Below are 71,184 nucleotides of genomic sequence, written 5' to 3'. Positions count from 1 at the left end.
ACGATCTAGAGTCAATCCATCAATGATATTTATTGAGTGCTTACCGGGGGCAGAGCACTGTAATGAATGCTCGGGAAAGGACAACACAACAGAGTTGGAAGACACGCTTTCTGCCCACAACGAGCTTACGCGGCTGTATGTAGTGGAAAATAGGATGACTTGGAAGTTCTCTTTCCTGAGAAGTAAGGCTCTCATATCCTACCTTTCTGAACGCTCCTTATTTTAAAATGGTATCGGTTAAACCCTTTCTTCTGTGACAGGCACCGTTCTAACCGCCGGGGCACCTACAAGCTGATCAGGTTGGACAGAGTCCACGTCACACTCTTTAAAACTCGTTTAAAACTCATTGAGGGCAGGGTAGATGCATCTGGATTAACTCGTATCTACCACAGCATTTAGTTCTGTGGTCGTACCGGTATTTGTTAAGCACTTACTATGTGCCTGGCACTGGTCTAAGGGCCAAGGTAGATACAAACTAATCAAGTTGTACACAGTCCATGGGGCTCACAGTCTTTATGCCCATTTTACAGATGAGTTACTTAAGTACCGAGAAGTCAAGTGGCTGCCCAAGGTCACAGAGCACACAAATAGCATAGACAGAACTAGAAACCAAGTCCTTCTGATTCCCAGGCCCCGGCTCTATCCACTGGGCCACACCGCTTAATGCGTAACATAGACCATAATAATAATGAGGATACGGCTGCGGCTATCACATCAATATAAACGCCTCCCAAAATCATCTCTCCAACAATCTGCCATGTGATAGAGGGAAAAGATTTTTCTTTCAGGATTCAGGCGTGATGCGGAACGTATACATTTTATTCCATACAGATGCATTTGCGCTTAAAGAGCCGAGGTCGCCAAGGGGACCGAGAGGGGGCAAAGAGAGGAAGGGACCAGAGCATGCCATTTCTGTTGATAGGATGGGGGGAAGCCACTTTTCATCTTCCCTCCCTAGGATTTGCTGCTAGTCCTCTGCTCCCTTCATTCTGCTCTTCCAGGAGGGATGGAGGACATAGGGTAGTCACACACGCATACACATAGATACACACGCCCTTGACTCTTCCTGCCCCCAAATCCCACTCTCCCAGGGGTACCCCTCTCGGGCGGGAAAGAGAGTCTGTACTCTTGAAGCCAGAGCTGGACAGATAACTCCCAACGGCCCAGGGCGGGAGATGAGTAGACCTGGGGCAAGCCACTAAACTGGACCTCAGTTCCCTCATCTGGAAAATTGGGGATTAAAACCGTGAGCCCCACACAGCACAGGGACTGGGTTCAACCCAATGAGCTTGTATCTAGCCCAGTACTTAGAACTGTGCCTGAGACACAGGTAAGTGCTTTACAAATACCGTTAAAATTTGTACAGGTAAAATTTCTTTCCCAGGACACTAGCTGCTCATAGTAACGGGAACAGGAAACAGAAGGTCCTCTCCGGGGCTTTACCCTCACTGTAGACGGCACCGCCCTCTTTCCCGTCGCCCAGGCCCGTAACCTTGGTGTTATCCTTGACTTCACTCTCTCATTCAACCCACGCAGTTGATGCATCACCAAATCCCGTCGGTCCCACCTTCCCAACGTCACTAAAATCTGCTCTCTCCCCTCCAAACTACCACGTTAATCCAATCGCTCATCCTATCCCTCCTAGATTACTGCATCCGTCTCCTTGCTGACCTCCCAACCTCCTGCCTCTCCCGACTCCAGTCCACACTTTACTCTGCTGCCTGGACCATCTTTCTACAGAAACCATCGGGACATGTCAACCCCCTCCTCCAAAATCTCTAATGATTGCCTATCCATCGCCATATCAAACAAAAACTCCTCACCATGGGTGTGAAGGGACTCCATCACCTGGCCCCCTCCTACCTCACCTAGCTTCTCTCCTGCAATTCAGCCCACGCACTTCACTTCTCGGGTGCTCACCTTCTCACTGTGCCTCCATCTCGCCTGTCTCGCCAGTGACCCCTGGCTCATGTCCTATCTCTGGCCTGGAATGCCCTCTCTCCTGAAATCCACCAGACAATGACCCTCCCCGCCTTCAAAGGCTTACTGAAGGTACATCTCCTCCTAAAGACCTTCACCGACTAGGCCTCACGCTTCCTCATCTCCCACCCCCTTCTGTGTCTTTGCTCTTGCTCCTTCTCCAAGCCCCATGTCTAGCTCTGTAATCTTATTTATGTGTATTGATGTCTCTTCATTTGTATGGATGGCTGTCTCCCTGCTCCCTCCTCCCCCAGTACAGTGAGCTCCTTACGAGCAGCGACTGACACTCCTCATTGTTGTACTGCAGTTTCCCACGAGCTTCGTACAGAGCACACAGTGCTTCATAAATACGGCTGAATGAACGAATGAATCAAAGTCAAGGCCCTGAGCCACTAACGAGAGTCCGGGTAGGTTTTGAGCACCCTTCTGGGTCGGCCCGTGTCCGGCTCGACTGCTGAGACGGAGGTCCCCGGGCCAGCAGGATGGGGGCCGGATTCCCCTCTCCCTGGGGGGGGACGGACACCCCAGTATCTGAAGCTCACCAACCCCCCACTCCCCCCGAGGCCTAGGATTACCCTGGCACTTTCTTGATGGTGTGGGACACGCATATCAGGATGGGGAGGAAATGATGGTCTCTCTTCTTGTCTCCATGTCGGTCCAAAGTTATTAAAGTTCTTGTCTAGAAAGATAAAAACATACGAAAAAGGGTTCAGTTGAAGGCTGGAAACTAGAAGACAGAACCGACCCGACACCGAGGAAACGACGTCTTCCTTTCCCTCCTCGTACTTTCCCCCTCCAACCTGACCCTCCTGGATGATTTCGATCAAATCGATCCCTGCCTAGATTAACACAGGTCCAGCGAATGTCCTGAAACACGCAACCATGCAGCACATAAAAACACAGATCGTTCACCCCCAGATCAGTGCTGGATCCCAGGAATAAATAGCCCTTTGGAGTCTAGAAGGATCGTTCCTTGTCATCACTGCTTCATGGCCTTTCTTCCCAAGACCCGGTTGGTGATTTTCTGTGGAAAGAAAGAAGAGAGATGAATCCTGCTTTGCTGAGACTAAGCCCATGGAGCCATGCCAACTGTTCTCTCTCATCCTCCTGTCTCTCCCCGCTTCAGTCTATATTTCACTCTGCTGCCCCTGATTATAATAATAATGTTGATATTTGTTAAGCGCTTACTATGGGCCGAGCACCGTTCTAACCGCTGGGGTAAATACAGGGTAATCAGGTTGTCCTACGTGAGGCTCAGTCTTCATCCCCATTTTACAGATGAGGTAACCGAGGCACAGAGAAGTGAAGTGACTTGCCCACAGTCACACAGCTGACGTTATCTTTTTACAGAAACACTCTGGACATGTCACGCCCCCACCCCTCTTCAAAAATCCCCAGCAGTTGTCTATCAACCTTAGCATCAAGCAAAAACTCCTCACTCTTGGCTTCAAAGCACTCCATCCCCTCACCCCCTCCTACCTCACCTCCCTTCTCTCCTTCTATACCCATGCCCACACACTCCGCTCCTCTGCCGCTAACCTCCTCAGTGGGCCTCGTTCTCACCTGTCCTGCGCTTGACCCCTGGCCCACCTCCTACCTCTGGCCTGCAATGCATGCCCTCCCTCCTCACATCTGCCAAACTCTCTTCCCCTCTTCAAAGCCCTACTGAGAGCTCACCTCCTCCAGGAGGCCTTCCCAGACTGACCCCCTCTCTTTTTCCTCTGCTCCTCCTCCTCTCCCCATGGCTCCTACTCCCTCCCTCGGCTCTACCCCCTTCCCTGCCCCACAGCACTTGTGTATATTTGTACGTATTTATGATTCTATAAATTTTATTAATGATGCGTCTAGATCTATAATTCTTTTGATCTATTTTGATGCTACAGATGCCTGTCTACTTGTTTTGTTTTGTTGTCCGTCTCCCCCTTCTAGACTGTGAGCCCGTTGCTGGGTAAGGATTGTCACTATCTGTTGCCGAATTCTACTTTCCAAGTGCTTAGTACAGTACTGTGCACACAGTAAGCGCTCAATAAATACAATGGAATGAAAGACTGAACGAATAAAAGTAGGAGAGAGAACAGGAGAGAGTTATTTGATCCCCTTTTTACAGTAGAGGAAACTGAAGCCCAGAGAAGTGAAGTGTCTTGGTCGAGGTGCACAGGCAAGCAACTCGTCGAAATGGGATTAGAAGCCAGATCCTCCAGCTCCCAAGCCCGCGCTCTTTCCACTAGGGCACGATGCTTGACGTTGGTAGCGGGGAAGCACAAGGGTTAACTGGTCCTGCAGTTGTCCCCCTGTCTTTGTCTCTGACCTCCCTCTCTGAGCTGTTCCCACCCTAGACCTGCTAGACCAGTCTCCTCTTCATTTTCACTTGATTTACTCAGGACGATTCTGGCAATGACTCAAATCACTTAAGGACTGGGCTGACTCAAGACAACTTAGTTAGTTACAAAGAGGAAATGACTCTCTCGTGCTAATCGAGACACCCTGGCCCTGCTTATCAGTATTATCAGATCACCTAGAACAAAGCAGATCCGGGGTTGGATGGAAAACGCTTGTGGGGCTGACTGCTTTCTATTCGAAAAGATTTCACTTCTATTGTATTCTTCTGATACTCGATGAATGTTGTTCCAAGGGTATGTAGAGAAACTCTGTATTGCTTGGAGTTGAGCTAGCCTTGACGGACAGAGACAATTTTGCCACTTAACCAGTTCTGCCTGCTAGCACTCAGGGGAAATAAACTTGTCTCTGACATAGCCTCTAAACACAATGCACGGTTCGTGAAGTTTTTGGATCCCTGCTCTCACGGTAACTTAAAATCGACTAGAAGTGACGGGCCTCAGTTTTCCTCTCCTAATAACAACGACGACGACCACGGTAATAACGGTGGTATCTGGTGAGCATTCACAGTGTGCCGAGCACTATACTAGGCACTGGGACAACCACAAGATAACCAGATCAGACCCTGACTGCCCAAGAAGGAGGTCCCGGTCCGAGGAAGAAGAAGGAGAATTGGTACTGAACCCCTGCTTTCAGAAGGGGCAAGAGAAACTGAGGGAAGTGAAATCACTTGCCCAAGGTCTCCTAGCAGGCACTTCAGTGCTTACTGCATGCAGAGCAGTGTACTAAGCAGGTCAAAGAGTACAGTACAAGAGTTGGTAGGCACCCTCCCTGCCTCAGATGAGCTTACGGTCCAGAGGTGGGAGATGGACATTAATAAAAATCATTGCGGGGCATTCATTCATTCATTCACTCAATTAATTCAGTCGCACTTACTGAGCTATTACTTTATGCACAGCACTGTACTAAGCACTGGGGAGAGGACAATATAACAATTCTCTGGACCGTAAGGTCACTGTGAGCAGGGAATGTCACTATTTATGGTTGAACTGCATTTCCCCAGTTGCTTAGTACAGTACTCTTCACTACAGTCCACACATTAAGTGTTCAATAAATACAACTGATTGAATCAATAATAAACGGCCACATTCCCTGCCCACGAGGAGCTGGAGTGGTCTAGAGTGGGGGAGGCAGACGGCAATACAAATAAATGAAATATTTGGACATGAGTGGTGTGGTGCTGGGAGGGAAGGACTGTGGGGGTTGGGGGGACTGAGGGAGAAGGTCAGATACCCCACCGTGATGACTTGGTACTCATCTGAGTCCCACCATTTGTCTGCCGTGTGACCTAGGGCAAGTCGCTTCACTTCTCGGCACCTCGGTTCCCTCATCTGCAAAATGGGAGAACTGAGGCAAAGAGAAATCAAGTGACTTGCCCAAGTCCACGCAGCAGAAAAGTGGCAGAGCTGGGATTAGCACCCATGACCATCTGACTCCCGGGCCCGGGCTCTATCCCCTACACCCAGGCAAACTCCTATCCTGTCAGGATAGGAGAAGTGCTTGGATCTGTGGGATAGCAGTTTGCATGGAGAGGACAATGTAGATTTTAGAAACGTGAAGAGAAAACCTCCAAGATTTCGTGATGGGTTGAATATGCAGGTCGAATGCCGGGTGAGCAGAGGATAACGCCCAGGTGACCGAATGAGGGATGAGCTGAGCATAATGCCAAGGTTACAAGCTTGAGGGGCGGGGAGGATGGTGGCGTGGGTCTACAATGACGGGAAAGAATTTGGAAGAGGAGTGTTTGGGTGAAGATAAGGAGCATGTGGGTGGGAATACGAGGAGTTCTATTTCAGACCTGTTAAATTTGAGGTGTCGGTGGGCCATCCGAGTAGAGATGTCATACATTCGATGGTATTTATTGAGCCCTTACTGTGTGCCAAGCACTGCACCAAGCGCTTGGGAGGCTACAATACAAGAACAAACGGACACATTCCCTGTTCACAGGCTAGAGGATGAGCTCGCGGGAAGGCAGGAGGAAATGCGAGGCAACTTGGCCTACTAGATAGAGCACGGGCCCGAGAGTCAGCAAGACATCAGTTGTAATCCCAACACTGCCACTCGTCTGCTGTGTGACCTTGGGCTTTACTTCGCTTTACTTCTCTGGGACTCAGTAACCTCAACTGTAAAATACGGATTAAGACTAGGAGCCCCAGTGGGACAGGGAATGTGCCCAACCTGACTATCCTTTCCAGAGGGTTCCTTCTCTGGAGACTGAGGACGTGCAGGGTGACCCTGTAGACAGGACTGTAGGCACAGAGGCTTGACCCATCAATAGAATTAAGGGCCCCGGGTCTGCTCGGTCCCACAGTTAAACAGAACCAGTGCCCTGCTCAGACCCTCAGCTTCCAGAACCAACTTCTGTGCTGAGAGTGGTGGTCCTCTCACTAACCTTCCCACCCCCAACACACTACATATACACCATGACCATCTTGACAAGCAGGGCATTTCTGGGAATTGGCTTGTGTCCACCTAAGAGAGATGGTCCACGAAGCAAGGTTAATGCACTAAGGTGTCAGGGCACAAAGAGCAACAGATGGGTCAGACTTGCCCCGTGACCATACCGCCCTGAGGTGTGCGCTGCCAGTACTGAGCCCACACGCCACCGGGGGATTTTGGACTCACCACCGAGGCCTTCTCGGGGGATAGCGCAGAAGACCCCCTACCCGATCGAGTGGGGTGTCACAATGGAGCACTTGAAATGAGGTCTGTGTCTGGAGCTGTGAATCCTGGTCTTGAAAGCCACACTTAGATTAGTAACTAATGTTGAGGGGTGTGGATGTCCCACCCTGCCCTCTATCAACAGCCTGTGGTCTCAGCTGGAGAAGGCGTGGTGGCGGGGGGGGGGAGGATTTGCTGGCAGCCTAGTTCTCTTGCAAGCACTTGGCCCTCCACCTCCCACCCCCAAGATACTGGCCCAAACTGAGACAGGTGTAGATATAGGCCACCTTTAAACCAGATGCTTACTCTACCCTAAACCAATATCAACTTGCACCTCAGATCCAACTGTGAAACTCCAGAAATGGCTTGTCCTCAAGGGACTGGAGGGCCAGCAGCTATGCATGGCATCATTCACTTTCTACTATAATGCCTACTCCGTCCTCTCCACCCACACCCCTGATGACTCACAAGCCCACTCAACTCTTCTAAGAGAGAAATGGGGTGGACCTCATTATGGGTACTATCCTCCACTTAGCACTCCATTGCCAGTAGCCAGCAACCCTCACAGAAGGGTTCCTTCCCTGGGAGAAGAGGACACAGAGTGATCTTGACAGACATAGACGTGCACACACACACACACACACGTGCATACTCTCCGCCCCAGCCACACCGCCCCAGTCCCCCAGACCCCAAACTCACACTTTACCGCACTTTACTTCTGTGTGGTGAGAAGCTTCTGGGAGGAGAAGTGAGCTAGTTCCTCTCTTCCCCTCACGAGGACCCCCTTGAACATCCACCTCCCAATCTGGAGGTTCTGAGTTGGATTTAAGAAGTCCCTGAAAGCTCCAGCCTGCTCACTCTGTCTCACTGGGTCCAACTCCACCCTCAACCCATCCCAACACATCCTCCCATCCCTCACCCACGTCCTGCACAAGCCAGCAGTTTTCCAAAACTTGGAAAAGCTCACTGAAATTCTTTCTTCTCCAACAAGTTTACCCTGACTAAAAGCTCTCATCCTCACCAGCCACTCCCAACCCCACCACAAACCTTATTTTCCCTTCCAGCTCACCCATGCAATCAGGCTCACCCATCAAGCACTGAAGTAATAATAATGTTGGTATTTATTAAGCGCTTACTATGTGCAGAGCACTGTTCTAAGCTCTGGGGTAGACACAGGGGAATCAGGTTGTCCCACATGGGGCTCACAGTCTTAATCCCCATTTTACAGATGAGGTAACAGGCACAGAGAACTGAAGTAACTTGCCCACAGTCACACAGCTGACAAGTGGCAGATCTGGGATTCGAACTCATGACCTCTGATTCCAAAGCCCGTGCTCTTTCATTCACCACAGATCCTTATACTCAGATCCTTCCCTTACCAATGTTTTATCACCTGTGTCCTCCCCATTCATCTGATGCTGGACCTATAAGATGCAAAAGGAACGACGTTACAATGTGGAAGACAAGCACAACTGAAGGTATAAGGGAAGGAAACACCATAATGAGAGCAGAGAAGTGGAGGACAGGTGGGCTGAGGTGATGCTTCAGGGCTGCAGGTAACATGTCCACTCATTCTGCTATATTGCACCCTCCTAAGCATGGAGTACAGTGCTCTACACAAAGTAAGCACTCAAATACCATTGTTTGCAGGAGGGAACTTACACAGCCTGAGAGAAATGCTGGAGAACCAACAGGCAGTTTGAGTGGCCAGGAAGCCTTCTGAAATGGAGTTTGACACTTCACCCCTCTATTCAACCCTCACCCCCAATGGGGGGCATTAATGAAGTCAGAATAGGTGAGGGATGATACCCCTAACAGAACAGTCCTGCCTGGAAGTCTTTCAAAATATTACCCGTCCCAGAAGAGCTCCCAGTTCACAAGCCAGTGCTAACAGTGCTTGGCACAGACTAAGCGCTTAACAAGTACCCTTATTATTATTAAGCCAGAAAACAGATTCAAGGTGACCCAAAACTCAACACCTCCTCCTCCTTTTTGGCCTAAACTCACTAAACACTTAGAGTGACACAAACACACACGACTCTGAGTAGAGTGAGTGAGGCCCTGGAGGCTTTTATAGGGCCAGGATGGTACCAATTCCCCTGAATGGAAGCAGCTGGGATAGAGATCAGGTATCCCGGAAAGAAGCCCAAGCCGCTTAACTGGAGGAGGGGATGGCTGTGGGAAAGTGGGGGGGGGGAGGGGTGGGGGGGAAAGGGGAGCAGGGGGAGAGGATCTATAACATGAAAGTCATGAGTTCTAATCCCAGCTCTGCAATTTGTCTGCTATGTAACCCTGGGCCTAGTCACTTCACTTCTCTGAGCCTCAGTTACATCATCTCTAAAATAGGGATCGAGCCTGTAAAACCCATGTGGGACAGGGATTGTGCCCAACCCAAATGGCTTCAATCCACCAGGGCTTCGTACAGTCCCCGACACACAGTAAGTGCTTAACAAATACTATCATCATTATTGCTTAAGGGTTTGTCCAGAGAAACACAAGGGTGTCTCATCTCTTGACCCCCACCCCACCTTCCTGTCCGGACTCAGTTCCCTCCTCACAGCCCCCACATACGGGCAGCTGACACTGGACCCCAGGAACAGTCAGGGCAGCCTGGCCCTTCAAAGCAGACGGACCGTCACTCTCCTCACCTTCACAGCCTTCCTAAAATCACAACTCCTCCAAGAGGTCTTCCCCATCTAAGCCTTCATTTCCTCTACTGAATATTAATGGTCTTTATCAAGCCCTTACTATGGGCCAGACAACGTACTAAGCACGGGAGGCAGTGGACTAAGTGCAGAAGAGAGTGAGAGAAGAGGAAGAGAGCTGATTTTGTTTTTATTTTGTGCGTGGTGTTGTATTTTACTGTTTCATCATTCCTGATGTGGCCATCTCCAGTCTCTCAGAGCAGGAGAAGGAAGCCTAGACGATTGCAGACAACCTAGTTTTTGGGGGGTGGCTGGTGGGGCAAACACTGTTTCTGTGTCTGAGACCACAGGGTAGACTCACTCTCCCCTTCTCCCTCACATCCACCCCCTGCCTCCTCCAAGCCACAGGGCTCACTGCAGAGCCCTCCTCTGGGTAAGAGGCAGTAGAATTTGGGTCTAATGGAAGCTAGGTGTCACGAGAGCTTCCCCACCAGCCCTGATGGAAACCCATCTGGAGTTGTGGAACTTGGTCTTAGAAGACGCATGTGGACTAGTGAGTCTGAGGGGCCGGGTTCCCCCATTCTGCCCTCTGTGGCCCAACCCTTCAGTCTCCAGCAGACTCAGTTGGTTCATAGTTGGAGAGGCAGGGGCAGAGATTGCAGATAATCTAGGGGTTTCTTGCAGGCTCCATTTCCCTCTCCCCTGTGAAACACTGAACCTATCATCAGGAGAACTGTGCTGTATAGACAGATGACCCCAGCTATGCTGACTGCAACGATCTGCCCTATTGATACTCAGAACCCCAGCTCTGTTACTCCAGGAGGGCCTCATTCTCCAGAGACTGGAGGGCCAGCACAACTGCACAAGTCAATCTCTGCTAGCAAGGCTGGCTATTCCGCTCCTCCCAAACCACACCCCTGTTGATGGTCTCGGACGGGAGCCCGCAAGGCTCTGTTTCTCAGAGTTGAATGGAGCCGACACGCTGATGCCACCCTTTCCTACTCCGAATATTAGAATCCCAGAAGCCACCAAAGACACAGAAGGGTTTCTTCCCCAGGGATTGAGTATGTGTAGGGTGACCCTGCAGGCACGACTGCGGACACAGGGAGATTGGACCTGTCTATTGAATTCAGGTGCTCAGGTCTTCTCAGTCCATCAGTCAATCCAACAGAACCAGTTTCCTGCACAGAGCCTCAGCGTCCAGAACCAGCCCCTGTACCAAGGGTGGCAGCCCCCAACACACTAACCTATCCCAAAGCTAACCCCATCCTTCTCTCTCTCACACACACACACAAGCACACACAAAACAAAAATAAACCTTCCTTTTGCGGTGGTGACATGATCCACAGCTCCATCTCTCCAGGGTGGGCACATCTGAGAATTAATTTCACTGGACCCACACTGCAAGGGGATGGTCCTCAGGTCCAGGGCGAGCTGTTGAGCAGTCTCTGTTTGGAGAATAATAGCCCGTCAGATTCTCCCTCAAGTCATCCTACTCCGAGCTGTGTACTGCAGGGGGTTGGTGTTCTGGGACTCCTATCTGCAGCCGAGCCAACGGGACACAGATCCAGTGCAGGGGGTGAGGGGCAGGAGACTTGTGACTCGCCACCAAAGCCTCCTCGGGATAGGGCCACCTGTCTTGGCTAAAACCCAGTGGGACTTGTGGAGCCTGGCCTTAAGACACATGTGGATTCTGGGCAGCCTAGTTTTCTTGCAAACACTTGGCCCTCCACCAGCCCCCTCATTCCCAAGACAATGGCCATAACAGAGAGATGTAGAGGCAGATTATGCTTAAGCAAGCTGTTTCACTCTACACTAAACAAATGCCAACCTGCACCTCAGATCCAACTGTGTCACTCCAGAAATGGCTTGTCCTCAAGGGACTGGAGGTCCAGCAGCTAAGCAAGGAATAATTCACTTTCTAATACAATACCTGCTCAGGGCCACCGACCCATACCCCTGATGATCCTTGATGGAGCCCACTCGACTCTTCTCAGAGAGCAGTGGGGTGGACACACTGATGGCCACTGTCCTCCACTTAGCACTACATTGCCCGAAGCCACCAGCACTCACAAAAGGGTCCCTTTCCTGACCTTGACACCCAGACACACTTTATTTTCCCTTCCAGCTCAGCCATTAACATTATCCCATCCACTAAGCACTGAAAAATTCACTCCAAAGCAATTAACTAAATATCCTTGTACTCAGATCCTTCCCTTACCTGTATCATATCGTCTGGGTCCACTCCAGTAAAATGAACCTGGACCTATAAGACTGAAAGGGCACTTCTGGAGAATCCAGAAGAGAAGCACATCTGAAGGTATAAGGGAGAGAGACACCATAATGAGAGCAGAAAAGTGGAGGCAGATATACTCAAGTGGTGAGTCAGGGCTGCAGAGAACTTGTCTAATTCTGTTGTATTGTCCTCTCCTAAGCACTTAGAACAGTACTCTGCACATACTAAGCACTCAGTAAATGCTACTGATTGACTGCAAGAGGCTGGAGTCCCAGAAAGCTTCCACAGCTACAGAAAGAGGCTGGAGAACAAAGAGGCAGTTTGAAGAGTGAGGGAGTCATCTGAGATGGACCATTAGGCTCTTCACCCCGATACCCATCATCGTACACACAACAAGAGCATGAGGTCAGGATAGGTGAGGGATGATTTCCGCCCCCCTGCCCCCAAACACACACACGCACAACAGACCTGCAGAGAGGCCCTTGGCCTAGAACCTGGCCTAGAACCTGGCCTAGAACAGCTTCCAATTAGCAAACCTGAAAGCACCTGGCCAGCTTCACCATTCACACTAGACTGACTCCTACCCCCCTGCACCCTCCCAACTCCCTCAGAGGTAGCCATTGTCAGGGACCAAGGGGTTTTAGCTCTAAAGGGGCTAGAGATGAGTAGGATGACCCTGTGGACAGGACTGTGGGTTCAGGGAGGATTGACTCATCCGTAGAATTAAGGCTCCTGGGTCTTCTCAGTTCCACAGTCAAGTGAGACAGAACCAGTTCCTTCTTTCCACAGGGTCTTAACTGCTGCTTGCAGAACCAGCCTCAGGGATGAGAATGACAGGCCCCTCCATTCACTTCCTCCTCATCCTGCCATAACCCTTAATCATCCACGCATTGTCCCATCACCTTCCCATAGAGATGAAAGCTCAGGTCCTAATTTTACCTCTCCATGGGAATCACCTGCTCTGCATTCTCACTGCAGGGGGAACAGTCCTCACAGCCAAAAGGTGTGGTGAGAAGCTTCTGGTCCCTCTCTTCCCTTCAGCGGCAACCCTTGGACATCCATCCCCAGATGGCTCATGAGTGGGGTTTAGGAAGCCCCTGCAAAGTCCAGCAGCCCCCTGGTTCTGTATCACGTGGACCACAGCCTCCCACCTACATGGTGGACATGTTAGTGGTCTCCCAGAACTATAAGACCGCTACCGAAATCGTTTCTTCTCCAATAAGTCGTTCCTGACTAAAAGCCCACATGCTCCCTATGCCCAACCCAACCAAATACACACACACACATACACACACTTCATTTTCCCTTTGAGCTCACCCATGTGTTTTGGCACACCCACCAAGCACTTAAATACTCACCCCACAACTCACTACTTGTCAGTTATGTGACTTTGGGCAAGTCACTTCACTTCACTGGGCCTCAGTTACCTGATCTGTAAAATGGGCATAAAAACTGTGAGCCCCTCATGGGACAACCTGATTATCTTGTATCTACCCCAGTGTTTAGAACAGTGCTTGGCACAGAGTAAGCACATAACAAATACCATCATTATCATTATTATTCTTCTACTCAGACCCTTCCCTTACCCATACTGCATTATTTGGGTCCTCCTCATTCAACTGATGCTGGACCTATAAGATTGAAAAGGAACTATGTTAGTATGTGAAGAACAAGCATATCTGAAGGAGTAGGAGAAGAAGACACCATATTGAGAACAGAAAAGTGGGGGCAGGTACAGTAAGGTGATGAGTCTCAGGAAACATATCTTAATTCTGTACTACTGTACTCTCCCAACCTTGTAGTACAGTGCTCTACACATAGTAAGCACGCAATAAATACCACTGATTGATTGCAGGGAGGAAGTGTCTCTTTGAATTTCCATAGCCACAGAGAGAGGCTAGAGAACAAAACAGTTTGAGGAGCCAGGAAGCCTTCTCTGATGGAGCGTTAAAGCCCTTCACCCCACTACCCACCCCCCTCACAGACATGAACGGGATCAGGAAAAGGGTCAGGATGATACCTCCACACAACAACCTGGCAGGGAAGCTTTTAAAGAAATTATCAGGCCCAGAAGAGCCCCCCCATCCCCCACCACTAGCAAGCCAAAAAGCAGATTCATAGTTAGCCAACATTTAACACCTCATTGACCCCCAGCAGCTCTTTCCTCCTCATAAACTCAACAGCCATATACATTAAGGAAAATTCATTTATCTCAGGATAACCCCCACCCCCTCACCCCGGTTCTGGAGGCTTATATAGGTCAAGGCGGACCCCCCCCGCCCCCCGACTTCAGTAATCCACCTGACTGGGAGCAGCTGGGTTAGAGATCAGGTGTCCCAGGAGAAAGCCCCAGCCTCTTGGATGGAGGAGGGGGTGGCTGTGGGAAAGATAGGGTAGGATAGGAAAGGAGGTAGGGGATCGGATATGATTGGATCTGTAGCATGAAAGGGTTTGTCCAGGGAAACACAAATTACAAGCAGCTGTCTAGGGGGTCTCATCTCTGGCCTGACCCGCCACCCCACCTTCCTATCCTGTCTGAGATCCCTCCTCGTGGGCCGCTGACACTGGACCCAAGGAACAGTCAGGGCAGCCTGGAACTTAAAAGCAGACAATCACTCTCCCCACCATCAGAGCCTTCCTAAAATCAGATCTCCCCCAAGAGGTCTTCCCCCACTAAGCCCTCATTTCCTCTATTTAATAATAAGAAGAATAATTATGGTGTTTAAACACTTACTATAATAATAATAAATACTTATGTATTTGTTAAGTGCTTACTATCTGCCAAGCACTGTTCTAAGCGCTGGGGTAGATACAAGATAATCAGGTTGCCCCACATGGGGCTCACAGTCTTAATCCCCATTTTACAGAAGAGGTGACTGAGGCAAAGAGAAGTGAAGTAGCTTGCCCAAGGTCACACAGCAGACAAGTAGCAGAGCAGGGATTAGAACCCACATCTTCTGACTCCCAAGCCCGTGCTCTTTCCACTAAGCCCTGCTGCTTCTCTATGTGCCAGGCGCAGCGCAGCTAAGCACAGAAGGGAGGGAGAGAAGAGGAAAAGAGCTGAGTTTGTTTTTTTTGTGCATGTGTGTTGTGTTTTACTGTTTCATCGCTCCTGATGCATCTGTCTCTAGTCTTAGAGTTGGAGAAGGAGGCATAGAAGATTGAAGACAACCTAGTTCTTTTGAGGGAGGGCTGGGGGGGCAAACACTGTTTCTCTTTCTGAGCCAAAAGGACAAACTCGTTCTCCCCTTGTCCCCCACACCCACCGCCCGCCCCCTCCAAGATACAGGTCTCACTGCAAGAGCCCTCCTCTGGGTAGGAGGCCATAGCGTTTGGGTCTAACAGAAGCAAGGTGTCTCTGGGTCTTCTCCACCAGTCCTGATGGAAACCCATCGGGAGTTGTGGAACCTGACCTTAAGAGACACATGTGGATCAGTGAGCCTGAGGGGCCAGGTTCCCTCATCCTGCCCTTTGAGATCTGCCTCTGAGGCCAAACCCTTCAGTCTCCAGCAGACTCTGTTGTCTCATAGCTGGAGAAGGAGGGGTAGGAGACTGCAGACAACATACGTTTCTTTTGCAGACACCATTTTCCCTCTCTCCTACCAAACAATGAACCTATCATCAGGAGAGCTGAGCTGTATATAAAGACCACTTCAGCTAAGCTGACTGTAACAATCTGCCCTTATTTATTTATTTATTTATTTATTATTTGGATATTTATATTCCTGTCTGCCTCCCCCTCTAGACCGTGAGCTCGTTTTGGGCAGAGAATGTGTCCATTTGTTGTTAGATTTTACTCTCCAAGTGCTTACGACAGTGTTTTGTGAACAGTAAGTGCTCAATAAGTACGATTGAATAAATGAATGAATGCCCTATTGATGCTGAGAGGCCCGTTCCTCAAAACCCCAGCTCTGTTATTCCAGGAGGGCCTCATTCTCCAGAGACGGAAGGTCCAGCACAACTGCACAAGTCAACTTCTAGTACCAAGCCTGACTACTCTGCTCCTCCCAACACTCCCCTCCCCCCAAACCCTGCTGACTGAAAATGTGACATGCGGCGTCCCTGCGTGACAGCAGGACCTGCGTGACATCAGGACTTGAGATCATGGAGGTGCCTTGAGCAGCCAGTGGGCTTCTCCCTTTAGTTATCCATGACACCCCAGTGATCTCAGAGCTGAGAAGTAGGAAAGAAGGAAACGAAGAAAAGAGAGGAAGAAAAGAGAGAGAGAAAGAGAGAGAGAGAAAAAGAGAGAGAAGGAACTTTCCCATCACAATCTTAGTGTAAATTGATTTCAGCTCTTCTTAATTAGCCTCATTACCTTAGAAACAGTAAAGTAAAATGAAACTTGACAAAATTGTAGGGGTCCTCAATGGACGAGGGCTAAGGGTTTTGCCTCAAGAAAACAAAGTTGTGAGTTCTAATTGCACTGGTGGAAGTAGAATTTTTTTAAGATCCTAACACCAGAGCCAGGAGTAGAACACAGACCTCCAGCCTCAAGAGGCTGTTACTTTTCCTCTAGGCTACAGCAGCCCTCGTAAGGGAAGGCCTCCTTCATCCTGTTTCAAGCCGAGGAGAAAGAAAGAAGAAAGGAGAAAGAAGAAGGAGAAGGGATTTGCAGACAGTGCAGTTTCTCCTTTCTCACACTCCCCGCCCCCCACGCTGACCAAGCTCCCCACCACTGGCTTCCCCAGGAAGGATGGAAGTACAGGCAAAACCCAACAGGTTGACTGCTACACTCTGCCTCACACATAACACCGGACCCCCAGAGAGAACCGTCAGTTCTCCTGCGGCCTGAGATAACCAGCGAGGCTGCAGACTGGACAGAAATCTGTTTCCCGTATAACGCCTGCCTTCTCTGCTCCCTGGATTCCCCAACCATCCCCCCCTCCCCCCCCGCTGCTGCCTCCTCCTAAACCCCCTATGGTTCTGCCTCTCAGAAAAGGGGTTGGGGTGGACACAGTCACAGTCCATCTGATATTGCACCTCTCCCTTTCCCTCTTCTCTCCCCAAGAGGAAGCTACTGGTCCCACAGAAACACATATTTTCAAGAAATCCAGAGCAGAAAGAAGGGAGTTTTAAATATAGCAGAGGCGCAAACATTTCCTCTGTACAAGTGAAGCTTTTACCAGTCAGACTATCAAGTTGGCATTTTTCTATCGTGACTGGGAATTGGGCACAATTTTCTTAGACTTCCTCAAATTGTCCATTAGGCCTGGAAAACTCACTGTACATTGTGTGAATTGACCTCCATGAACCCACACTTCAGTGGGACAGTCCTCCAGGCCGGGGAGATACACTGACCAGGGTCTGTAGAGAGAGTAATAGTTGGACGGTCTAAGCTTGGTCATCCCGGGCACTGCTGGGGGATGAGAGGGGAGAAAGAGAAGGATTCATGACTCACCCCCAGCTTCTGCAGGAATCCTCATCTAGAGCTGTGGAATTGATCTGGAGAGATGACAGGATTACCGATCTCGAGATCTTGGGCCTCCCAACCTGAGCTCTGGAAAAAGCCGAGAACCGTGTTTATTACCAGACATATAAGTTTTGCGGCTGGGAGGAGGAAACCAGCAGTATCGGAGCAGGAAAGAGATGGGTGGGGGTTTTTAGACAGCCTAGTTTGGAGCAAACACTAGTCTCCCTATCCCCTAAAAACACTGACCCTAATGCCAAGAGAGGATATATGCAGAGACAAGCAGCTGACTGCCGCAACATCCTATTAAGACTTGCCCAAGATTCCCCTCGTCCCCAGATCCCCAGTTGTATTACTCCACGAACTCCAGAGCCCTCTAGACTGAAAGCTTGTTGTGGGCAGGGCATGTGTCTGTCCTAGGGATACCTTCCCAAGCGCTTAGTATAGTGCTCGGCACGCAGGAGGCACATCATCCATCCATCCGATTGATTGATTGATTGATTGAAGGGGCAGAACTGCATACGAGCTGGATAGAATTCAGTTTCTGGTACAATACCTGCCTTCTGCCCTCCCGGCCCACCCCGTTGACTCGGTCTCGGGCAGGAGTCTGCACAACTCTGCTTCTCAGAGAGAAATAGGGTAGAGACACTGATAGATACCCCATCTTCCTCCTGACATTAGATCCCACAAGCTTCCACATTAAGCCCAAAAGGGTCCCTTCTCTGGGGACCGAGGCAAGAAAATTACCCTGCAGACAGAACTGCATTGCAGTTTCCAAGTGCTTAATATAGTGCTCTGCACACAGTAAGCACTCAATAAATATGATTGAAGGAATGAATGACTATAGTCCTAGGGAGGCCTGATTCATCTATAGAATTAAAGGCCCTGGGTCTTCTCAGTCCTAGGAAAGTCAGACAGAACTGGCTTCCTGCACAGAGCCCGGGTGCCTGACCTCCCGAGTGGCAGCCGCCTTATCAATCTTCTTCCTCCCTATTATTCACACACACACACACACACACACACACACGCACACCCACACAGCCTTCTCTTTGGGGTAGCAATGCAGCCCACTCAGTAAAGGGGAAAATCTGTGAGCTGACTCTGCCCACAGCGTAAGAGAGGTGATGGTGGAGGCCGAGGAGAACCACTGAGCTGCAGCTGCACTGGAGAGATGCCCCTGGGCCCTGGAACCATAACCACCCTCGGGACTGAGAGCAGCAGCCTGCCCTTTGGTGACACTAATCGGGATTCGGTAAAAGACCTGCAGACCTGTGAACATTCCCTATTTTAATAATGTTGGTATTTGCTAAGCGCTTACTATGTGCTGAGCACTGTACTAAGCGCTGGGGTAGATACAGGGTAATCAGGTTGCCCCACATGAGGCTCACGATCTTAATCCCCATTTTACAGATGAGGTAACTGAGGCACAGAGAAGTTAAGTGACTTGCCCACAGTCACACAACTGACGAGTGGAAGAGAAGGGATTTCTCTGCAGCTATTTTCCCTGCAGCTCTTATGTGCATATCTGTAAACTATGCATTTGTGTACAGAAATGTAGTGGCTGTGAGCACAGAGGGAGTGGTTAATAATAATATTATTAATTAGTAGTAGTAGTAGTAATGTGGCTTTTCTTTAGCACTTAAAATATGCCAGGCCATGTACTAACCGTTGGGGTAGATATAAGAAAATCGGTGTGGACACAGTCATTGTTCCATGTGGAGCTCACAGTCGCAATCCCCGTTATACAGATTAGGTAACTGAGGCCCAGAAGAGTGAAGTGACTTGCCCAAGCCCACACGGCAGACAAGTGGCGGAACCAGGATTGGAACCCATTACCTTTTGATGTCCAGGCCCATTCTCTAGCCACTAAGGAGAGAATGAAGTGAAAACACACTGGTGATTATTGAGCACTTACTTTGCGCACAAGACTGTAGGATGTCCTGGGGGAGTGAGACACTGAGTTATTATGGTATTTGTGAAGTACTTACTATGTGCCAAACACTGCTCTAAGCGCGAGGGTAGATACGAGGTAATCAGGTTATCCCACATGGGGCTCCCAGTCTTAATCCCAATTTTACAGACGAGGTAACTGAGGCCTAAAGAAGTTAAGTGCCTTGTCACACAGAAGACAAGTGGCAGAGATGGGATTAAAACCCACATCCTCTCGCTCTCCAGCCCGTGCTCTTGCCATTAGGCCACGTTGCTGCGGGCAGGTAATGCGTGTGTCCTATTGTATTCTCCCAAGCGCTTCATACCGTGCTCCGCTCGCAGTAAGCGCTCCATCATGTCTGGCGTTGGGAGATCTGGCCCCGGAAGACATGCCTGGATGAGCGACTGTGGAGGTACAAGTCTCTCCAACCTGCCCTCCATCCCCAGCTAAAAAAGACGCTTGTTGGACACTTCGGGCCCCAGAGGAACCATTTGTCTGATAGAAAGGGAGAGATGGGGTGGGGGGGGGGCGTAAACAATCCAGTTTCACAAACGTGCGCCTCCTCCAAAACATGGATTGCCCAGCAGAGATGAGATTTGACAGTCACAGCTAAGCAGACAGCTACATCTTGCAGCTCTAAACCCTTAACTAACCCCATCTTCATATTCCCCAGTCCATTACTTATTCTTCAGGGACTGGATGCCCAGAACAACTACAGACTGGGCAGAATTCAGGCCCCGCATTCCTGCTGAATTACGCTAGAACTGAAGTCCACACGGCTCTGCTCCTCAAAGAGGAACAGCGTAGGCATGCTAATGCTACCCTGTCCTACTCCTGATACTAGACCCTCTCTCTACCCCCCAGAAGCCACCGCTGTCGAGGCCACAAGCGTCCCTTCTCTGAGGACTGAAGCTGTGCAAAATGAGTCTGCAGACAGGACTGGGGACAAAGGGAGGTTCGATCCATCCAGAGAATTAAGGGCTTCGGGTCTTGTCCGTTCCACAGCCGGGTCAGACCAAACCAGTTCCCTGCAGAGAGCCCCAATCTCCGTTTCCAGCACCAGGCTCTATGCCGGGGGTGGCAGCCCCCTCCTCTGTTTTCTTCTCTTCCAGAGATGAACTTTTAAGCATGGAAATTCAAACACAAACCTATTCACCAACCACAAACAGCACCTTCCCTCAGAGGAGGCAGCACAGCTCCTGACTCCATCTCTCCCCAAGGATTATTATGATGGTATTAGTTAAGCACTTACTATGTGCCAAGCACTGTTCTAACTGCTGGGGTAAATACAAGGTAATCAGGATGTCCCACGTGGGGCTCACAGCCTTAATCCCCATTTTACAGATGAGGTAAATGAGGCACAGAGAAGTTAAGCACCTTGCCCAAGATCACACAGCAGACCAGTGAAAGAGCTGGGATTAAAACTCACATCCCCTGTCTCCCAAATCCGTGTTCTTTCCAGTAAGCCACGCTGCTTCTGACAGAGTCCCTGACCCTTGGGTCTCACAGTCTAAATCCCCATTTCACAGATGAGGGAACTAAGGCCCAGAGAAGTAAAGCGATTTGCCCCAAGCCACTCAGCAGACAAGCCGTGGAGCTGGGATTAGAACCCATGATCTTCTGACACCTAGGCCCGTGCTCTGTCCACTACACCAGGCCGCTTCTCTCGGGAAATGCACTGCTGTAGACATGGAGGGGGTCCCCACTTCCATAGGAGCTACCACTAACAGACACAGAGAGGGTCCCCACTTGTGGAGAGGGGTGTGTGGGGCTCCAGGTCTGCTCATTTAGTCAAGCCAAAGTCAGCTTCCTGCCCCGAGCCCCAGTTCCTGAGTCCGGAACCAGCCTTCGCATGAACCCTGGCAGCCCCCTCGTCATTACTCTGCCCAAAGCTAACCCCATCTTTCATGCACACAAGCACACACACCCCACTTTTCCTTTGAAGGGGACTGCATTACAGAGCTCCATCTTTCAGTGGTGGGGTGCATTTGGGAATTGACCTGACTGCCCATGTGCAGGGGGATAAACTTCAAGGGTGGGGAGCTGTGAGGAGCCACAACTGTAGAGAGAGCAGTAGCCAGTAGGATTCTCCCCTTGGTCATCCGGCCCCCATCTGCAGAGTTCCGGAGGGGAAGACCTGTGGGGCTTTCCTCTTCCCAGAGCTTAGAACCAATGGATCCAGAACTAGGGGTCTTGGAACGCACCATAAATGCCTCCTCTGGAGATGGGGAAGAGGATCTTTGGTCTCATGGGAGAGAAGCGACCCTGGAGCCGTCCTCCCAGCTCGTGTGTTATGCCACTTAATTTCTCCCTGCACATAGCAGGTCACTGGGTAATTCGATTCTGCTGCTTTGGACGCTCCTGCTGACGGTAGGGAAACAGTTTTCTCAAGTCCAACAGGTCCTGACTCTGCAGAAAACCAGCCGTGACCATCAGGAAAACCCTTTGACATCAGGATGACGGAGCAGGTGACGATGCGGAGACTCTTCCCGTGAATTAATCAGGGATGAGCTCCACTCGGGAAAACCAAAGTTCTCACGGTTCCCCCAGGCTTTAACCACTGGATAAATTTATCGATGGAATTTAATGAGCTCTTTCAGTGTGTAGAGCAGTGGACTGTGCTTGGGAGAGGCCAAGAGAACAGAGTCGGTAGGCGTGTAGACAGACGCAGACATCCGTGGTAGCAATCACACCTCCCCTTTTCAAAGCCCTCCTGAAGCCTCACCTCCTCCAAGAGGCCTTCCTGGACTAAGCCCCCTCTTCCCTCAGCTCCCCCTTCCCTCACATCCCCCCGACTCACTCCCTTTGCTTGACCCTTCTCTCCCTGCCCCAAAGCACTTGTGTATATATGTACATATCTATAATTCTCTTTATTTACATTGATGCCTGTTTAGTCATTTTGATGTATATATCTATAATTCTGTTGATTTATATTGATGCCTGCTTACTTGTTTTGAAGTCTGTCTCCCCTCTTCTAGACTGTAAGCCCGGTATAGGCAGTGATTGTTTCTATTGCGGAATTGTATTTTCCAAGTGCTGAGTACAGTGCTCTGCACACAGTGAGCACTCAATAAATGTGATGGAATGAATGAATGAATGAAAATGCTCTCTGCCCAGAACAAGCTTACAGAATCGAAGGACTGTCTAGAGTCAATTACTCAGAGGTACTGATTGAACCTTTACTGTGGAAAGCGAGGTAATGAAGTTGCAATAATTGAGGCACCACCTTTAGTGGAAATAAAGCCTTACCCCGGGTGACCCTATTTTGTGCAACAGAGAAGAGAACTTTGAAAATGCCTGTGTGACAATGATCTTCTGGTTTAGAAAATCCTTTGTAACTTGCCAAACTTTACTACCGACCATTTGAGAATATGTCAACAAGCTCTGGCGCCTAAGATGACCTTATTTGGGAATCAAGATGTCTATGGGAGTGACTGAAATGCACAACTGAGGGGGAGGAGGGGCTATTGTGGGGGTATAAAGGTAACCGAAAAAGCGTTACTCCCGAGGCGTGGTGTTCGATCATTCCGCAGAATAAAATTTGGAGACCATAGAAACCTTGAATGGTCTCATCGACCATGCAGAGCAACAAACAGGCATAATTTTACATGCAACATTACTGGGTGCTGAGCACTGTAGTGAGTGCCTGGGAAAGGACTATACAAAAGAGTTGGTAGACACGATCCCCGTCCACAACGAGCTTACCCAGACGTTTGTAGCGGAGAAGAGGATGAGTCATTACTTGGAAGTTCTCTGCAGTGAGGAGTAAGACTCTCATTCCACCTTTCTGGATGCTCCTGTTTTTAAATGGTATTTTGTTAAACCCTTTACTATGTGCCAGGCTCTGTTCTAAGCACTAGGGCACATACGAGCTGTTCAGGCTGGACACAGTCCATGTCCCATGTCAGGGTCTTCGTCCCCATTTTACAGATGAAGTAACTGAGGTCGAGGGAAGTGACTTGTCGAGGTCACATATCAGAGAAGCGGCAGAACAGGGATTAGAACTCAGGTCTTTCTGACTTCCAGGCCCAGTCTCTCTCCACTAGGACGCACTGCTTAGCGCTTAAATGCCATAATAATTAATACTAATGACATGGCTTCAGCTATCACATCAGTATCACATCAGTATGAATGACTCCCAAAGCCATCTCTGCATCCATCTGCCGTGTGAGAGTGGGAAAAGCTTTTTCTTTCTGGACAGTGTCATCAAATCATCAATTACGCCATTATTAATGATGACAGTAATAATAAAATGGGGATTCAATATCTCTTCCCCCTCCCTCTTATACTGTTTCCTGAGGGATGGGGACAGAGTCTGACCTGATAATCCTGAATCTACCCAGTGCTTGGAACAGTGTTTGGCACATAGTGAGCACTTAATAAATGCCACCATACTTATTACGGAGGAAGAGGTGCGGGCCAGCTGGCTTATCAGATTTCTGTCCTCTCTCTCTCTCCTTCCTCTGCCTTATTAACTAGAGGATAGTGGTTTGGCTTGGCAGGGTGAACGTCGTTGAGGAGGGCACTGGGGAGATTATCAGTAGGGTTTATTTTATGCAGACCACTTTACTAAGTGCTCGGGAGTCTTCAACAGAGCTGGTAGACACTCCCTGCCTTCAAGCATCTTACATTCTATGTGGGGAGGCAGACAGTAAAATAAAGTTACAGGTAGGTGGGATATCTGGGGCACAAGTGTATCTGTGGGGGGGGAGGGGGAGGGGCACGCACACGTCTGCACCGCACAGGTGGGCTACCTACACGTGGGTGTGAATGTATTGGAGTTGTCTGCTTGGGGGTTGTTGCATTTGCCCACCTCTGACTCTGAAGCCCAGGATGGGGGATTGTAAATAAACATGCACAGAACAAAGACATCAGTCATGCGTTCTAATCCCAGCTCCACCCTTGGTTGCTGTGGGACCTTGGTCAAATCACTTCCCTTCTCTGTGCTTTACCTTACCTCATCTGTAAAATGGAGATTAAGACAGTCATCCCAATTTGGGAGAGGGAGAGTGACACACCTGATTTGCTTGTGTTCCACCCCAGCTGTGGGTACCGTACCTAGCACGTTTTGGGTGCTTAAATACCACGGTTGATAACTTCCAGCTCTGCCCCTTATCTGCTTTGTGACCTTGGGCAGGTCACTTGACTTCTTCGGGCCTCACTTGCCTCATGTGTAAAATGGGGATGGACACTGTGTCCCTGTTTGGGACAGGGATTATGTCCAATCTAATTGCCTTGTGTCTACCCGACCTCTCGCTGTAGTGCGTCGCACATGCTAAGTACTTAAATACCACAGTTATCATTATTATTACTACTATTACAGCAGAGTGAGTAGACACAGTCCCCGCCCACAAGGAGTTCACAGACTAGATGGGGAGACATACATGCATATAAATGAATTATGTCTAGTCTAACATTTAAGCACTTACTACCCCAAGTATTGTGTTTATTAGAAAAGAGGGAGGGGAAAAGCAGAGACCCAGAGAGATCAAGGGACACCACTAGAGACACACTGCAAGTCACTTCAATCTCTTCAACGTGATTGATTCACTGCGTAGTGGAGCCTGGGGCAACCTCCAGGCTGAACCACTGCCCACCTAACCCCTGGTGCCCGCTCTCTGTCTCTTGGGCCTAAGAGGGTCATGGCTTTAGGCCTAGCCCAGCCGGGTAAAGCTGATGGGGCAAGGAGAAATAATCTAAGATTCCCTTGCCCATGGGAGCTCCATTCTTCTGAAGACTCTCAGGCTGGGTCCGGGGAAGAGGAAAGGAGAAAAAGAGGGTGACATCACCCCCTCTTTTTGCACTCCCAAGTCTCCAGACCCCTTACCCTGACTGGCTGAGACTGAAGGAATGAAAGGTGGAGGGAGGAACCGAGGTTGTCAATCTACTAATTAGAAGCTGATGACATCCTCCTGCTGTAACAGTGGATACCCCCAACTTATAACCCCTTGGGGGAATAGGGGCAGCTGCCATTGGATCAAGGGACTCGGGAAAGAGGAAAAGAGTATCCATTTTAATTTCATACAGATGCAATTGGGCTTACAGAGCCCAGGCCGCCAAGGGGACAGAGAGGGGAGGATGAGACGAGGGGGCCAGACCGTGCCATTTCTGTTGGTAGGATGGTGGGAAACCACTTTGCATCTTCCCACTCTAGCATGTGCTGCTAGTCCTCTCCCCCTCCTGCTCATCCAGGAACGATGGAGGACGTAGGGTAGTCACACACGCATACACATACACAGGCACACCCCTTACTCCTGTCCCTGTATCCCCCTCCCCCAGGGGCACCCCCCTCGGGCGGCAGAGGGAGTCTGTACTCTTGAAGCCAGAGCTAGGCAGATAACTACCAACAGAAGGGCCTGGGCAGGAGGAAGTCGCACCGACTATAGAATTAAGGGCCCTGGCGCGACTTCACACCCACTCGCAGGTCCTTCCGCGGAGTCCCTGCCCGAAGCTCTAGACCCCTGTTTCCATAACCCTCTACCGTTCCAAAGAGGGGCGGCCCCTCTGACCCTGCTCTGGTCCCGGCCCTCGCTCTCATGCACGAGGCACACACACACCTCCATCCCCTCCTGGAGTTGCGATTGGTTTGGCACCCATGATGCAGTGTTTGACCCTTGACTCCCAAAGGAAATGGCACTGTCTGGAAGGAGGGGATACAGTTGTGGGCTTGGAGGCGGGAGGGAAGGGGTGTCCGGGGGGCAGCAATGGTGGCCGGGGGCAGCAGCCCAGTGCCAACCAATTGCCCGACAGAGGGGCCGGCGCAGTCTCTCAGTGTCGATAGCATCCGGCGGGTAGCTGGTCAGTCCTCCGCCGTCCATGGGGGCGGTGATCCGGTTCGCGTCTGCGCTATGGCTTCCTGGGCACGGAGGTGACTGTTGGTTGACGGATGAGGTGTGCCCCAGGCTCCCCCATGGGCAGAGTGCCAGCCTATCAGAGTTGGGGGTGGGGAAGACTTGGATGGGTCTCCGATGGGGATCCCATTCCTCCAGAGAGGGAGCAGGAAGTTGGATGTCGGGTAGGAGCCTGGTCAGGGGTCACTACTGAGTGCGGGGGGATTCAGTCATTGCTCTGGTTTGCGGACTATAAGGATTGCAGTGGACTGCGTGTGTATATGTGTAGTGAAGGATAAGGTCCCCTTCACTATATTCTCTCAAGAGCTTCACCTAGTGCTCAATAAAGGCCATCGATTCCTTTCACTTGCCTGAAACAGAACCCAGAGAGCCCCAAGCTTAAAGCATAAAGAACTCACCATGCTGTCCAGTCCTGTCTGCACCACCATGTCCTTGAGGAAGCAGGGTTGGAACAGGGGGCCAGGTCTCCCATGATGCACCTGGAGCTCAGGCTCCTTCCTTGGTCCTAAGGATAAACCTGGTCAGGTCTCAGGGTAATCTTGCTCGGCCCCCCTGCTCTGGTCAGGGGGTGCTACAGCCAGGGCCCAGCCCCATCAGTCCCCCTTGCTGTAGATGGACTGTCCCCTGTAGGCTCACTCACACCAGACTTGAGAGTGAGCACGAGAGGAAAAGAGCAAGTGAGAGGGAGAGAGAGCATGCGCAAGAGTGAGGGAGTGAAAGAAAAAGAGCAAGAGAGAGAGCAAGCAAGAGTGAGAGAGCGAGAGCAAGAAAAGTCAGAGAACCAGAGAAGTGAGAGAACCGGAGATGAGGGGTGACCCTTCTGAGACGTGAGAGCAGCTGCCATTTGCACACCCTGCAGGGGAGGCACTGACTGGCTTTGTCACACCAAGGCAGGACACCCCAGGCACTCTGGGATTCCCCAACAGACTCAGCTACTGCAGACCCTCTCCCCACCACTCCCATCACCCCCCCAATTCCCCAGCGTCTTACCTGTGAGCAGGATTGTCTGGGACACTTCTCCAGGGCACAGAGAGAAGCTGGGCTGCTGCCCTTTCTCTCACGCAGCCAAGGCCTTGAACACTTACCCGATGCCAATCTGGTCCTTCACCCCTGCTCCTCTTCCTGTCTACCAACAGTAGACCCGGATGGGGCAACTGACCCCAAGTTTGGCCTGGAGGGAGACCATACCCTCTTAAGCACCCTCTTTGGCAAACTTGGTGTAGAAGACGGGGGCCCTGCCCACTGGGAGCTTACAGTCTAAGTCAATCTGCCAGTACATTGCACTGGAGCTCTGTCCATGTGCAGAACATGGTACTCACCCCTTTGGCACAGTACTATAGAACCATGCAACTACCATGCCCCAACAAGCTCACAGCCTAGAAAGGGAAGCGCTGACTTTGGAACAAAGTGGTGAGAATACTTCAAGGACTTTAGCATCAACATAGTACACATGGCCCCTGTTCTCAAGAAGCTCCGGTCTACATGACCGACATTAAAATTGCGTTCCACACAGGTGGAATGGCACATACAAGTTCACTAGATGAAGTTGTACACCCTGAACCCACGATAAGCCTGAATCGGCCTAAAAAACAAAGTAAATCAATACGTCGAGTGAAGGGTGGCAATGTTGCGTTAAGACAGTAAATAGCGTTGATCCAACGCTATTAGCCAGAGCACCCTAAGTGAGAGGCTTCAGTCATTCCATAGTATTTGTCCAGCACTTAGCGCAGATTATGATATAACCATCCACGGATTCTCTGCCCACTACGCGCTTACCATCTAGAGGGGGAGACAGTCATTAGTACGAATAAATTACATCCATTTGAGTCAGAGCCATGACAAGTGGGTGGAAGAATCATCTGGAAATATTCTGTAGACTAGATTCCAACTCAACAAAACATGTGCACTTGGTAACTCAGTCTCCCAGGTACGCATCTAACAAGTACTCAACAAATACCGTTGGAGACTCAGCTTCTGCTGTTACAAACAGGCTTGTGTTGGTGGTGATCTGGGTAAGGCCGGCATATTTATTGAGCACAGAGTACTGTATTAAGCACTTTGAAGAGCACAGAGTTACAGACATTCCCCGCCCACGACGAATTTACAGTCTATTCCACACGGGTGAAGCTGCTGAACCCCAACTCACTGCTGGGCTTTTGGAGGCTGTTATGGAGTCCCATGGCGGCGGAACGGGAGATTGTACCTCGCGATACAGGAATTGGGAAGCCCAAAAAGAGTGCCCAGCCAGCCAGCTGAGGTCAATCCAATACTGCACTGGAGAAGCACATGACGGTACCGCCACCCCTTCCCCATCGGCGGGTCTCACCTCCTGCCCCAGAGGGGCTCACATTCTGATACTCCGATACTGTCGCTTCCAGGACCAACCCACAGCGCTGAATTCACTGACGAGGGTGGAGAGTTGGATGTGGGGAATGTTTCCAATGAATGGGGGCTGGAGGTGCACCCCCTTTCGGATAATGGGGTTGGGTTCGGGGCGAGGTGTACGAGCCTTGCAAAAACAGCCCCTCGCTTTCTAGCACATTCGAGGCACAAAGTCCTGGGTTGAGGTTGTGGAAGGTTACTGGCTTAGATGATTTTATGGTTGAGTGGGCAATACTAGCTAACTGGGCCTTGACCCAAGCCCAGGAAGAGAGCTCAATGACAGAGACACACAAGACACACAGAGCAACACAGACAGTGAGCATGCACCCCCATGCACCCCATAGTTTCAGCCCCCACAAAACCCTCACCTCTAGACCCAGAACAGCAATCATTCCCCCAAAAAACAACATTTTAATTGCATCCCAACCCCTCAAATTCCTCCACTCCTGAGAACCAAGTCAGAGCTCAGCTACCAACACTGTTAATCCGACTGGACACATCTGTGTGGTTATCTTCTACCTACCCCAACACTTGGAACCCATATTAAGTGCCTACCAAATACCAGCATCTCATTGACAGGATCAACAAGTAAATGGCATCAAACCTTCTCTTCCCACCTTCAGCCCTCTCCATTGCATACACATCATTAATCCCATTGACACAGACTCTCCAGCCCCACCACACACACACACACACACAACGCCAGCTTTCTTCACCCCCTCTTGGATAATTCAGTACAAGAGATATTTATCCCAAGCCTAAATGATCAATTCCAGTCATTGCTATAACTACTTATCTTGTATCCAGTCCGACGCTCAGTACGGTGCTTGGCATATAGTAAGCATTTAACAAGCACCATTATTATTTTTTTATCAAAGTCAGTCATACTTATGGAATACTTACTGAGGACAGAACACTGACTTTAGCACTTGAGTGAGTACAAGTTAACTCTTAACTGCAGCCCTTTCCCCCAAAGGGCCACCACAATTATGCCAATTATCCCAAACTTGGGTCTCCCTATCCTACCCCTTTAATTCATACCCTCAGCCTAGCCCCTTCAGTCCCCTCAATCACCATAATCACTAAAATAACTAATATCTCAAGCCTAAACATCCAAGTCATTGCTGAATCATCCATATAAAACCAACTCCCCTCATAAGTCACTCCATCACCACCGGAGTCAACGTCACTTAGCCCAGCCTTAAGTTGTCCCCCAAGAGCATCAACGCAACTCACTGCTGAACCCTTAAAACCAAACCATTTGCCCTACCCACCTCAGCACCACTGGCATAAGAAACAGGTAGAGAAAGCCAACTTTGGGGGGGGGGGAGCTTTTAACCCAATACATCAGATACCACAGCTAAACTGCCAAGCCAAAAACTCACACACCTAAACAAAAGATATGCTAACCAAGGAGACAGCACAAGCCTTGCTCACCAAAATTCAAGAAAAACACACTCTGTCTTCTCTCCACAACCTACAGCAAGTCAAACCCCCCACGCCTTACCTAAGGTAGAAAAAGACCCACCTGCCTCTAGGGCTTTAAAGGGCCAGTGCCATGCCCTATTGTAGGGCACCTAATGGAGAGACTGAGTTGCCCGGGGGGGGCTCTAGGAGCAGGGAAGAAAAAGAGGCAAAAGGCTATTAGAGAGAAGGGGATCTGCAGCTGCTCACTGTTAAAAAGATCCGGAAAAACATCCTTAATTACAGACACCTGCAACCCCTTCACATACTCCTCGAGGATGGGGTCTAATTCTCATCCAGGGCTATCCCGGCACCTAGTACCGTGCTTTGCACCCAGGAGGATATTCAATAAATAGGAGTGAATTATTCATTCATTCATTCAATAGTATTTATTGAGCGCTTCCTATGTGCAGAGCACTGTACTAAGCGCTTGGGATGAACAAGTCGGCAACAGATAGAGACAGTCCCTGCCGTTTGCCGTTTAGCGAATGAATAAATGAATCAATCAGTCAATAAACTCAAGCTCTTCCCTGAGGTCTCCCCAGTCCCCAGGCCCCACTGTCCCCTCCACTCTTGCTCTCCTTTTTGTTTTCTTTTTAATGGTATTTGTTCAGCGCTTTCTGTGTGCCAGGCACTGTGCTGGGCACCAACGGTGGATCCAAGAGAGGGGTTGGATAGGATCAGTGTCCCACGTGGGGCTTGCCCTCTTGATCCCCCTTTTTACAGAAGAGGTGACCGAGGCCCAGAGAAGTGAAGTTACTTGCCCAGGGTCACACAGCAGATGGATTGTGGAGCAGAGGTTGGAACCCAGGTCCTCTGACTCCCAGGCCCGGGCCCTTTCTGCTAGGCCACGCTGCTTCTCTCCTCCCTGCTTCTGTTCCTTTTAGCCTCAGAGGAGAAGACTGTTGGTAAAAGAATTAATTAGAGGAGGCCAAGTTTGGGGACCTCTTCATCCAAGGACATGGAGAAAGTGGAGGGAAAAGGCAGGGAAGGTGAAGAAGACAGGAAGGAAGGATGGGTCAGACCACTTGGGTGGCAGCTGATGACCCTTGCAGATCTTGGACAGACAGAGAATAATAATGGTATCTGTTAATAGTTTACTTTGTAGCAAGCACTGGATTAAGCCCTGTCACCCAGGGTGTCACATGTCTCAAAGAACACTTTCTTAATGCTATTTGTAAAGCGCTTACTATGTGCTCAACACTGTCTTGAACGCTGGGGTAGAAACAAGTGAATTAGTTCAGAAACAGTCCCTGTCCCTTATGGGGCTCACAGTCTAAGTAGCAGGGAGAACAGGAGAACCGAGGCCCAGAGAAGGGGAGTGACTTGGCCAAGGTCACACAGCAGACAAGCGGCAGAGTCAAGATTAGAAGTCCTGACCTTCTGACTCCCAGGCCCCTGCATGATTGACTTTTTGGAACCTCACAGTGTTGACCCTTACCTTTCCACTCATTCTTCACCATGCCACTATTTACTCAAATTCACCCTTTATCTGCGCTCCTCGTTTTAGGGAGGTGGAATTTAGGGAAAATAGGGATATTTTATGGTTGCTTTATAAAGGCACGCTTCCCCCGAAAGATCTTCCCCGATTAAACTCTCATCAAACCTGGGGAAATGGGGGAATTTTAGGGCTCATTTAATAATAATAATAATGTTGGTATTTGTTAAGCGCTTACTATGTGCAGAACACTGGTCTAAGCGCTGGGGTAGATACAGGGGAATCAGGTTGTCCCACGTGGGCTCACAGTCTTAATCCCCATTTTACAGATGAGGGAACTGAGGCACAGAGAAGTTAAGTGACTTCCCCAAAGTCACACAGCTGACAAGTGGCCGAGCCGGGATTCCAACCCATGACCTCTGACTCCAAAGCCCATGCTCTTTCCACTGAGCCACGCTGCTTCTCTAATTTTAAGGTACATCTCCTCCAAGAGGCCTTCCCTGACTGAGCCCTCATTCCCTATGCTCCCACTCCCTTCTGGGTTGCCCTAACTTGCTCCCTTTATTCATTCAATAGTATTTATTGAGCGCTTACTATGTGCAGAGCACTGGACTAAGCGCTTGGAACGTACAAATCGGCAACAGATAGAGACAGTCCCTGCCCTCTGACGCGCTTACGGTCTAATCGGGGGAGATGGACAGACGAGAACAATGGCAATAAATAGAGTCGAGGGGAAGAACATCTCGTAAAAACAATGGCAACTAAATAGAATCAAGGCGATGTACAATTCATTAACAAAATAAATAGGGTGATGAAGATATATACAGTTGAGCGGACGAGTACGGTGCTGAGGGGGTGGGACGGGAGAGGGGGAGGAGGAGAGGGAAAGGGGGGAGAAGAGGGTTTAGCGGCGGAGAGGTGAGGGGGGGTAGAGGGAGCAGAGGGAAAAGGGGGGAGCTCAGTCTGGGAAGGCCTCTTGGAGGAGGTGAGTTTTAAGTAGGAATTTGAAGAGGGGAAGAGAATTAGATTGTCGGAGGTGAGGAGGGAGGGCGTTCCGGGACCGCGGGAGGACGTGGCCCGGGGGTCGACGGCGGGATAGGAGAGACCGAGGGACGGCGAGGAGGTGGGCGGCGGAGGAGCGGAGCGTGCGGGGTGGGCGGTAGAAAGAGAGAAGGGAAGAGAGGTAGGAAGGGGCAAGGTGATGGAGAGCCTCGAAGCCTAGAGTGAGGAGTTTTGGTTTTGAGCGGAGGTCGATAGGCAACCACTGGAGGTTTTTAAGAAAGGGAGTGACATGCCCAGACCTCCTCCCTCAGTCCCACAGCACTTTTGGCCATATCCATAATTTCTTTATATTAATGTCGGTCTCCCCCTCTAGACTGAAAGCTCTGTTTGGGAAGGAAATGTCACAGCCAGTTCTGTTGTACTGTACTCTCCCAAGCGATTAGTACAGCGCTCTGCACACCGTAGGCACTAAATAAATACCACTGATGGATTGACAGGCTCTTAGATTGAAAGCCTGGAGCCTGGACAATGTCCCTTGATGCTTTCTCATGCTGCCAACAGACACCTCAGTGGTGGGGAACAGTTTCTGGGTCCCAAGTGAGACAGAAACTTTGTCTGAGGTGATTGTCTTCTGATCTAAAAACTTCATATATTAGAGGCCACCCTATTTATCTTGCCCCTCACTGTGTGCACGAATGTTTGCAATCTGTGGTTAGATTTGCAATCTCTTTGAAGTGGCTTAACTAATTCCACAGAAAGTAGGTTTTTTTCAGCTGGGAGATTTTGGTCAATGAGCCAAACTGAAAAACTGCTAAGGGCTCTTGGCACTGAGCTGAAACCAACCCAGGCATTGCAAAACCGATAATTGACCTCTGGGATGTCAGTCCCAGCTCAAGTCCATGTATATGCCTAGCTTGTCACTAATCAGTCTATCAATCAGTGGTATTTACTGAGCCCTTACTATATGCAGAGCACCGTACTCAGCATCTGGGAGAGAACTATAGGACAGAATGGGTAGATACACTCAAATCGATCAATCAGTGGTATTTATCGAGTGCTTACTGTGGGCAGAGAACTGTACAAAACACTTGGGCGAGGCCATTAGAGTAGAGTTGCTAGACGCGTTCCCTGGCCACAAGGAGTTTATGGTGTAGAGGGGAAGACAGACATTAATCTAAATCAATAAATTCCGGATACGTGCGTGAGTGCTGTGGAACGGAGGGAGGGGTGAATAAAGGGTGCAAATCCAAGTGCAATTGTGAAGCAAAAAGAAATCTTCTATCTTGACCAGCCTCGGTGCAGTTTTTAGGTGCAAAGAAAGTGCTTAAGAAATACCATCATTATCATACACCCCTTGCCTCTGCTGCAGGCACATGGGACAGTTGAGGGGAGTGGGAATACACACACACCCACACACACACACAACCATACACACCCTCCCTCTCCTGCTTCTCCCCCCTTTCTCTGTAGCCCATCGTGAAACTCCATGTCCTTCCTCTGCTTGTGAGGTATTGTAGTGTCCATCTCGCCAATTAGATTTTAAGCTCCGAAGATGTTGTGTCTTCATCTTTCACCATCCCTTGCTCCCCACTTGTGCTCTTAGATTGTGAGTCCCCAAGTCTAATTCCCACCTGTGTCTTCTCCCCCCGCACTTAATACAGTGTTCTGCACCCAGTAGGAATGTAATACCTTTACCACGGCTGTTATTGCTACTATGGCACAGCTCCAAGCTCATTTCCTCCAGGAAGCCAGCCCTGATTGACTCCATCCACTTTCCTGCCAACCCAATACTCTGTGTGACTCGTGCCGTGAGCGTCCCGCTCGGGGAGTCGGAGGTCACGGTTCACCGGTGACCGTGCGTGACCACGGACGAGCGTGTGGTCCGGATACCCTGAGGGGAGTGACGCCCCGGCTTGCACATGAGGCTCTGGTCCCGAGGCTGTGGGTGACTGTGGAGCTCCCGATCTGCCCCCTGGGCCCCTGAGGAGATGCCCTCGGCCCTCTCTCGGTTCCAGGTGACCGCTGGCCTGCGAGCCTGGGCCTGTCCGGACGGATACCAGTGTCCCCGGCAAGATACTGCCTGTAATCCTCAAGTAGAGCTGTGGAACCCCATCTTGAGAGATGAGTGGATTACTGATACGGGGGTCCAGAGTTTCTCCTCCTACCTTCTGGAAAAAGCTGAGAACCGTGTTTGTTACCAGACATTTCAGTCTCGGGGCTGGGGGCGAAGAAACCAGCAGTATCAGAGCTGGAAAGACCTGGGTAGCAGACTGTAGACCGCTTAGTTTAGGGTAGACGCTAATCTCCCCATATCCTAAGACCCTCTTTCCAAGAAAGGATGTGTACGGACAGATAGATGTAGCTGACTGCTGCTATGTCCTACTAAGACTTGTCCCCCTTGCCCCCGGGCCCCCTCAGGGCAACTATTAGGTATCTGGGGAGACTGTGCCCCTCTATCACCCCCCCCCTGGAGCCGGCACCTTTTTATCGCTCACTGGTGGTACGAGGCATCGCTCTAGTAATAGTATATATAGGATAATAGTAACAATAATTATTATTAGTGGAACTGCACCTAGCTTTCACCCCCCCCACCAGTCGTTATACCGGGAGACCGCACCTATCGCTGCCTGGGGTCATTATAGTATGGTATAGTATAATACAGTGTAGGATAGTACAGTTTAGTATACTATAATAGTAGAAAAGCAGCGCGGCTTAGCGAAACGAGCCCTGGCATGGGAGTCAGAGGACGTGGCTTCTAATCCCACCTCCTCCACTTGTCTGCTGTGTGACCTCGGGCAAGCCACTTAACTTCTCTGTGCTTCAGTTACCTCATCGGTAAAATGAGGATTAAGACTGTGAGCCCCATGTGGGACAACCCGATTACCTTATATCTCCCCCAGAGCTCAGAACGGCGCTCGGCACATAGTAAGCGCTTAACAGATACCAACGTTACCATTATATCTCCCCCAGAGCTCCAGAACGGCGCTTGGCACGTAGTAAGGGCTTAACAAATGCCATCGTTATGAGTCGTAGTCCCAGGAGCTTCCACGCCCAGAAGCAGCGTGGCTCAGTGGAAAGAGCACGGGCTTTGGAGTCAGAGGTCATGGGTTCGAATCCCAGCTCGGCCACTCGGTCAGCTGTGTGACTGTGGGCAAGTCACTTCTCTGCGCCTCAGTTCCCTCATCTGGAAAATGGGGATTAAGACTGTGAGCCCCACGTGGGACAACCTGATCCCCCTGTGTCTACCCCAGCGCTCAGAACGGTGCTCCGCACATAGTAAGCGCTTAACAAATACCGACATCGTTAGCAGTAGTAGTATGGTATGGCACTAGGCTTGTTTTGGGAGGCTGCTTTTCTCTACTATCCCACGGTGGTATTAGGCGTTACGCTGTAATGCTGTGCCTCTCTATCATCCTCACAGCCCCCGGTGGGTACTGATGGTTTTTTGGTGGTTGTTTTCTCATGGTGTTTCTGAAGCCTGTGCTACGTCCCAGGCCCCGAACAAGGCGCTGGGGTAAGAGAGAAGCTCATCGGGTCGGACACAGTCTACGTTCCACACGGGAGTCACAAGTCTTAGCCCCCATGCTACAGATGAGGTGACTGAGGCTCGGAGAAGGGAGGTGACTGATCCAAAGTCTCCCAACGGAGAAGCGGAGGGGTCTGGATCGGGAGGCAGGTTTTTCCGACGCGCAGGCCCGGCCGGTCGCCACCAGGCGGCGCTGCTTCTCGCCCACGTGGGGATTTTTCGGGGCGGGCGCGCCTCTCTATCGCCACCTGGTGGCACTCTGCTCCTACTGCGCCGGCTTCTTCCCTGGGCCTCCAGCTCCGCTATGTCGCCTCCGGCTCCTTTCCCGCGGCCTCCCCCTGGTCCGGAACTCCCTCCCTCTCCACATAAGCCAGACCACCGCTCCCCCCCCCCCCAATCTTCAAAGAATGATTAAGGTCGCAACTCCGCTGAGAGGCCTTCTCCCTCTTCCCCCGAACCCCCCCGCCCCTGCTCCTTCTCCCCTCTAATAATAACAATAATAATGTTGGTATTTGGTAAGCGCTCACTATGTGCCCCGCACTGTTCTCAGCGCTGGGGGAGACAGAAGGTAATCCGGTTGTCCCATGGAGGGCTCGCAGTCTTCATCCCCATTTTACAGAGGAGGTAACCGAGGCACAGAGAAGTTAAGTGACTCGCCCGAGGTCACACAGCTGACGCTCATCGGAGCGGGGATTAGAACCCATGACCTCTGACTCCCAAGCCGGGGCTCTTTCCCCTGAGCCGCCCTCCGCATCGCCTACACCCTTTGGACATTTGCTGTTTTCCCTACAGCATTTATACGCCGGTCTGTAAACCGTAACAGTACTAAGGTTGGCGTTCGTTAAGCGCTTACTACGTGCAGGGCACCGTTCTGAGCGCTGGGGTAGACGCGGGGTCATCGGGTCGTCCCACGTGAGGCTCCCGGTTAATCCCCATTTGACGGATGAGGTCACTGAGGCCCAGAGAAGTGAAGTGACTCGCCCTCAGACGCACAGCTGACAAGTGGCAGAGCCGGGAGTCGAACCCATGACTCCGAAGCCCGGGCTCTTCCCACTGAGCCACGCTGCTTCCCCGCTATGTACTCTGCGCACAGAAATGTGGCGGGTGGGTGTGAGCGCAGATGGGGTAGTTGATAAGAATAGCAATAAAGATAATAATAATCATCGCGGTACTCGTTGAGCACTTCATATGCGCCAGGCACCGTACTAAGCACTGGGATAGATACAAACAAATAGGGTTGGATAGGGCTGACGGTCAGTATTTCCAGCCATTCGAGAAACCGACGGTTTAAGCCGAAAAGGCTTCGGGCAGCCGAACGGATGGTTAGCCAAGACCGGGTTTCCGATTGCGGCCGGGAGTTGAGAACCTCGGTCTGTGGGGCAGGGGATCGACTGACGGTGGGAGACACCGCCAGCATGGGGGGGGGGGGGGGGGGTACGCCTCATTGAAGGCCCATCTCCTCCAAGAAGCCTTCCCTGATTAAGCCCCCCTTGCCTCTTCTCCCACTCCCTTCCGCCTCACCCCGATTTGCTTCCTCTATTCACCCCGCCCCCAGCCCCACAGCACTTACATCCGTCATTTCATTTATATGACGGTCCGTCTCGCTAGACGGCAAGCCCGCTGCGGGCAGGGGATGTGTTTAGTCACACTGTCCTCTCCCGAGCGCTCCGTGCAGTGCTCGGCACACAGTGAGCACTCGGTACATACGACCGCACGCGGTGAACGAAGCGCGGCACCGTGTGAACCACCAGACCACCGCTCCTCCTCCTCATTACCCCCCCGCCCATCCCCGGCACTCGTGTCTCCGCCGAGACAACAGAAGCACAAACCTGGTGAGCTGGTGGTGTTGGCAACCGCGGGGAGAATTGGTAGACGCGTTCCGCGCCCGTAGCCGGCAAGAGTCAAGAGGCCTGAGAACAGGAACGGGAAGGGAAGGACGACCCCGGGTGAAACCATCTGTAGAAATCCACCAGGCCTGTCGGGGAGGGCGATGAACCGCTGCCAAGTCAGAAGCAGAAGGCTTTTTAAATGGGCTGCCTCGGCACTTTTGGGTAGCCCAGTGGGTCTCAGGGAACAAGAGGAAGACAGAACCCACTGAAGGTTGGCAGGAGAAGTCCAGGGATCAGAAGTCATGGACTAAGGAAGCAGCACGGCCTAAATGGAAAGAGCCCGGGGCCTGGGAGTCTGCTTGCTCTGTGACCTTAATAATGTTGCTATTTATTAAGCGCTTACTAGGTGCAGAGCACTGTTCTAAGCCGCTGGGGTAGATACAGGATAAGCAGGTCGTCCCACGTGAGGCTCACGGTTAATCCCCATCTTACAGATGAGGTAACTGAGGCATGGAGAAGTTAAGCGACCTGTCCACAGTCACGCAGCCGACAAGTGGCAGAGCTGGGAGTCGAACTCGCGGCCTCCGGCTCCAAAGCCCAGGCTCTTTCCACTGAGCCACGCTGCTTCCCCTATAATGACGTTGGTATTTGTTAAGCGCTTACTACACGCAGAGACTGTCCTAAGCGCTGGGGTAGATACGGGGGAACGAGGCCGTCCCACGTGAGGCTCACAGTCTTCACCCCCATTTGACAGAGGAGAGAACTGAGGCACGGAGAAGTGAAGTGACTCGCCCACAGTCACAGAGCTGACAAGGGGCAGAGTCGGGATTCGAACCCATGACCTCCGACTCCCAAGCCCGGGCTCCTTCCACTGAGCCGCGCTGCTTCTCTACCTTAGGCAAGTCACTTCGTTTCTCTGGGCCTTGGTTTCCTCATGTGTAAAATGGGAATCCGATCCCTTTTCTCCCTTTTTTATGGTATTCGTGAAGCATTAGGTGCCAGGCACCGTACCTGGGAGAGAGTCAAGCTAATCAGGTTCACACAATCCCTGTCCCCCATGGGACTCACAGTCAATCCCCATTTTACAGATGAGGCAACCGAGGCACAGAGAAGTACAGTGACTTACCCAAGGTCACACAGCAGACAGGTGGCACCGCCGGAACGAGAACCCCGGCAGGACTCGGGAAGGGGGCTCCGAATGCAGGGCAGCTGTAGAAATCGTTCATGGTTGGTTTCTGCGGGCTCTGTTCTTTCCTTAGACAATCGAGGAATTTGGGGTTTCTCGGCAGCGACTCTTCGATCAAAAGGAAATACACATCAGCCGTCTCCCTCGAACATCTCTGGCCCCAAGGCCCTGGTGGGGGTTGGGAGGGCACGCGGGGGAAGCGGGTGGTCGAGGAGAGCCGAGACCCCTCAGGCCCCTTCCCAGGCCTGCTTGGGAGCAAGAGGTGGGCAGGGGCCTCTGTGCATGGAGCCTGGCCCCAGGGCATAACGGGCTGGGGGCAGTGCTGGGGGATGTCCAGAAAGGGTGTGGGTCCAGAAGGGGTGAGAATATTGGGATACCCCACCCCCCCGCTGCAATTTCAGGAGCTCCCCCTGTCCCCCAGAGTCTCAGGACCTGCTCTCTCTCTCTCTATGACTCCCAACCCCAGAGACAGGGGTTATGCCCAGATACCACCATCCAGTGGGGAGGGGGTCCGGATGCCACTGGTCCTTCCCTCTGAGTCCTGACTGGGAGGCCCTGGGACAGTACCTGGCTCTTGGGGAGGCATTTGAGCCCAAGTCCCCTGGCCCACCCTGGGCTGGCCACTGAGAGACACCGCCCCGCCAGCCCCCGCAACCCAGTCCTGGCTTCAGTGACTCTCCCTCCCCTCTAGCCTCTACACCACCCCCATTAAGCCCAATCCTGGGCTTTGTTGGACCCTCACCTGTCTGCCTGCCTTCTCTTCCTCACTGGGATGATCCCCAGAATTCAAAGCACCAGCTGGGGAGGGGCTGCAGCCCCTGGAGACTTCAACGCCCCCAACCCGCCGAAGCCCCCGAGAGAAGAAGTCCATGACGGAGCCAAACTCAACCCAGAGGGCTTCTCCCTCCGCTCTCCAAAATAGCTGGGTGAGGGGGTGGGGGGCACGGTCAGCAACCCCCAGTCTGCCCTCTCCCTAAGGGACAGACAGTACCCGGACCAAGTTTTTCCCAAAGCTGAGGGAGTATGGAATCTAACCCTGTCAGAGGAGCGGAAATCCGCCGCCCCCCGCACCGCTGTGGGCACCGGCGCTTCCCATCCCAAACCCATTCCTGGCTAAGGCAGAGGGTGCTGGGTCTAGGGGTATGGCAGGTGGAGTGGCAGAGCTGAGGGGGGAGACCGACAGTTAAGGGAGACCTGTTTGGGAGGGGGAGACCTTGCTGAACCCCCTGATAATAATAATGGTATTTGTTAAGCCCTTCCTGTATGCCAGGCACTGTACTAAGCGCTGGGGTGGGTACAAGCAAATTGGGTTGGACACGGTCCCTGTCCCACATGGGGCTCACAGTCTCAATCCCCACTTTACGGACGAGGCAAGTGAGGCCCAGAGTAGCCAAGTGACTTGCCCAAGTTCACGTAGCCGACGAGTGGCAGAGCTGGGATCCGAACTCATGACCTCCTGATTCGGAGGCCCTTGCTCTATCCGCTACGCCACGCTGCTTCTGAGTCCCTGGAGGTTTTCAAACATCATCGACAAGGCTCCATCTTCCTCTAGACTGTGGGCTCATTGTGGGCAGGGAATATGTCTGCTATACTGTAATACCGTACTCTTCCAAGGCACTTTAAATAGTACTCTGCACTTGGCAAACGCTCCGTAAATACAACTGACCGACTGTGGGCCCGAGTTCCCAATTCCAGTCTGACTTCATTCATTCATTCATTCATATTTATGGAGCACTTACTGTGTGCGGAGCGGCTTACGTTTCCCACGCGGTCTCTAGACTGTAAGTTCGTTGTGAGCTGGGAATGTGTCTGTTTATTGTTGCATTGGACTCTCCAAAGCGCTTTATGCAGTGCCCTGCACATAATAAGTGCTCAATAAATAAGACTGAATAAATGACTGACTGAAAGAGAAAGGCCCAGAGGCCGCCTCCCCCAACCCCGGGGAGAGATCGGAGGGTGCCCCGGGAAGGTGAAAGAGGGGGGGCGGGCACCTGAAGGGGATCATGGCCATCACGATGAGGTGGAAGATCATCTTCATGTAGGGCAGGTGAGACATGCCAAACGCACAGAGGAGCAGCAGCTGGGGCACCTGCAGCCCGGTGAAGTAGTGGACGGTTCGCTGGGGCACCCGCCGGATGTAATGGGTCTGGGGGTAGGCCGTCTGCGGAGAGAGAGCGCGAGGGGACACCGGGTGGGCGCGGGTCGGGCTTACCGGACCTCAGCCCGGCCCCGGGGGCTCAGGGGGATTGAGGTCGGCGTCCCCCTCCACCCCCCGACAAGGCCAGGGCAGGGGACCGGGAAATGGGGGCGGGAGAGGCCAGGGCGCCTGTTTCTTGAGCAGAAGGGTGATCAAGGTTGCCGTCGATCAAGGTGAGGGCGATATGGAGGAACGGACCGTAGAGCGCGGGCTTTGGGATCCACTGCAGCGGGAAGGGCAGCAGCAGGAGGGACAACCCCACCAGGACGTTGGCCACCAGGGTGGTCGGTCGAGTCTCCTTCACGCTCGCGATCCTGGGGAAAGGGGCGGGGAGGTCCGGCCTGGCCAATCCATCTTCATCTTCGCAGCCCTCCTCAAATCTGACAGAGCCTTACTGAAGGCCCATCTCCTCCAAGAGGCTTTCCCTGACTAAGCCCCCCTTTCCTCTTCTCCCACTCCCTTCTGCATCGCCCCGACTTGCTCCCTTGATTCATCCCCCACTCCCAGCCCCACAGCACTTACGTCCGGAATCTGACACTTATTGATTTCTGCTAATGTCCATTTCCCCCGCTAGACTGTAAGTTCTCGGTAGGTAGGGAGTGCGCCTCCTATATTGTTCTATTGTATTCTCCCCAGTGCTCAGTGTACAGTGCTCTACACCCAGTGAGCGCTCAATAAATATGATCGAATGAATGAATGAGGGGTCTGCTGCCCCGTAACTTTCCCCCGCCAATCCACCTGCCCAGGCGGGGGGGGCTGGTGCTAGGGTAGAGAAGGGCCGGGGGTGGGGACAAGGGTTGGGGGAGGGACGGGGGTGCTCACGTCTCACAGATGCGCCCGTTCTCCACATGTTCCTCCACGAAGGCCCGGGCTCGGACGTGCATGGGGGAGTGAGGGTGGGCGGCGTGGATCCAGGGCAGACCGAACGGGAACAGCCCCGTGTTGATCAGAGCCACCAGCAGCGGGTCCCAGTGGTGAGCTGTGCCCTTCACCAACCTGTGGTTTGGACCACAGACATCCAGGCTCAGGCACAGACAGACACACACCCCCACTCTATAAGCCATGCAGGAAGCGGTGGGGCCTAGCGGCAAGAGCCACGGCCTGGGAAGCAGAGGACCTGGTTTCTAATCCTGGCTCTCCATCCCTGTCCGCTGGGTGGTCTTGGGCAAGTCCCTTCACCTCTCCGGGCCTCAGTTACCTCATCTGTAAAATGGGGATTAAATCCTACTCCCCTCTACTTAGACCGTGAGCCCCTCGTGGCGGGCCGGGAGGCTCTGTCCAACCCGATTAACTTCTAAGTGCCCCGGCGCTTGGAACAGTGCTTGGCAGAGAGAAACCTATACTTAACACCTTAACGCCTATACTGATACTGATATCCCCAATGATTAAGATAATACAGGGAGGGACTGAGCTGAGCCCCTCTCTCCCTTACTCAACGAGGAGGCACATCAGAAAGGGAGAGTGCTGCCCCAGGGTCCCACAGCCTCTGCCTCTCAGGCTCACTCCCCAACTTATTTTATTTTTTTAATGGTATCTGGTAAGCACTTACTATGTGCCAGACACCGTATTAAGTGCTGGAGCACAAACAACATTGTCAGGTTGGACAGAGTCCCTAGCCCGCGTGGGGTGAACAGTCTTAATCCCCATCTTATAGATGAGGTAACTGAGGCACAAAGAAGTGACGGGACTCACCCAAGGTCCCACAGCAGACATGTGGGGGAGGCGGGATCAGGACCCAGGTCCTTTTGACTCCCAGGCCCTCTCCGCTAGGCCGTACTGCTTCCCTAGGCCTGGGGACCCCAGTCCCTGGCACCGCCTCCTCCCGCCGGAGCCGCCTCTGACCCGATCCAAAAGATGAGGCGGAGGGAAGTCAGGGCCGGCCTGGTCTGGGGGGCGGGCGGGGGGAGGCCGTACCTGTTCTCGGGGCTGTTGGCCAACGGCGCCGCGCTGTTCTGCTCGATGAAGAAGAGCATGGACGGCAAGAAGCCCAGGCCCATCACGCTCAGGGCTGCACCGGTGGACGGCAGGTGCACCGGCGCCAGCTCAAACAGGCCCTCGCTGGCGTTGTAGATGAACTCGGGCACTACCAGGGGGCGGGGAGGGGCCGTGAGGAGCCCACCCCCTTCCCATCCTGTTTCTATCCCCATCCCGGCTCTGGTCTCCCCCCCTCCCTCATGCCCCCAGGCCCTCCTGCTCTAGCGCCCGGGGAAGGGGCAAGTGCCACAGCCAAGTTGGTGCACTGAGCAGAACGAATGGCACCCTCACCCCCTGGTCGCTGTGTCGCCCTCCCCTCTTCCCATCTGGACTGGGCCGGAGGGTCCCCCCGCCAACCGCGCCAGCCCCCACGCTTCCTCCCGAGGCCGCTCACATCAGCCGGCAACCTGGTTCCTGCCCCCGTTGTCGGAGGCATGGAAATACCGATCTGCGTGGCGGGGCCCCATCCAGACACCCCCGCTCCTCTCCCCGCGGCCCCGCCGCCCGTCCGCCCCGTCCGCCGGACATCCGCAGCACGGCTGGAATGTCCCGTCCGGCCCAGCTCAGACTCAGGTCGGGGCCCGGAAGGTGGGCCCCAAACCCGGGCGGGTGGGAAAGAGGCCTCAGCTTGGCAGAGATGCCCTCGGGCAGGGCGGGGTGGGCGACACCACAGGGCACCCCAGGGGCGCACTCACTCTCTATCTCCCGGAAGAAACAGGGGCCTACGAGGGAGAAGGTGAGCACCGAGATGGGCAGTGCGCGGTCGGACAGGATCTCCCGAATGTGGGCGTCCAGGTCGGGGCTGCGGAGGGAAAGCACGCCGGGAACTGTGTTTCCTTCCAAAGCTCGACCTGACCCCAGTCACTCCGACTGTGTGTGTGTGTGTGTGTGTGTACAACCTTGCCTAACTCCAGTCACTCCAGCTCTCTGAGATTCTTTCTCTCTCTCTCTCTCTCTGTGTTTGAATGTGCATCCTTACCCATCAGACCTTGAAGGCAGGGACTATATCTCCTCCCTCTGCCTCTCCCCCAACATCCAAGTGTGTGTGGGAGGAACCGGGGGGTGGGGAGGGGCCTTCTCCACATGCAGACCATCCTCCCTCCGTCCCCCCATCCCTCCTCTTGGTCCCGGGCCCCGTGCGCCGTCCGGCTGGGCCCGGGTCAGCCGCCCCAGGTCATCCGTCTGCTCACCTCTTCTTGAACTGGTGGAGGGTGTGGCCCAGCCAGAGGGTCCCAGGCATAATCATGAGTCTCAGCACGGCCGTCTCCTGCCTGTAGTGCGCCGGCTCGTGCCCGCCGGTCTGGTTCTGAGGGCACAGTGTGCCACCAACCAAGTTCACCAGGAGGGTCGTCTTGAGGCTGAGGCCGGGGGGGCCGTGGGATGCTTCCGTCGGGCGGGGGTGGCCACCCTAGGGCTCGCCTTAGTAGTATTTCCTGAAAACTGACGGGAGGTGTCGAGCAAGCAACCACACGTCCTATCACGGTCCGGCCTACCAGGACGCCGTCTTCGAATCGGGTGCTGGCGGTCCTCCTGGACCCCCGCCCTCGCAGTCGGGGGACGGACCGTCCAGCCCCCCCACCCTCCTTCCCCAACTCTCCAGCGACCGATGGGCTCGACCTTGGCTCTGACCCACTTGGTGTCCGGCTTCCCGACGGAACGCGTTCCGTGTGCTTGCTCTCCGCCCCGACGAAAGCATTTCCCGCTGCTAGTCGGTTCTACACCTACCGCTGGCCAGCTACGCCCGGGGGTCCCCATGTTGCTGGGGTTGGTCGGGGTAAAACCGATGCTGGGTCCCCCGTCGGCGCCCTTCCTGGATTTGTGAACTCTACTTCTACGCCCTCTCAGCCTGCAGAATCCTGGCCCCTTCAGGCCATCTCTCCATCCATCCCCCCGGCCGCCCTTCTCTGTCCCACCTTCTGGTCGCCTTAGACGTAGTCGTCAAAATTGTACGCGGGGGTCCCGGGGTGGTCGCCCGGTGGTTTTATAGAACAGCTTCCAGAGATACGCAGACCCGTACAGACACGTACACCCACACGAGTGTGCCCCTGTGCACATAGACACGAATACACCCTCATGATCACACAGCACAGACAATCAGTCAATCACTCCGTGGTATTTATTGAGCCCTCACTACGGGCAAGGCACTGCACTAAGCGATTGGGAGAGTATACTGAAGTAACTAGAGAAGAAGCACGGCTCAGCGGAAAGAGCACGGGCTTGGGAGTCAGAGGTGGTGGGTTCTAATGCCAGCTCCACCACTTGCCATCTTTGTGACTTTTGGCAAGTCACTTAACTTTTCTGTGTCTCGGTTGCCTCGTCTGTAAAATGGGGATTAAGACTGTGTCCCCACTTGGGACAACCTGATTACTTTGTATCTTTCCCCGTGCTTGGCATATAGTAAGAGCTTAACAAATACCATCATTATTTATTATTATGAAGTAGACATGATCCCTGCCCTCAGGGAGCTCAAAGTCTAGTGAGGGAGACAGGCACTGCAATGAACTATAGGTAGGGGAAACAATCGAGTAGAAATAAGATTCTCATCACACACACACACATACACACACTCTCTCTCTCTCTCTGTCTCACTCACATACCCCAACCTCCACAGTGAACACGGGTTCATCGCTAAGGACTCACTGAGCCAGGCAGGTCCTCAAATCTCCATGTCTCCGAGGGGTTTGAACTCCCCATTCATGATATCAAACCCAACGGGCCCATCTGGGTGCCCACCTCAGCCTGGCCCCGGAAGGACCCCAGTTCTGCCTGGGACTCTGTACATGGAATCGGGGAGGGAAGGGAACCCGGGTGGGAAGAGGAGACCTTCAATGCCTTTCTCTGGCCCAGCTGGATCGGAGCTGGGGCGGGGGGCCGGGATGGGACCGAAGCAGATTTGGGTGTCAGGGATGGGGCGGAGTTGAGCACCTTCGGTTCCAGTCGGACGACTTTCCCGGCCTTGACCACGTTCCCCTCAATAATATTAATGACGATGATGATAACGGTGGTATTTCTTCAGTGCTTACCATGTGCAGACTCTGTACTAAGCGCCGGGGTGGAAACAAGCAAATCGGGTTGGACCGGGTCTCTGTCCCAAGTGGGGCTCACGGTCTCAATCCCCGTTTTACAGATGACATAACTGAGGCCCGGAGAAGTGACTTGAGCCTGGTCACCCAGCAGACAGCTGGCGGAGGCGGGATTAGAACACATGACCTTCTGACTCCCAGGCCTGTGCTCTAGACGCTGTACCATGCTGTGTTGATGCCAGCCAGAGCCAGAGGTTGGGAAGGGGGGGGGTATGGGACTTCCAGGACACTGGAACAGTGTCAGGTGCCCCTGAAGAAGCATTGTGGGTTTGGGGGATGGGAGGTGGGGGAGGGTCACCTTGTCGGGGGGGATCCATTGGCAGGACGACCCCTACAGTCTTCAACCCTTCCCCGGGCACCTTTGAGGCCTGTCCTGTCACCAGCCACTTCAAGGGAGGGCAAAGGTCAAGATCAGATGATGGGATGGCGGTTCCAAGTGCCGGGAACGAGGGTCCGGAGGCTGGGGAGGAGCAGCCTCGGGGGTGAGCACTTCCCGGGCACTTCCCAAACCCCTGGTCTGCCCAGCCTGGACGTGGGAGGCCCCCTTTTAGAACCGTGTCTTGGCACCGCCCGTCCGGGCCAGCCATGCCAGTTGCCTGGCTGGCCGCGCTACTTCCCGGGTCGCCGGGAGAGGCCTGCCCCCCTTGAAGAGCCCTGGGGAGCGGGGGGACAGCAGAGGGGAAGGGGGCCGGGACTCACTTGTGATGATCCCCTTGACGGGGTCGAGCACAGAGGGGATGGAGATGAACAGGGCGGTGATCTGAGGCCGGCAGGCAAGGCACCGGGGAGGCGGGAGGACCGGAGGGTGGGGGCACAGATGGATGGCCAGATGGACAGCAGTCGGTCACAGTCCGCGGCGCACGGCCAAGACACAAGGCCAAGCATCTCCGTGCCTCCCCATCCCGGGCCCGACTAACGGATCCCTTTCATTCCTCTTACGTCTGTGATTGCAGCGTACTCTCCCAAAAGCTTAGTACAGCGCTCCGCACGCGGTAAGAGCTCAAGAGCTCAATAAAAGCCACTGACTGACTCCAGACCGCCCAGTCTGTGGTTGAAAGCTACTCTGCTAAGCGCTTAGTACAGTGCACTGCACACTGTGAGCGCTCAATAAACACGACTGGGCCACACTGGGGCCTTGTGAATAAATCGGGGAAGCTCACTCTGGTCCACAGCCCTGGGATACGGCCACCGGCCGCTCCGCCCCCACCCCAGGGAACCACCCTGCTGGGACCGGGCCCCCTTCCCCCCTTGCGAGGGGTCTGCCCAGCCCAGACCCTGGCCGCCCCCGCTCCCGGGAACCCACCCCCCAGCTCTGCCACTTGTCAGCTGTGCGACCGTGGGCAAGTCACTTAACTTCTCTGTGCCTCAGTTACCTCATCTGTAAAATGGGGATTAACCGTGAGCCTCCCGTGGGACCACCTGATGACCCTGTATCTACCCCAGCGCTTAGAACAGTGCTCTGCACATAGTAAGCGCTTAACAAATGCCAACGTTATCGAAGAGCTTCACGACCAGGCTGAAATTGAAGACGGCGAGAGGGCGAGGGAGAAGCAGCTCCGCAGCCCCGTCCAAGCACAGAAGCCATGGAAGTCCAGGCTGTAGTCATCACGGAAGCCCCGGATCACCGAAAGGCACCAGCCGCTCCCCGGCGGGAAGGACGCACGGACCCGCAGGCTCCCCTCTAGCCAGTCCCCGTGCCCGGACTCCAGGCCGCATGGACTGGCAGTCCCACCCCGCCAGCCACAGCAGCTCCCCTGGGGGGCTGGGGGGCTGAGACAGGACCCCTCTTCGTCGCTGCGGGAGTCCACGGCCTTCCTGGAATCTCAGAGCCTTACCGAAGGCACATCTCCTCCCAGAGGCCTTCCCTGACTAAGCCCTTCTTTCCTCGTTTCCCCCTTCCTCCCTCAGCCTCCTATCTAAACTCAGAGGCCCCGTTCACCGATTTATCGAAGGCACGTCTCCTCCAAGAGGCCTTCCCTGATGAAGCCCTCCTTACGTCTTTTCCCTCTCCCTTCCGCATGGCCCTGCCTCGCCCCCTTTATCCCTCCCCTCTCCCAGCCCCACACCACTTGCTTCCGCATCTGTCACATATTGATTCGAATTAATGTCTGTCTGCCCTTCTAGGCCGTAAGCTTGTTGTGAGTACTCTCCCAAGCGCTGAGGACATTGCTTTGCACACAGTAAGTGCTCAATAAATATGATCGAATGAATGAAGGTCCCTGAACCCAGGGGGGAGAGGCGGTGGCAGCCGCGGGGCCAGGCCGACGCCACAAACGGAAACTTGGGAGACTTGGCCTGATCTGCCCCCGATCCCGACAGCCTCAACCTCCAGCAGCCCAGCGTTGGGGAGGGAGCTGGAAGGGATCTGGGGGGATCTGAGAGAGGCGGCCCACCCAGGCCCAAGACGAGGGCAGAGACTGGCTCACGAGACAGTTGCACGGCACGGGATCAGCCCTGCCTTGTGCGGGGTCACCCTGGCCCCTGATTTGGCCCCTCTCCAAAAGGGTCAGTCAGCCAGCGGTAATTATTATTGAGCGCTTAGTGTGTGCAGAGCACTGTACTAAGTGTTCGGGAGGATCCAAGAGAAGAGCGTAACAGACACATTCCCTCTCACGGTGAGCTTACGGCCCCGAGGTCGGGCCCACCTGGGTGGCGTCCCGCCCCTGGCATCCGCGGGAGCTTCAGCGGTACGAGGGGCGGACGTGGGCCCACGGGGGGCCGGTTGTGTTGGGCACCGGGTCCTCCCGCTGGACGCTCATCCCCCCGCCCGGCCCGGCGTGCCCCGCCCTCCCCGTTGATGAAGAGCGCCAGAGGGGCGGTGGTCAGGAGCACGACCAGGCGCTGCCCAGAGAACAGAGCGTACGGCAGCCCGCTGACGCACCGGCCCACGATGGCCTTCTGCACGTCTGCAAAACGGACCGATGGGTGGATGGCAGCCCCACCGCTCCCGGGACGGCCCCCGGGGAACTTGGGGGGATGACCGGGGGCTGCACTAGCTTCCTGGGGGCGGGGTCTGTCCAGAGCAGGCCGCACCCTAAGGGTCGGTGCCGGGTAGCTGGCCAGGGAGATGGGTTGGTCCAGCTGGGGTCCCCAGCCCCTCCCTGGGGGCCCCACGCAGACCCAGTGGACCTCACGAGAGGAGACGTAATGACAATGATGGTATTGGTTAAGCGTTTACTACGTGTCAAGCACTGTTCTAAGCACTGGGGTAGTTACGAGCTGATCGGGTTGGACTCGGTCCCCGTCCACATGGGGCTCTCAGTCTTCATCCCCATTTTAGAGTTGAGGGAACTGAGGCTCAGGGAAGTGAAGTGACAGTTGAGGTGACTGAGGGACAGAAAAGTGAAGTGCCATGCCCAAGGTCACACAGCGGACAAGAGGTGGAGACAGGATTAGAACCCAGGTCCTTCGATTTCCAGGCCCGTGCCGCTTGCCCGCTGTGAGACCTCGAGCACGTCACTTGACTTCTCTGGGCTCCAATTACCTCCTCTTTAAAATGGGGATCGAGACCGTGAGCCCCATGTGGGACAGGGAATGGCTTCAACCTGACAACTTGTGTCTCTACCCCAGTGCTTCGTACAGTATCTGGCACACGGTAAGCACTTAACAAATACCTCTGTTATTCGTATCGTTATCATCATTATTATTATCATCACTACCCAGTAGGTTACGCTGTTTCCCAAGGCACGACCCAAGACTGATCTGAACTCCAGGGTTGTGATCCCCCAGACCCGTGGGGGAGGGAGGAGGATTGGGACAGGCTGGCCCCTGCCCCCTCCCACCCGCTGACATCACGGGTCCCAAGGTGAGGGCAGAGCTTTAGCGATGGCACCGTGCGTGTTCTCGTCGTTGAGGCAGCCAAAGGCTATGGTGGGCAAAAGGCAGGCAGAGTACAGGGGCATCACGGTGGTGATGTACTCCCCCACCGCCTTGTTGCTTCTGATGATGCCTAAGGAGAATCGCGACAACAAAAACGACCATCGCTGCGGTATAAGCGTTTTCTATGTGCCGAGCTCTCTACTTAGCGCTGGGATAGGTAGGAGCAGATGAGAAACAGTCCCCGTCTCCGTACCACAGCGGACCCCAGCCTAAGGGGGAGGGAAAAAAGGTGTTTGGTTAATAACAGTAATAATTATGGTACTCGTTAAGTGCTTACTATGCGTCAAGCACCGTTCTAAGCGCTGGAGTAGATACAAGGTGATCGAGTGGGACACAGTCCCTTTCTTATACGGGGCTGACTCTCTTAATACCCATTTTACAGATGAGCTAACTGAGGTCCAGAGAAGTGCCCAAGGTCACACAGCAGACAGGGGTCGGAACCAAAATTAGAATCCAGGTCCTTTTGATTCCCAGGCCCGGGCTCCATTCACTGAGCCGCGGTTGGGCGGCCCAGAGCCGGGCGGGCCGAGACCTGCCCCAGGACGGGGAAGATTCAGAGCGACCGATGGCCGTGATTCCGAGAGCTTGGGGAGGGGGGCTCGGAACCCCAGAGACGCAGCAACCCACCCGGGCCAAAACTACTGGCTCCTCATGGAGTCATTAGGTTTGGTCCCCAGATTCTGGGCAGGGGGCGGCTCCAACCCAGCGGGACTTGAGAAGTCTGGAGAAGCAGTATGGCCTAGTGGATAGAGCAGGATCCAGGGAGTCAGATTCTAATCCCAGCTCTGCCCCTTGTCCGCTGTGTCACATGGGGCAAGTCACTTGGCTTCTCTGGGTCTCGGTTCCCTCACCTGTAAAATGAGGATTAAGATTATGAGCCCTCTGTGGGACAGAGACTGCGTCCAACCCGATTAGCTCGTATCCACCCCAGTGCTTAGAACAGTGCCTGGCACGTAAGTGCTTAACAAATACCACGGTTGTTATTCTTATTTTCCCAGATACATCTCGACCGGCTAAATCAGGGTGAATTTTGCTGACGTGGGCTGGGACTGGGGCAGTCTCGGGGGGCAGGGGGATGGACGGAAAGACTTCTGAGGGAGACAGTGACACCACCCGCCCCTGCCCCCCCACCAACACACACACTTGGGTACGTGTCCATAGTTGGCGCTCCTCTACGTGCCCTGGCTTCAGTGGGAACCCAGAACTTCACGCCGGTATATCGAGCCCCGGGCTTGGCTCTGCCCCCGACTCTCTTGGTTCCACAAAAGCCAACTGGGAGCTGCCACTGCCCCAGACGCACAAGCCAGTCTCCAGCCCCTCCCTCCCACCGCATCCAGGGCCCCCAGAGCCCAGCGAGACCCCGGCTGACCCTCTGGTTGCCTACCGTCGGCCAAGTCCGGCGCGTACACTGGGAATCGCCGGGCGGTGTCATCCAGGATGCCCTTCCTGACCCAGAAGAAGTCGTTCGGCTGTGGGAGGAAGGAGGCGTAGGGGTCAGGGCCAGGAGGGCCTGAAGAGCAGCCCCCCTTATCCCCACCCATTCCCCCAGCCGATCCCAGAATACAATCTCGACCGACTGTCTCTCCTCTGCCCCTCCGGCTGAGGTGCCGATAACGTACCGGAGCGGATAAAACAGAACGGAGGAGGCGGCGGCGGGAGAAGGGGCTGTGAGAACCCCTTACGGAAGGAGATGCCACAGTCACTCTCGGTCCCTCATTCCCTGGTTCCCTCCAGCGGGAAGCCCTTCCGCCTGTCTCATCTCCGTCCTTTCCGCTGCCGTTTGAAACCAATTCCTTTTGTTTCGTTCCCGGTGGAAATGGAGAACTAGAAGCAGCATGGCCTGGGGGATAAAGCCCAAGCCCGGGAGTCAGAAGGGCCTGGGTTCTCATCCCGTCTCCGCCACCGGTCTGCTGCGTGACTTTGGGCGAGTCACTTCACTTCTCTGAGCCTCAGTGACCTCGTCCGTAAAATGGGGATGAAGACCGTGAGCGCGATGTGGGACAGGGACTCTCTCCAACCCTATTTGCTTATATTCCCTTAGTACAGTGCCTGGCACCTAGTAGACACTTAAATACCACAATTATTAGCATTATTGTATCTGTTAAGCACCTAGTAGGTGTCAGGCACTGTACTAAGCTCTGGGGTAGAAACAAATCAGCAGGTTGGACACAGTCCGTTTCCCAAATGGGGCTCCCAGTCTTCATCCCCATCTTAGAGATGAGGGGACAGAGGCCCAGAGAAGTGAAGTGACTTGCCCAAGGTCACACAACAGACAAGCGGACGAGTGGCAGAGCCAGGAGTAGAACCTCTTCTATTATCGTTATTATTATTATTATCATCATTAACCGCTAACACTCATATCATTATCATTAGCTCCACACGTGCGAATGCTATTAGTACTGTTTTTGTCCGTCTGTCGCCCCCGATCAGACTGTGGGCCCATCAGTGGGCAAGGACTGTCTCTCTCTGTTGCCGCTTTGTACCTTCCAAGCGCTTAGTACAGTGCTCTGCACATAGTAAGCGCTCAATAAATACTACCGAATGAATGACTGAACCCAGGGCCGGGCTCCAACCAGCAGACCATGTTGAAGAACCTTACTTTTCTTCTCCGAGTGCAGGAGCCTGCCTGGCGGGATGGGCCCGGGCCCGCGGTTGCAAGGCCTCAGAAAACGGTGGCAGGATGGGGAGAACTCGTTAGGCCCCCGGGTTGTTCCCCGACGGGGCGGTGGCCAACCGGGCTTTTCCTGGTGTCTGCCTGCTGTGTGGAGAGTGGCACTGGGGCTAGAGGGCAAACCCGAGCCCACCGCCCAGCCTCCAGGGGACGAGAGGGTTTGTCACCAACCGTGGCACATTCTGGCCCCCTCCCCATCCGCCCGGATCCCAGGGGTTGTCCCCCCCCCGGAGACCCACCCGGAGGGGCTTGTGGCTGGCTTCCTTGAGGATCTCGCTGAGGCCGGCCGGCAGGTGCCGGTTGACCACGGTCAGCGGATACCGCTGGTGCACCAGGGCCTCCTTGAACTCCTCCTCCGTCGGTCTCCAGCGGCTTCAGGCGGAAGGTGATGTCGGTAAACACCTCCGTGGCCGTCCTCCCTGCTCTCCTGTGGGGGCCGTGTCCGGGGATGGGGAGATGAAGAAAGAGAGGGAAAGGGGATGGTTATGGCAGAAATAGGGGGTTGGGGAGGAGCACCAGCTTGTGCTGAAACTGGGAGGCTGGGAGGAAAATTCATCCTCCCCTTGCTAACTGCTCTGCGCTTGATTAACTGGAAATCTGACCTCGGTAATAAGGATGACTCTCGAGCGCTTACTACGTGTCCAGCACCACGCTCGGCGCTAGGGCGGATACAAGATGATCAGATCTAACCCAATCCCTGTCCCACCTGGGGTTCACAGACTAAGGAAGCGATGGGAGGACGTATTTTACCATTTCGCAGAGGAGGAAAGTGAGGCTCAGAGACGGTAAGAAACTTGTCAGGCAAGTGGTGAAGCTGGGACTAGAAGTCGGGTCTCCTGACTCGCAGTTTTCTTTTTTTTAACGGTATTAGTTAGGCACTCGCTATGTACCAGGCGCTGGGGTAATACGCAAGCTAATCATGTGAGAAACAGTCCATGTCCCACATGGGGCTCCCTGTCTTGGTCCCCACTTTATAGACGCGGGAACTGAGGCCCAGGGAAGCGAAGTGACCTGCCCGAGATCACGCAGAAGTCAAGCGGCGGAGCCGGGATTGGAACGCAGGTCCTTCTGACTCCCGGGCCCGGGTTTTTTCCGCTAAGCCATGCTGCCTCCCCCTCTGATGGAGGAGAGACGGCTCGTGGGCGCATACGCACAGGAACACACGTACGCACGTGTATAGGAGCATCCCGAGGACCGGGGGTGGGGGACGGAGGAAGAGACAGAGGGTACGAGCGCAGGTGTCGGCTCCTCTCCTGCCCTCCCCTTCGAGCTGCTCCACCGGGCCCCCCCGGGCCCATGGCAAGGGGCCGGGGCCGGGCCGGAGCGTCCAGTCGTCCCGCTTTGCGGACCCATGGCGGCACTCACCATCTCGGGCGGTGCCAGCACGGGGATGACGGAGCGCACCTCTCAGGAGTTCCCTCCCCAGTTCTGAGGTGGCTCCAGTCGACTGATACAAACGTGGCACCTTTGCAGGGTCTCGATGGTGCAGCTGGGGGAGTGGGGCGGAGGGGACGCATCACAAGTCACCCACAGGCAACACAAACCCACGGGGTACCCAACCCCCGTTTCCTCGGTTTGGTTTGGTTTTATGGCATTTGTTCAGCGCTCACTAGAAGCAGCGGGGGACTTAGTGGCAAGAGGCCAGACCTGGGAGTCGGGGGTTCTAATCCTGGCTCCGCCACTTATCAGCCGTGTGACTTTGGGCAAGTTACTTAGCTTTTCTATGCCTCAGTTATCTCGTCTGTAAAATGGGGATTAAGACTGTGAGCCCCACGTGGGACAACCTGATCACCTCGTATGTGCCCCATGTTTAGGACAGCGCTTGGCACATAGGAAGCGCTTCAGAAAAACCATCATTATGCGCCAGGAACTGTTCTAAGCGCTGGGGTAGGTACAAGGTCATCAGGTTGGACATGGTCCTTGTTCCACAGGGGGCTCAGTCCTAATCCTCATTTTTACAAACGAGGGAACTGAGGCCCACAGAAGTGAAGTGACTTGCTCAAGGTCACACAGCAGACCAGTGGTGGAGCCGGGATCAGAACCCAGGTCCTCCTGACTCCTAGGCCCGGGTTCTATCCACCGGGCCGCACTGCTTCCCGGTGTTGGTGGTATCCTCGGGCCTCCCCGTTGCCCCTGGGGAAACGCTCCGAGAAGCACCACACTCGGGGCTATGGAGATGTTCCCCCCCGAGGTGGGGAAGAGTCTAGGGCCCGGCTCCTGGGCAGGCCTGTTGACCCCCTTCTGGGGGATGGGGATGGAGGCCGCGGGGGTCGCGGAAGGACGGGTACATACGTGACGCAGAGCCAGGACTGCTGGTACTGGAGCCCCGTCACCGTGGCCGTCGCCCCCCCGGATGACGAGAGAAGGTGGACTGGGGAGACAAAGACACGCGGTGGCACGAGGAGAACCGACCGAACCCTCCTTTCGTCTTCTCCCCCTCCCTTCTGCGTCACCCTGACCCGCTCTATTTATTCATCCCCGTCTCCCAGCCTCACGGCGCTTCTGTCCCTATCCCTAATTTATTACACTGTCAACTCTCCGGTGTTTCCAGCGACAGCGTATGGAACCCGAAAGCCGAACGGTGAAAGAACAGGACAGAGAGAACGTCGACTCTTTTGAAATGAGGTGTTGGAGAAGGCTTTTGCGAATACCACGGACTGCCCGAAAGACAGATGGATTTTAGAGCAAATTGAACCAAAGTGGTCTCTGGAAGGCCGGATGACTCAACCTAGATTTGCATAATCGGGAGGACCGATTCTAACGCTAGAAAAATTCCAGGGAAAACGTGGAAGCGGCGGATCGGCAGCTAGATGGATAGGGACCATAACAACAGTGGCGGAAGAACCGTTAGAAAGGTTGCGGATTACGGCGGGGGACAGGACGTTCTAGAGAAAGTACAGCCACGGAGTCGCTACGAATCAAAAACGAATCGACGGCACTGAAATAATCATAACATTAATGTCTTCCTCCCCCTCTAGACTGTAAACTCATGGTGGGCAGGGAATGTGTATAATGTTATACTGTCTTCTCCCAAGCACTTAGCACAGTGTTCTGCACACAGTAAGCACTCAATAAATACGAGTGACTGAACCGCCCTCTTCTCGCTGCCTCCCCCGGCCGACAAAGCCCTCTCTTCCCCATGCCTCCCGTCTGCATCATCTGTGCCCTTGGATCAGTGACCGTTGGGGATTTGATGGTGGCCCCACTCCCAACACCACAGCGCTTATGTACGTATATTTAAATTACACGTTATAAAGGACGTATCGTTTTACATTCATGTCCGTCCCCCCCGCTGGACAGTAAGCTCGTCATGGGCAGGGAATGCGTTTGCTAATTCTGCTGTACTCTACTCTCCCAAGTGCTCAGTACAGTGTTCTGCACAGAGTAAGCGCTCCGTATATACCATTGATCGACTGACCGCTTGAATGCCAGGGATTCGCTCGGGGACTGAGGCCGGGGAGACCAGCAATGGGAGGAGAAGGGAGAGGAGGAGGAGGAACGGGAGGAGGAGGAGGAGGAGCAGAAGTAGGAAGAGCAGGTGAGGCGATCCCCGATCTCGGTCTGGAAAATCCTCGTGGGCAGGGATCAAGTCTACCAATTCTACCGTGTTGTTCTCTCCGAGGTAATTAGTACAGTGCTCCGCAATCAATCAATCATACGTCTTGAGCTCTTACTGTGGACAGAGCACGCGGGAGAGAGCAACACAGCAATACGACAGACACGTTGCCCGTCCACAGCGAGGTTTACGGCTTACAGGTAAGCGCTCGATACATCTCACGGATGGACTGATTGATTTCCACTGGGGAGACAGAAGTGAGACACACTCATCGCCCCCCTCCTTTACGTCCCGGGCCAAGGCCTCCTCCTCTAAGAAGTCTTCTAGGATTTCCCCACTTCCTTCATCTGTCCTTTCCCTTGACTCCCCGCTGCCACGGACGGACCCGTCTGTCCAGAGGGACGGGTCTGTGAGCCCATCAGGGGGTCGTGCGCGCGCGCGCGTCGGTCCACGCGCCTCGGCCCGTTTACCGTTACCCTCACGGGGGTGCTCCAGTCGGTGAACGGGGTGCCCGTGATCTTGTCGAAGTTGCAGTTGGGCTCGGCGCCGTCGGCGTCCTCGGCAAAACGTCTGAGCATCTTGCACAGGACGTCGTCCGGGGCGCGGCCGTCTCGTCCGGGAGGATGCCGGCCCGGGGCGGGAAGCCGTCCAGGTTCCGGCGCGCCCGGATCTCCTCCCCGAAGCTCTTCAGCTTCAGGTACTGGGTGCACGGGGTCGGGGAGGGGAGGAACAAGGAAGGCCGGGAGTCACCAGGGCCCCGGGGCAGGCCAGAGAGCCTGACGGTGGCTCTGACGGGCCCGGTTTCCGGGTGCAGAACACTGGACTAGCATCTGGGAGAAGACAATGGGACAATAAACTGACATTTCCTGACCGCAGTGAGCTTTTAGTCTAGAGGGGGAGACAGACAGTAATACATGTGACTCCCGGGGGTGGGGGTCTCAAGCTGTCGCCCCAGATGGAGTCGGAGGCAGCTCTGGAGTGATGGGGAGGCAGTGGGGGCCGGGGGCAGACCCCATGGGGCATGGGGGCATATGAGGGTGCAGGCCGGACTCACCTTCCTGGACGTGTGGGGCAGGACACAGCCGGACCCTTCGCTGTCTGTGGGGAGGGGAACGGGGCACTGGGGAGACGGTGGAGACCCCGGACAGGCCAAGGAGGGGAGGGGGCTGCGGACGCAAGAAAGGCAGGGGACCCCCATTTTCTCACCCAGTCCCCCTCCTCACTCCATGACCTGGGGCAAACTACTGCTCCACTCTGGGCCTAGTTAGCCCCTGACAATCCTGCCACCCCCGACAAACCCGGGCCAGGCCAGGAAACGGGAGCCCCCGGTGGGTGGGCTCCTCAGCCCCCGGAGAGTGAACCGGGGGGCAAGCGGGGCAGGTGGGGGGGGGGGGGCGCCGGCGGCCCCCCGGCTGGCCGCACCTGCGAGACTCTGCTGGACCTCCGGGTCGACGTTGACGAAGAAGCGGACGCTGTCGCCGGACACGAGGGCGTCGTCGACCGTGTCGAAGGGCCGCCCTCAATGGCCTCACACCCATCGTCCGTGTCACACTTCAGGTACCCTGTGGGGACGGCGGGGACACTGGGATTGACGGGGGGCCCTGGCACGGGCCCGGTGAGGCCCTGCCCGCCCCCCGGCTCAGGCTCCGGCAGGGGCAATTCGAATTCGACGTGCCCCAAACTGAACTTCACCTTCCCTCCCTTCCCAGATCTCCTAATAATCATCACTGCGGTATTTGTTAAGCACCTACCCTGTGTCAGGCACTGTACTAAGCGCTCACCTCCCTCCCCAAACCCTCTCCAAATAATCATCACCGTGGCATTCGTTAAGCACCTAACTACGTGCTACGCCTCCCTTCCCAAATCCTCTCATAATCGTCATCATTGTGGTATTTAATAAGTGGGGTAATTGTACAGTGCTTACTAGATGCCAGGCTCTGCACTGAGCACCGGGGTGGAAACAAGCAGATGGGGTTGGACACAGTCCCCGTCCCACATGGGGCTCACCCTCTTCGCCCCCATTTTCCAGATGAGATAACTGGGGCCCAGAGAAGCGAAGTGACTTATCCCAGATCACACAGCAAACGAGTGGCAGAGCTGGGACTAGAAACCAAAGAGGCTGGATGGGGGGGAACGGGGAGAGGAGAGCTACCCGGGAGTCTACTTGGGTTGCGGGGAGACGGCGCCGCCCCACTTCCTTCACCCAGCGCCCAAACCCCTGCCTGGCACCTTCAGGGAAATGGGGGGGACGCTGAGCCGGGGAGCGGGGGAAAGAGGGAGCGGAGGCAGCGTGGCTTAGTGGAGAGGGCCCGGTCCTGGGAGTCAGAAGGACCTGGGTTCTAATCCTGACTCCTCCGTATGTCTGCTGGGTGATGCTGGGCAAATCACTTCACTTCTCCAGTTCCTTCCTCTGTAACATGGCGATAAAGAGGGTGAGTCCCTTGTGGGACAGGGACTATGTGCAACCCGATTAACCTGTATCGACCCCAGCACTTAGAACAGAGCTTGAAACGAAGTAAGTGCTTACTTCATTCAATGGTATTTATTAAGCGCTCACTATGTCCAGAGCACTGTACTGAGCGCTTGGAACGTACCATTTGGCGAAAGGGAGCGACAATCCCTGCTCAATGACGGGCTGACAGTCTAAACACGGCACAGTGGAAAGGGCCCGGCCTTGGGAGTCGGAGTTCATGGGCTCGAATCCCGGCTCCGCCGCTTGCCAGCTGTGTGACTTTGGGCAAGTCGCTCAGCTTCCCTGTGCCTCAGTTACCTCATGTGTAAAACGGGGATTCAAACTGTGAGCCCCACGTGGGACAACCTGATCACCTTGTTTCCCCCAGCACTTAGAACAGTGCTTTGCACGTAGTAAGCGCTTAACAAACGCCACCGTTTTATTGTATTTATTTAAACGGGGGAGACAGACAGCAGAGCAAAAGGGAACGAAACAAAAACAAGACGACATCATCAAGATAAATAGAATCAAGGGGATGTACACCTCATTAACAAAATAAATAGGGTAATAAATAACATATACAAATGAGTACTGTGCTGAGGGGAGGGGAAGGGGGGGAGGGGAGGAGAGGGGGAGCCAAGGGAAAGGGGGACTCAGTCTGGGAAGGCCTCTCGGAGGAGGTGAGCTCTCAGGAGGGCTCTGAAGAGGGGAAGAGAGTTAGTTTGGCGGAGGTGAGGAGGGCGGGCGTTCCGGGACCGCGGGAGGACGTGGGCCGGGGGTCGACGGCGGGATGGGCATGAAGGGGGGACAACGAGGAGGTGAGCGGCAGAGGAGCGGAGCGTACGGGGTGGGAGGTAGAAAGAGAGAAGGGAGGTGAGGTAGGAGGGGGCAAGGTGATGGAGAGCTTTGAAACCAAGAGCGAGGAGTTTCTGTTCTGTGTGAAGGTTGATAGACGACCACTGGAGGTTTTTGAGGAGGGGAGTGACACGTCCGGAGCGTTTCTGTAGGAAGACGATCCGGGGAGCGGAATGAAGAGTAGACTGGAGCGGGGAGAGACGGGACGAAGGGAAACCTGAAAGGAGGCCGACGACAATCCAGTCGGGATATTACGAGAGCTCGTACCGGCACGATTGCCGTATGGATGGAGAGGAAAGGGCGGATCTCGGCGATATTGTAAAGGTGAGACCGGAGGGTACCGGTGACGGATTGCACGTGTGGGGTGAAGGAGAGCCGAGTCAAGGATGACAGCGAGGTCGTGAGACGGGAAGGACGGTCGCGTCGTCCACAGTGACGGGGAAGTCAGGGAGAGGACGGGGTTTGGGAGTGAAAATAAGGAGATCGGCTTTAGACATGTAACAAGTACCATGATTATTATCATCAGCAGTAGAGGAAATGGACTCTAGACTGTAAGCTCACTGTGGGAAGGGACTGTGTCGTTTATTGCCACACTGAACTCTTAGTTAATTGTATTTATTGAGCACTTACTGAGTGCAGAGCACCGTAGGGAGCGTTTGGGAGTGTTCAGTATAACAATAAACACATTCCCCGCCCAAGATGAGTTTACAGCCTAGAGTGGGCGACAGACATTAGTAGAAATAAATCAGTCCAGTTCTCTGCACACAGTCAGGGCTCCACAAGCGCGACCGACTGACGGGCCGACAGACCTGGCGGCAGGAGGGAAGGAGGGTAGACTTGAGATGGACTCCCAGGAGAAGAGAAGGAGAGGCCCGAGGTCCCTAATGACCTTCAGGAGACAGTCCCAACTGGCGGGGCCGTGGGGGCTGAGCAGGTGGACCGTTCTCACTGTCCTTGGCCCGAGGCGTCTGGGCAGACACCCAAGATGGCTAGTGCCCATCCCTGCTCCAACACTTGCTCCGGGCCTACCCAACCCATCCCGCCCGAGGCCGGCTCAAGGCCGGCCCCGGTGCCAACACAAAGGGCATGCTAATCCCAGAGGGAGGGGAATACGGCGTTGCAGTGCCAGCCCCCGTGCCAGCCTGAAGAGCACGCAAGTCCCACAGGGAGGCGAATATACAGACCCAGTGGCAGCTTCAGTGCCAACCCTGATGCCAGGCCCAAGGGCACGCTTTCTCGGAGGGAGGGGACTATGCGGTCCCGACGCCAGTTCAGGGCCAGTCCCGGTGCCGGCCCAAAGAACATGCTAATCCCGGAGTGAGGAGGAGATGCATTAGCAGCAGCGGCGGCATGATCCCTCAGGCCAGGGATGGGAAGCGACTGGCAGTGCCCCATGCCAGGCCGCTCCTGGGGCTACCCCTACAACCCAGCACCCACTGACGCACGTGCACACCCAAAGGCAGATGCGCACGGACACACGGAGCCCCTCCCCCAGATGCCCCCCCCCCACCACCCCTCAACAGACTCCAGGCCCCAGACAAGCCGCTAGCCCCGGCTCGAAGCCGGCCAGCTCAGACAGACCCTGTTGGGGTGGGTGACGACGACGGCATCTGTTACACACTCACTGTTTATCCGGCACTGCTCTAAGCATTGGGGTGGATACAAGCAAATCAGTCCTCGTCCCTTGTGGGGCTCCCAGTCTCCATCCCCGTTTTTACAGAGGAGGGAACGGAGGCCCAGAGAAGTGAGTGACTTGCCCAAGGTCACCCAGCAGACGGGTGGAGGAACCAGGATCGGAATCCAGGTCCCGCTGACTCCCAAGCCCCAGCTCTTTCTATTTGTCCATGCCGATACAAGGTCGGAAACAGTCCCTGTCCCACATGGGGCTCCCAGCCTTAATCTCCGTTTTCCAGATGAGGGAACTGAGGCAGGGAGAAGTGAAGTGACTTGCTCAAGGTCCCCGAAGGGACAAGTGGAGGAGCCACGATTAGAACCCAGGTCCTTCTGATTCCAAGGCCCGTGTTCTAGCCACTAGGGCGTACTTTCCCGGTTGGGAGGCTGGGCCCCTGACCTATGGGAACCAGGGGCAGGCGCGGCCAATTCCCTGGATGCTCCCTGCTTTCCAGCCAGTGCACCTGGCTCCTCTAACGCCAACCTTCTCAGTGGGCCTCCATCTCGTCCACCTCCCCGCCGACCTCTCACCCACGTCCCGCCTCTGGCCCCGAACGCCCTCCCTCCTCAAATCCGACCGACAGTGACCCTCCCTCCCTTCAAAGCCTTACTGAAGGCCCATCTCCTCCAAGAGGCCTTCCCGGACTGAGCCCCGCTTTCCTCGTCTCCCGCTCCCTTTTGTGTCGCCCCGTTTTGCTCCCTTTATTCATCCGGTCATTTAGCGAGTGCTCAATAAAGAGGGACAAACCCTGCCCACGACGAGCTCACAGTCTAGAGGATTTGCCCGTATCCACCCCAGCGCTTAACACGGTGACCGGGACATAGTAAGCACTGAGGACCACAATCATTATTAGAGTAAGCGTTCCAGAAATACGACTGACTGACTGACATCTGCTGGCGAGTGACTCTGGAGAAATCAGAGCTCTGGAGGGGCTCCTCCGCCAGGGCATGCAGCCAAGCCCACGGCAGAAGGGGTCTCCGCAGCCCCCCTTCCCCCCAAAACCCCACCTCCGTCCCGCCGTCTGTCCACCCGCGGCAGAGCAAGGAAACTCACCCGTCTCCTCAGGGAAGAAGCCGTTCCTGGACAGCGCGGTTGAGGTACCCTTTAGAAAACAAGCAGAAAACTGCCGAGCCCAGAAGGTCGGCGCCATCCCTGCAGACGCCCCAAGCCCCGTGCCGGCCCCATCCCAGTGCCAACTGGGTGCCAGTCCCTCCACCGACCCAGCGCCAGTTCCGGCACCAGCTTAACCCACGTCGTCAGTCAGGGCTGAGCGGAATTCCCGGGCCTAGGCCTCCTCGCTAAGAAGAGTTCAGGGCCAGGCCTGGGACGAGAAGAGCAGCGGGCCAGGACTGGAAGGCGTAGGCAGGGGTGCCCAAACCGGAACGATAACGGTCCGGGGCCTGGTCCGGAAGGCAAAGGTAGGGGGTCCCAAACTGGAACGGGTAGGGTTAGGGGCCAGGCCTGCAAGGCAAAGACGCGAGGTCACACAGCAGATAAGTGCCGTGCCTGAGTTAGAACTCGGGTGGCTTCCAAGTCTATGCTGGTATCCATAAAATCAGGGGTTCGGACCCACCTGCTCTGCGGGGCCACCAGCCAGCTCTGTTCAGAAAGCCCCCTCTCCCCCCGCCCTTTCCCTCCCTGCTACGAGGAAGAATGTCACATTCTCCTCCATCTGACCTGGAAAAATCTTTGTCATCCAAGTACCTCCTGACCTGCCCTCAGCAGACCCCACCGCTTAAAACAGCAGAGACCCCCATGCACAAACAAGGGATGATCAACAGACTGAGGATGGGGGTTAAGGCATTTTTATTAAACTCTCCTCTCCGCGTTCTAGACCGGAGGCTTCCTGTGCCTATCTCGGGGGCATCCTGTGGGGGTCAGAGACGGCCCCGGCCACCGGTAGACGTCCTACGGCCGTGCCCCGAGTGGGCTCCGCTGGAGACCGGGGAACGTCGAATCCGGCGTGCCAAAGGTAACTGGAGTGTGGAGTCGCTGCCGTATCTAACGCTGACTTCGTTTTGGTGGGTTTGGGGCGGCGGGGTGGGGACGGGAGCGAGGGAGAGGAGATGAAACCAAAGGAAGGAAAAGAAAGAGGGAGAGGGGCCGGGGGAGGGACGACGAGGCCCCGAGCACTGCCCTCCTCCCTGCCCGTCTCTGCCACGCTGCCTTGGAATCTCTCCCAGTGGAGGACCGGGGGGCACCCAGGGGCAGGGGTGCTCGGGGTTCAGACCCACAATCCCGCCTCCTCCTACCCAGTCCTCCCACTCCCCTTCACTGTGCTGCCTCTGCTGTCTCTCCCGCGGTACGGGGCCGCAGACACAGCCGCCAGGACGACGACGACGCGGACACGACTGCACTACCCCATCACCGGCCGCGTACGCTCTCCCGCTGGGCTTGCGCCTTCGCCTCATTCGCTCGTTCATTCGTTCAATCGCATTCATGGAGCGCTCACCGTGTGCGGAGCACTGTACGAAGCGCTTGGGAGGCTACAATACGAGAACGGGCACATTCCCTGCCCACGAGGAGCTTACGGCCTAGAGGGGGAGACAGACATGAATAGAAAGAAATTACAGATATGGACGTGAGTGCTGCGGGGCTGGGAGTGGGGATGAATAAAGGGGGCGAGTCAAGGTGACGCAGAAGGGAGTGGAAGAAAAGGAAAAGAGGGCTTTGTCTGAGAAAGACTCTTAGAGGAGATTTGCCTTCAGCAAGGGTTTGCAGGCAGGGGAGAGTCATAGTCCGTCGGCTATGAGGACGGAAGGCGCGCCAGGCCAGAGGCAGGACGCGGGCGAGCGGTCGGCGGCGAGCTAGATGAGATCGAGGTACAGCGAGAAGGAGGAGCAAAGTGTGCGGACTGGGATGTAGCGGGAGAGTAGCAAGGCGAGCTAGGAGGGGATGAGGCGATCGGGTGAGTTAAAGCCAAAGGTGAAGAGTTTCTGTTTGATGCCGAGGTGGCTGGGCAACCCCTGGAGGTTGTTGAGAAGTGCGGGATCGCCGACTGAATGTTTTCGTAGAAAAATGACCCAGGCAGCAGAGGAAAGGAAGGCCTGGAGTGAGGAGAGAGAGGAAGCAAGGAGGTCAGCCAGGGAGCTGATACGGTAATCAAGGCGGGATAGGATGCGTGACTGGATTAAAGTGGTAGCTGTCTGGATGGAGAGGAAAGGGTGGATTTTTCTCACTCCCAGGCCCACGCTCCCGCGTTTACGTAGAGCATCTGTCTTCCAAAGAGTTCAGCAACCGAGGATTGGCTTCTCTTGATCCAATAACTGCGCTACAATCTAGGCAACTCAGAGCCGCCTCAGAATTCTTCCCTTTCAGCAGGGAGATCAAACATGCCGATCATGGCAGAGGGGTCAGAGCATCGGTCGGGGAGTCGGAAGGTCATGGGTTCTAATCCCAGCTCTGCCACTTGCCTGCTGTGTGACCTTGAGCGAGCCACTTAAGTTACTTCATCTGGAAAATGGATATTGAGACTGTGAGCCCCACGAGGAACGGGGACCGCATCCAAACTGATTAGCTTTTCTAGGGGCTTAGAACAGTGCCTGGCACGTACTAAGCGCTTAACAAGAGCCATACTTATTATCAGACATCTTGGAACTGTGGCAGTTAGCGGGAGGCCCGACTTCACTCATGCCTCGTCTCTACCTCGGCTTAGGGAACCGCCAGGGATAACGGACGTCTGCGGAAAGTGCTCTCCGGTGGGGAGGCGGAAAGTGAAGCGTAAGCACAAGTTTGCTAAGACTTGGTTAGACTTACCCGTATTGGCAAGAATCCGCATCTCCAGCCACGTCATGTAGATGAGCGATGCCGTTCGGGCGAGCGGAGTTCTGCCAGTTCAGCAAGACAACAAGAGGACAAGAACGGGACCAAGATGCCCCGAGTCGGCTAGGCCGATAACTGCCGAGAGTCCTAAAAACAGGAAACTCTAAAAAGCGGGAATCCATGCCAGATCGCCTGAGAAGACTACAAAGAAACAGCGTGGTCACGGAGAAACGAGATCAGGAAGGCAAAGGCTGGAAAGGAAGTGTGAATAAGCACGGATCATAACGGGGAATGAAAAAAGTGGTACTGGGCAGAAATATCAACTCTCCCCCCAACAGACAAGGAGCGAAAGCCAATAAAAGATGTCTGAAGAGGAAGAGGCTTTTTTTTAATGTTTTTTCTCGTCACTTCCGTCGCTACCCAAAAAAAAAGGATCAAAAGGGAACAGCTGACCAGGGCAAATTCCACCTGGCATGGACGCCGGGAAAGCAAAATTAGGAAAGAGCAGCTACAGATGTATAATTCAAGAGCCTGAGGTCATGCATCCTTCCGTAGATCTGGATTTGGCAGGTGTTTCTGCAGAGTTGTCAACGGCTGTTTTCGTGGACGTAGGGGAGACGGGCGAAGTCTGCAAATAATAATAATAATGTCGGTGTTTGTTAAGCACTTACTCTGTGCAGAGCACCGCTCTAAGCTCTGGGGTAGATACAGGGTCATCAGGTTGTCCCACGCGAGGCTCACGGTCTTAATCCCCATTTTACAGATGAGGGAACTGAGGCCCGGAGAAGTGAAGTGACTCGCCCACAGTCACACAGTAGACAAGTGGCCGAGCCGGGATTCGAACCCATCACCTCTGACTCCCAAGCCCGGGCTCTTTCCACTGAGCCACGCTGCTTCTCAAATACCAGAAGAGGGCACCCGTTGCGTCCGTCTTTATAAAAGGAGGAAAAGGGCGATCCTGTCATTACCCACCAGTCACTTTTGCGTCACTACCTGGAAATACAGCAGAACAAACGATCAAACGATTAATTTGCAACCAGCTAGGAGAGCCTTAAGATCTCAGGAAGCCACGAACATGACTCGGGTCAATCAAATCAGGACAGATAAACATCTAAGGATAGCGACCGGCCACGTAGACAAGACAGAGGTAATCACCGGGGACTTCAGTAGACTCTTAATTCCGTCCGGCGTGACGGTCTCTTGGACACACTGAGAAAGTATAGCCTTGGTCATGCTAGTGGTAGGTAGAAAACAATTTTCAGTATCAAAATAGGGGGCAGATATCAAAATAGGGGGCAGATATCAAAATAGGGGGCAGATAGGGAAAGATTTTCCATAGGAATTTATCCTGGAACCAATTCTATTCATTCATTTTTACTGTTCACTTAGAGGATTCAAGAGAATGCTCATCCAATATTTAGATGGTACTAAATTGGATGGAATTGCCGATGCTTTGGGAGACTGGAAGGGAATTCCAAGGGACTGAAACAAATTGGGAAAATGGTCTTTTTTCAAATGGTATTTAAGCGCTTAACGCGCGCAAGACACTGTCCTGAGCGCCGGATTGTATATTAGATTGGAATCAGTCCCTGTCCCACATGGGGCTCACAGTCTTAATTCCCATCTTACAGGTAAGGTACTGAGGCACAGAGGAGTTAAGCAGATTGCCCAAGGCCACACGGCAGACAGGCGGCAGATCCGGGATTAGAAGCCGGGTCCTCCGACTCCCAGGACCGCGCTCCTTCCACTAGGCCACGCTGCTTCTTGCAAAAAAATAGACCGAAATTCAGGAGGGACTCGACGGATTGCAAAATGTAGGATGGGAAAAGATGAGCTAGGAATCGGTCAGTGGAGCCGAAGAAAAGTGCCGAAGGATCACGGCGGAGGGTCTGTCGATGCTAAGGAGGGTCATCGAAGTCACGTACTGAGGCGTCTCAACAGGTGTCTGCCCAGAAAGGCCTGGGAAGTATTCCTCCTGCTAGAGTGCGCACGAGAGAGACCCTTATCACTGAACTATGTCTGGTTCAGGTCACCAAGGTGTATAAAAGAACTAGGGCAAGTCCAGAAAGAGTCACGAGAGGAACAAAAACTAACGAAAATAGATGCTATGCAGAAAGGTTAAAGGGGCTGGAGCTGCTTAACCTGAGAAAGCTAAGCAGTGATTCAATAAATTGCCAATAATTACTTTTATGGGGAGACTGTAGATTAGTTCCATTCCCTCAGGGGACCCAACAAGAAGAAACAGCCTTAAAGGAGGGGAGACTGTAGTTGAAAATGTAACCACCCGAATCGAAGACTTCGGAATGAATACCCGAGGAGACTGTGGACTCTCCCGTCTTGCAGATCTTCAAAAAAAAAAAAGAGCAGAAAACTATCCGGCGCAATTTAGTTCTTCCCATGCCTGAAAGTTGAGAAGCGGCGTGGCTTCCTGGGAAGAGCACGGGCTTGGGAGTCAGAGGTCGTGGGTTCTAATTTCGGCTCCGCGGCGTGGCTTCGTGGCAAGAGCCCGGGCTTGGGAGTCAGAGGGCATGGATTCTAATCCCGGCTCTGCCGCTTGTCTGCTGTGTGACCTTGGCCAAGTCACTTTACTTCTCTGGGCCTCCGTTATCTGTAAAAAGGGGACAAAGACTGTGAGCCCCACGTGGGACGACCCGATCACCCTCCATCGACCCCAGCGCTCAGAACGGTGCTTGACACATAGCGAGCGCTTGACGGGTACCGTCACCATTATCGTTATGCTCAGCTGTGCGGCTTTGGGTAAGTCTCTTCACTTTTCTGTGCCTCAGTCCCCTCATCTGTAAAATGGGGATTGAGACCGCGAGCCCCCCCACGTGGGACAAGCTGATTACTCTGGATCTACCCCAGCGCTTAACAAATACCAGCATCAGTGTTATCGAGGCTGGATCAGGTGATGTCTCAAGATTCCCTGTAACTCTCATTCTGCCGTTCAAGCGCGCGGGGGGCAATTTTTCTTTCCTTCTGCACGTATTAAGCACCCGCTCTATTCGCATCCCTCAACTAAGCCCTTGGAAGAGTACAGCAGACTGAAGAGACATGACCCCTCTCCTCAAGGGTCATAAGAATCCTGCGGGGAAGACAGACGCTAAAATCCCCCGTCAAAGAAAGAAATGAAATGCAAAATCATATAAAATCATCATACCGACCGAGTGCCTACTGTAACCAGAGCGCTGTACTAAAATAGCACAAAAGATAGGTACGTAGGTGCTACGGGAAGGGATGGAAGGCGCGAGTATCCAAGGGCTTTAGTTTTCCCTTTCTTTTAATGGTATTCGTTAAGTGCTTACTCTGTGCCGGGAACTGTACCGAGCGCTGGGATACACGAGGTTGTCAGGTTGGGCACAGTCCCCGTCCCTCAAGGGGCTCACCATCTCAATCCCCATTTTGCAGATGCTGTGACTGAAGCACAGAGCAGTCAAGCGGCTTGCCCGAGGTCACACAGCAGAGAAGCGGCAGAGCCGGGATTAGAACCCGGGTCCTTCTGACACCCGAGCCTGGGCACTATCCACTAGGCCGTGCCGCCTCTTGAGCGACACAGAAGTGCTCAAGCAGTTGGGAGGATGTAGGGTGGGGCAGGGAGATTAATCAGGGAAGACTCCCTGGAGGAGACGCTGGATTTTAAGGGGGAGGGACCAAGGGGACGGTGGCGGATGAGAACGGAGCCAGGGAGCCAATTTCCATGCAAGCCGGGGTGGAGGTGGGGAAGAGAGTGGATAAAGATGAGGGAGAGCGCTGAGGGAAGGCTTCAAAGCCGACGTTCAGGAGCTTCCGCTTGAGGTGAAGAGCAGTGGGAAAGCACCGAAGATTTTTCAGGAGGGGAGACAGGCGCAAAACCCTTTTAGAAAATGACCTGGGCAGCTGAATGAAGACCAGATCGGAGAGAGGCGAAACTGCATGTCCCCGAGGAGGAGGATGCCGTAATTGAGTCGGGTTACGGCAAAAACGCTTGGACCAGCGTGATGGCACTTCTTTGGCAGAGTGGAAGCCTGCAGAATCCAGACTTGGAAGAAGGCAAGCTCGTTGCGGGCAGGGAACGTGTCTACCAACTCCACCGCATTTTTCTCTCCCGAACGCTTGGGACGCTGCGCTGCACACGGGGAGGACGGAGGCGGCGTTGACGGCCATGGAAAAGTCAGGGAGAAAAGTTGGGAAAAGTTAGAGGTTTGAGGGGGAAGACGAGTTCGCCCCTTCTCTCCACTGCCCAGATGGAAAAGTCCTCCAGTGGGAAATGGGAAAGTCACAGATGGTCCGGGCCCAAAGCCACAGCCTAGACGTGACCGAGGACACCCACCCTCCTTCCTGATGCCTGTGAGCACTTCACGGGGAGCAGGAGAGCTCGCCCCTTCAGTGAGAGGCTGCGCCTTCGAGCAAAGTAGGCCCTCCCCTCAATGCGCCCGCGTGACTCAACGTCCGAGAGAGACACACTTTACGGCGCACCTAGTATGATATTTCACCACCAGCGACGTCTTCGAATACGGACGACAGCTATATACGGTGGGCCGATTTCCCCTCCGGACACCCTGAGCCGCAGAGTCAGCCTTCATCCCGCAAGCTGTGACGGGCGTCCATAAGAGATACCGTTGTCCCCCGGAAGATCCGGCAGCCCACGGTCCGGGAATCACCGGACAAAGGAACGGACGTAATCGGGACCCAAATCCCAGAGCGCCAGGAGAGCTCCTCATTACGAACCGTTGCCAAGTGCAGACGGGGACTTGGACGACTGAACCGTATTCGAGTCTCCGTGGCAGAGGAAGGGGAAGAACAGGCTGCTTGGTTTTTCCAAGTTTAACTTTATCCTCGGGGCAAATGCTTCCCCTTATTCCTCTTACCCTATAATCCAAATTCCAAAACCAGGGCACGGATTTTTCGGGCTCAAAGACTTTGGCATCTGGGCACTGATTGATTTTTTTTTTTTTTCAATTCAGGTAAAAACGGAGTTTATATTTGCTAGGTTTGGCTTTCATTCATGATTCACATTCGACATCTTCACGGTGTGTCTCAATTCTTTCCGAAGGGCACGGCTGAACAAACACGCCCTGTTCCAGCTACCCTGCAGGTAGTGGGACCTAGCAGAAAGGTCTAAGGGGGACAGAGAGAGAGAGAGAGAGAGTGAAACGGGGGTAAGAGCCTAACTAAGCCCCGTTCTTAAATTTACTCGTTCTCCCTCCGTAAGCGGGAGAACTGGGTGGGGCGGGGGGAGAACGAGCACCCCTCGCTCCTCCCCATTGGAGAAACCTGGGTTCTTTCCGTTCACTTTTCTCAGGGGTTTCAAAACCACCAGACGCCGGGGTAAATTTCAGCTCTGAGGGGGTTCACGGGGAGCTACCGAGGTTCTCTCTCAGAGGTTCCTCCTTGCTCTGACCTCCCTCTTCCTCATCGCTTACACACCTGAATCTGTACACCGTAAACACTTGATACCCCACCCCCCACACACATAGCCTCCCCTTCTGCCATTTCCCCTTTCTGAAATTCATTTCAGTGGCTGTCGCCTCTAGCCCGGAAGCTTCTCGTGGGCAGGAATGGTGTCCACCAACTCTCTTGCATTTCAATTTCCCCCGTGCTTAGTACAGTGTTCTGTACAGAGTGAGCACTCAGATACTATCATTAGTATTATTACTATTATTATCTTTGTACTTCTTAAGCGCTACATGCCAAGCACCGTTCTAAGCACTGACCCACGTCTGAGTCATTCAGGCTGGACCCAGTCCCCGGCCCAGACGGGGCTCGCGGTCTAAGAAGGAGGGGAAACAGGTATTTCATCCTCATTCCGCAGGTGAAGAAACTGAGGCCCAGGGAAGTGAAGTGACTTGCCCGAGGTCACCCAGCAGGGAATCGGCAGAGGCAGAATTAGAACCCCGGCCCACGCTCTTTTCATCGGGTCACGGTGCTCCCTTGTAGACCGGGGCCTACCCGCTTCACTAACCCCGTGGCCGAGACCACTTCTTTATTTTTTTTTTTGTTTGTTTGCAAGAGGTCTGAGCAAATCTCCAAGGGCCAGAACCTCTAGTTTTCCAAAGGGTAATAATAATGATAATGCCGGTATTTGTCGAGCGCTTACTATGTGCAGAGCACCGTTCTAAGCGCTGGGGTAGCCACGGGGGGAATCGGGTCGTCCCACGTGGGGCTCG

At 53.9% G+C, this 71,184-nt stretch overlaps 1 protein-coding gene and 1 long non-coding RNA gene across 2 annotated transcripts; both read right to left on the bottom strand.

Moving 5' to 3' along the window:
- Positions 1-25,253: 25,253 nt before the first annotated feature.
- LOC114814299 lies at positions 25,254-27,279 on the bottom strand. The gene is made up of 3 exons (XR_003762083.2): positions 27,101-27,279; positions 26,509-26,615; positions 25,254-26,186 (listed from the first exon to the last, which is right to left on the bottom strand). It is a non-coding gene; the product is annotated as an uncharacterized LOC114814299 (long non-coding RNA).
- A 12,444-nt stretch (positions 27,280-39,723) lies between these two features.
- On the bottom strand, positions 39,724-65,069 carry LOC100682033 (sodium bicarbonate transporter-like protein 11). The gene is given in 25 exon segments (XM_039913608.1): positions 39,724-39,910; positions 40,929-41,098; positions 41,264-41,291; positions 41,293-41,448; positions 41,957-42,130; positions 43,049-43,217; positions 43,804-43,910; positions 44,299-44,491; positions 44,580-44,638; positions 46,746-46,951; positions 47,683-47,726; positions 47,729-47,817; positions 48,986-49,099; positions 50,017-50,140; positions 51,455-51,539; positions 51,690-51,910; positions 52,670-52,828; positions 52,981-53,168; positions 55,034-55,112; positions 56,768-56,780; positions 56,783-56,895; positions 56,898-56,997; positions 57,352-57,395; positions 57,720-57,815; positions 65,033-65,069. Coding segments are annotated over 25 exon segments (2,955 nt in total).
- Between the last annotated feature and the right edge of the window lie 6,115 nt (positions 65,070-71,184).

The sequence above is a fragment of the Ornithorhynchus anatinus genome, chromosome 1 (assembly GCF_004115215.2).
Source record: "Ornithorhynchus anatinus isolate Pmale09 chromosome 1, mOrnAna1.pri.v4, whole genome shotgun sequence".
Classification (NCBI taxonomy): Eukaryota; Metazoa; Chordata; class Mammalia; order Monotremata; family Ornithorhynchidae; genus Ornithorhynchus; species Ornithorhynchus anatinus.
The sequence above is the reverse complement of the archived record's forward strand: the minus strand, read 5'-3'. Positions and strand labels throughout refer to the sequence as shown.